The 69,599-nt window shown below is 43.5% G+C and overlaps 1 protein-coding gene across 4 annotated transcripts; it reads left to right on the top strand.

The window, feature by feature from the left end:
* Positions 1-15,935: 15,935 nt before the first annotated feature.
* LOC115478824 (transient receptor potential cation channel subfamily V member 6-like) lies at positions 15,936-69,204 on the top strand. 4 transcript variants are annotated; one of them, XM_030216436.1, is made up of 16 exons: positions 15,936-15,972; positions 19,410-19,462; positions 21,768-21,862; positions 22,026-22,148; positions 26,211-26,351; positions 32,425-32,523; positions 40,991-41,160; positions 44,147-44,293; positions 50,144-50,350; positions 54,880-54,966; positions 55,084-55,160; positions 58,615-58,780; positions 62,275-62,341; positions 64,198-64,466; positions 66,002-66,111; positions 68,933-69,204. In XM_030216436.1, exons 2-16 carry the CDS (start codon positions 19,446-19,448, stop codon positions 69,078-69,080), a joined length of 1,923 nt encoding a protein of 640 aa, XP_030072296.1. In that variant the 5' UTR covers positions 15,936-15,972; positions 19,410-19,445; the 3' UTR covers positions 69,081-69,204. The 4 variants fall into 4 exon arrangements, with proteins under 4 accessions (XP_030072296.1, XP_030072297.1, XP_030072294.1 ...); XM_030216437.1 differs by lacking the exon at positions 15,936-15,972 and adding an exon at positions 18,649-18,842 and having other exon boundaries at positions 40,991-41,079; XM_030216434.1 differs by lacking the exon at positions 15,936-15,972 and adding an exon at positions 18,649-18,842.
* Positions 69,205-69,599: the final 395 nt, after the last annotated feature.

Genomic DNA, 69,599 nt, shown 5'->3' with positions numbered 1-69,599 from the left:
TGCGCTGAAACTGAGGCATCCTATAATGGCTTCTTGTCGCACACGGGGCGTAGCTAGGTGGGACCACGGGCCCCCACAGATTTAGTCCTGGCCCCCTCTACTTTCGATTTTCCCCGACCCTTCCCCGCCACTTTCGACCCACCGCCGCAAGGTACCTTTGCTGGCGAGGATCCCCAACCCCCGCCAGCCTTAGTCTTCAGCGCCGGTCTCCGGCGCGTTCGCTGATCTGTGCTGTGAGTCCTGACGTCCAGCACGTTCCTTGCTCGGTATCATTTAAAGGAATGTGCTGGGCGCCAGGACTCAAAACACAGATCAGTGAACGCGTCGGAGAGCGGCGCTGAAGAAGACTAAGGCTGGCGGGGGTTGGGGACCCCTGCCAGCAAAGGTACCTTGCAGTGGGAGGGGGGTCGGCGGCAGGGGGAGGGTAGGCTAAAATGTGCCCCCCCCCCCCACCTTGGGCTCTGGACCTTCCTCCCGCCAAGGTCTGGCTACGCCCCTGGGCGCACAGATGATATTATAGAATTGGCACCCACTGCATGACGTCAGAGCTTGCCTGTGTGCCTCCAGTTTATAGAATTGTTTCCATTATTTACAAAAAGATGCTGCCAATCATGAGTCCTCCTGGCATATTGAAGAAAATAATGACTTTTTTTTTGTTGTTGTTGCTGTTAACTTGGTTCGTGTATAATGTTATGTTTCGCCTTTTAACATACAAGCAAAGATTAGTTTGGTACTAAGAAACTTTCAAAAGCTGTTTTTCCTGGGTAAATAACTGAAAATAACCTACTCGGTACTTGGGTAAGATTATGTGTAGAGATGAACAGCATTCTTGCTTTCACTCGGGTAATTTTCGCAAAAAGTACTTGGTCGGGAATTAGGGGTTGGAAGAGGGGCCTGCACTTCCAGTTTACGGGTCATAAACCCACGGATTCTGTATAAATTGCCCAAAGGTTGGGTGCAGATTGTAGATCTACATGCTAACTAATTTGGTGATAGTAGATGACGGCAGAGAAAGACCTCACAGTCCACCCAGTCTGCCCAACAAGATAAACTCATATGTGCTACTTTTTGTGTATACCTGACCTTGATTTGTATCTGCCATTTTCAGGGCATAGACTGTAGAAGTCTGCCCAGTGCTAGCCCCGCCTCCCACCACCGGCTCTACCACCCAATCTCCGCTAAGCTTCTGAGGATCAATTCCTTCTGAACAGGATTCCTTTATGTTTATCTCACGCATTTTTGAATTCCATTACCGTATTCATCTCCACCACCTCCCGCAGGAGGGCATTCCAAGCACTTAATTGGCAGTAACTAGCAGTTACACGTGAATCAGCCCTATGACTCTGTTCTATAACTTACACACTTAAATCATGGGAGGGGCGTGGGCAGGTCAGAGGCATTTCCAGAAATTAGGTGCAGTGTTAACACCTGCTTTTGTTCCTGCCATCAGAATAAGGCATACGGTCTTTAGATGTTTTTTTTGTTCCTCATTGCAGATTTGGCTATCAAAGAAACATGAGACCATTGTTGCTTGCCATGACCTAAAACTTCCTACACTCAATATTTATGCCTACGTACAGGTCTTGAAGTATTTCATCTATAGGGAGCCGCAATACTCTCCTTATGAAGGTCATATAATGAACATATAATAACTCTTCCTCTCTACGATTCCCTAATGTGTCTGTACACACGAACCTTATTCTACCACAACGTTACTGTATTTGTTCATACCGGAATTGGCGAACGCCTTTACGGTACTATGTAAGCCACATTGAGCCTGCAAATAGGTGGGAAAAAGTGGGATACAAATGTAATAAATAAATAAACCAGCTGGGCACGAGCATTTACACCAACCTTTGGTAGACCTCAATGCTTGCACTTAAAGTTAGGGGCAAAATGTGCACTGTTCCTTACAGAGTACCCTTTTACAGAATACTAGGTTAGCACGCGTTATTTTAGCACCTATCTTTGGGCTTCGTTTACAGAATCCAGCCCAACTGGATTAAAAAACAAACAAAAAAAATCACAACTGCTGTCTTCCATGGGGAAAAATAGGCAGGGTTACGTTGGGAACGCAACAACACAGTGGCGTACCAAGGGGGAGGGCGGTCCGTCCCGGGTGCACGCCACTGGGGGGGTGCCGTGGCGCGTGTCTGTGGGCTCCGACTTCGCTAACTTCGCTCGTTCGTTGCAGCTCCCTCTGCCCCAGAACAGGTTACTTACTGTTCCGGGGCAGAGGGAGCTGCAACGAACGAACGAAGTTAGCGAAGTCTGAGCCCACAGGCGCGCGCCGCGGCACCCCCCCCCCAGCGGCGTGCACCCGGGGTGGGTGTCATTTCACCGGGGGGGGGGGGAGGTGTCCTCTCGGGGGGGGGGGGGGGGGGGCGCATCAGCGATTTGCCCCGGGTGCCATCCAGGCTAGGAACGCCACTGCAACAACACATAGAGGGGTCCTTACTAAAGTGCGTTAGATGTTGCACTTTCTGTGGCTTATTGGGGAACGTTTACCCCCCCCTCCCCCCCCCCCCCCCCCCCCGGATTCTACAAAGGTTGACCCAATTTGTGTGCCAAAATTTGGGCGGGATCCTGAGATGCGCGTGCAACTTAATTGGTTAATGAGCCAATTAACGACTATAATTGGGGGCTAACAATTGACTAATTGGCACTAATTAGGATTTGCACACCCATCTGGCGGGGCGCTGTTCTATAACACTGGGTGCCCAAATCCTATAGCGAAGGGGGGACGGGGCGGGCAGTGTTATGGAAAACCGGGGATGTGCACCCAAATTGGGTGCCAGGAATTGCACTTGGTTTCAGCAGGCGTAAGTCCTGGTGTCCAAATTTGTACTAGTCTTTGTTTAGCTCAGAGGAAGCTTAATAGAAGAGCAGTATGTGCTGATTTTTGAGCGCTATTTACTGAATCCAGCCTTTAACACGGTAGTAGCTACTCAATGTGGAAACTCAAACGAGTGAAACCATTCTTCCTGGGGAAAATATTTTGCAACTTGATACAATCAATGGTACTAAGTCACTTAGACTACTGCAATGGAATATATGCGGGATGCAAAGAACAAACCTTAAAAGAAACTCCAGACCGCCCAAAACACGGCAGCCAGGCTTATATCCCTCCGTGAAAAACTACACTGGCTCCCAATCAAAGAACGTATTGCTTTCAAGATCTGCACCCTGGTTCATAAAATCATTTTCAGCGAAGCCCCGGGATACATGACAGACCTCATACACCTACCAACCAGAAATACATCCGAATCATCACGAACGTGTCTAAATCTCCACTACCCAAGCTGCAGAGGACTTAAATACAAATCAACTTACGCACCCAGCTTCTCCTACATATGCACACAACTGTGGAATGCACTAGCAAAAGCCTTTGAAAACAACATACAGCCACCTAAACTTCCGGAAATCACTAAAAACTAACCTGTTTCAAAAGGCTTATCATACCGACCCAACTTAAATGCCTGAACTCTGCAACACCGCAAAACTAAAGTGCGTAATGGAGGTTCCACAATTCTTACGCTTTACGATTCCTTAATGTGACCGTTTCACATGAATCTTATTTTGCCACATCATCACTTTGTATTTGTTCACACCGGAGTCAGCAAACGCCTCTGCGGTATTGTATAAGCCACATTGAGCCTGCAAATAGGTGGGAAAATGTGGGATACAAATGCAACAAATAAATAAAATAAATAAATATAACACAGTAACTCTTGGGGGCATGCCCAGCATTTTCCATTGCAGGCTGCGCATTAACAGTTGCATTAGCACGCAGTAATCGGGTTCTAGTTAGTGCAGAAGCACTTACTGCTGGATTCTATATATCGCGCCTTAAATTCTGCGCGGAAATTGAAGCGTAGTCTCCAGCAATGCGTGTAACTTAATTGGTTAGCCATCTAATCAGCGCTGTCAATTGGATGCTAACAAGCAATTATCAGCAATAGCTGGCATTAATTAAGATTTAAGCGCACAACTCGCTAAGGGCACTGTTTACTAAGGCGCAGTAGCGTTTTTAGCACATGCAAAAAATTAGCACGCACAGATGTTATACCCATATGTTCATATGGGTGTCTAGTGTTAACACGCACTAATTTTTAGCGCATGCTAAAAACATTAGCGCGCCTACAGTGCAGCTTAGTAAACAGGGCCACACAGTAACTTTTAAAAATACAGCAGAAACAGTTTGTACATTAGCTGCTACCATGTATCAGGGGCGTAGCTACGGGGGGGCCACAGGGGCCTGGGCCCCCGCACATTTCGTCCGAGCCCCTGGTTTGGCTGGCGGGGGTCCCCAACCCCCCGTCAGCCGAAGCCTTCTTCAGTGCTTGTCTCTGGCGCAGCCGCGTTCGCTGCCCTGCTCTTCTTTCTTCTTGGAGCATCAGCGTGCACAGGAGGAGCAAGAAGAAAGAAGAGCAGGGCAGCGAACGCGGCTGCGCCAGAGATCGGCGCTGAAGAAGGCTTCGGCTGGCAGGGGTTGGGGACCCCCGCCAGCCAAGGTAGTTGTTTGTGAGGGGAAGCGGCAAAGAGGTGAGGCAGGAGGCAGGGCGGCACTCAAAATGTGCCCCTAACCTCGGGCCCTGGCCCCCTCCCACCGTGAGGTCTGGCTACGCCCCTGCCATGTACTAAATCGTGCTTTAACAGCCTGTCGTGCTTTAGTTAAAGAGTCCAATGGTTTTATATTTTCAAAAGTATGCATGGTTTTTATTTTATTTTATTTTTTTCTCAGGGGAAAAAAAAAGTTTGTGTCTTTGTGATAACAGTGATTTTGAACACAGCCATACTTTTTGGTGGGATTCCACACGGCTTGACAGTGTGGTACTTTGAAAAGAAACACACCTTTCAGAGCTACCATAAAAATACAGGTGACTTCTTTTTTTTTTTTTTTTTTTTAAAGTCCTGCGACCCCTGAGGCAGGTGGCTTTCCACCAAAACACTGACCCACGTCGGGACTTGTGCCTTTGGTGCCTAATAAAGAGTTTCAACTTGAATTCTCCCTGCTCGAGAGTCTCGTGTCACCCTGTACTCTCTCTGATCCTCATTGCATCCTGTAGAGGGCACCCTCCTGCTCCCCCAGGGAAAAAAAATAGGCACCAATCTTTTCGGGGACTTTTCCTCTAGGCAATTTTTAAAACAAAAATACATGTGTGTGTGTGTTCCTTTTGAGAGCTGGAACAAAGACTACAAGCAAAAGTACCCAGAGACTGCACGCCTACCTGTATTTTGAAAATTGCCCTCGGTTTGTGTGGGGTGAATGAGCAGTGGCTTGCATGTTTCACATGTTTTACAAGGTGGCATTAGAAAAATGTAGACGGGTCACTTTTACAAATTTGGTCTGATGTTTTTATAAATATCCTCTCAAGTGGAGGCTACCCAGCGCTACCAAGATGCTCTATGGATGTAAAGGTTCACAAGCTAGAGAAACATTTTACAGGTTCGGTGCTGCAGTTTATCTGCTGCTTGTTTGAGGTGTTCATGAATGTTAAACTTACTGTGAGCAAGGTTACCATGGAGTGTACATTTAAGAATTTTTTTTTGGGAGTAAATGATGAGGCCCTGTGAAGTCACAAATTGATTCTGTAGTATACATTTTTTGGGGTAATTTTTATAAAGGCTTTTTGCAGCATATATGCCTTTAAATGTGTATAAAAAGTCTTATAAAACCTACACCCTCACCCCGCATTCAAATGTACATGGTGTCTGGAAAAAACGGGACCCCCTAACATTTTTCCAAATAACCCAAAAACATCCTACTGCAGCAGAAAATTCTGCCTGAAATTCGAGACACTTCTGAGTAATTTTATTTTTGAACAGGATGGAGCTCCAGTGCATCGAGCTTGCAAAACAGTTGAGCTCTTAATTTATGAAACTCCAGACTTCATTGAGCCAACAGCTCAGTGGCATCGAAGACTTTGTGAATGTGTCAATTATGAATTAACTAAGAAAAAAATATATACTAATGCATTTTAAAAGGTTATATTCACAATTGCACAGTATTTTGAAAATATGTAAGGGAGTCTCGTTTTTTCCAGACACACTGAGTAGATGGGTACTTGTACTTGACCTGGGTATAAGCATATTGGAAGGAGGGGGGGTTGGGCAAAACAGGCAGAATTGCAGTGTACATGCACAGATTATAAAATACCTACATGTTTACTTCATCTGTATACATTTCTACCAGCTCTTGTACCAGTATAAGTGTGCCTGGTCACGCTTCAGCCAGGATTTTGGCAGGTTTTTTGCTGCAGGACATGTGAGATGCCTAAGTCTGTTTATAAACAAACAAAAACCTCAACCTGTTAATAAAATAGCCCTTTTTCTGTTTAACTTGTCTTATGAACCATATTTAAAACATTGTGATACACAGAGAAAATTTTTCTTTGTGGTGATTTCTGTTCACTTTATTGTGTGCTTTGATCGATTTAAAAATCAGTCTGTGATAGATTTCTTACTATTGCTAATAAAAAGTTTATTTTCACAGACTAATATTTTATAGGAATTTTTTTCCATTGTTTGGGTCATGTTGGATCTATGCATAAGTTTTTACATAATCTAGCTCTGATATGCAAATCTGTTTTTATATCTTTGTAAAATGTATAATATGTATATAAACTCCAGAATAAAAAAAATTATTTTGGTAAATTAGTTTATTTTTAATGTCATAATTATGGTATTTAATTGTTGGAGGCCTACTTATAACTTGGTTGCACACAAATAAACTAGTATTTGGGTAACAAATCCTTTTGACGTGTTGTCCGTTGTTTTATTGTCTTTCAATATGTGGAATGTTGACAATAGTTATACAAAAGAGAGCGGTGTTGTAGGATCATTATCACAGGTAATAAATTATCTGCGTCCAAGATTCCCAAAACAGAACTATCTACACACAAACTGCTCAGTACTCGGTCTAGGGGCCGGGAACCTTGGCTTAGAACCTATACAGTTACTTCCGAAAGAAAGGAATGCGACTGGAAAAGCAAGCTGGAATATATATTAGTTTATTATAGATAAGAAAAAAATAGATAATGTATGCAAAATATATAGAACTCTGGCAAAGCTTTGGCTGAATACAAAATTACTGGCTGATAAAAATTACAATCATACGTCACTACTAAGCACTAATTCTTACTGGTTACCAGATAAAGTTACACCACTGATTGGTCAGGTTACACTATGTTACCAGATAGTACAGTTATTAGCAGCTTATCTCCTGATCACGGTATGACTATACCCAGTCCTTTGCTCAGGTAATTACCACTGACTAGCCCCAGACTAATAGGAAATAAATCACCGTGTCTCTCACCCGGCTGACCTTTGTGGTAGTCTCCGAGAGTTGTACGGGATACTTCGCAGACTCAAGCTGAGATTGCTGCAAGTCTTAGTCAGAGCTGGGTCCGGAACTCTTCAGCAGACAGGGAGGGCACAGGTCACTCTACAGGTAGCTGAACCACACGGTACTTTCCTCCAGATACACAGTTCATCAGTTGGTGGACCTTATTAGGTCTCACTGGTCTTCTTTCCACCTCCACCTTCTTCCAAGGCTTCCGACTAACTTTTCTTGTTCCCGCTCTTCCCAGTACCTCTTGGTCCGGTGACTGCAGGAACCCAATCTGGATCTGTTTCGGCTCACTGCATGGCAAGAAGCGTCCGTTGTTCTTGACCTTCAAGTTGTTACATTTTGGTATGCATTTTCTGTTTCTCACCCGCCTTGCTGGAGCCAGCCTCTCAGGGAGATAAAGGGGGCTGGTTTGCCCACAGCATGTCCTTGGTGTTACAAGACTGTTAGTGATTTTCCAGAAAGCTGAATTAGCTAAATCGCTGTTATGCAGGTCAGAGTTTACAGCCTCCATTTTGATGTCATAGGATTATACAGGCCAAGACCAACAAGGTGAGACACGCAGGGAAATACTCCTACGGTGTGCAGACGTGACAACTCTCCTAAAAATGGACCAAATTTCATTGAATTTGGCTTGCAGGAAGAAAATAATGTTTTGGACAGATTTGAAAGCTAGAAACATCTGGTCAGTATTTTCAAAGAAGCAAGCTTCCAAAAATATCCCCATTGCTTTATCTGGGAAATGTTGACTACCATTTCATTGCAACCCCCCCCCCCCCCTCCCCCCCTTCTTTCCAGCAGTTTGGCCCAAAGCAATAACAGGCAGAAAGGGAAAGTACTGAAGCAGCTAAGAATGGATGGCTTTCAAAAGTAGACAGTTGCATGGAGACAGAAATCTAACCTGTCTGCACTGAAATCTTACTCATCCCCACAAGAATTTAGTGGCACTTAAACAATTCTGGTCGGCTCTGTCTCTGGGTTCGAGCTGCAACACTGCAGACAAAGAAGGAATGGAAGTTGGAGCTTGAAACACTCTGGTGCACACCTGTAAGACTCGTCTGATTTTGCTGGCACTATGTGCCGAGAGGTCACCACATGCATGCTTCAGTAGGTCAAGCAACCTCTGATGATCATGCTTGTGTCAGAGCTGAGGCCTGTGTATCAACCCTGGAGCAGAGAGAATTAATGGAAAACTTTCCACATCTATGCTGTTAGCAAGGAGGAAGAGGAGGCAGCACTCACAAGAACTTGGTACTTAGTAGGTGAGAAGCTGGTGCAAGCGCAGCTTACACTTCCACAGGCACTGCTTCCATCCCTATGGGAACTCTGCAGGAACCGCTTCCTTCCCTTTGACCCCCATTCCTGTGCAAGTCTCTATTTCAAAGTAACCTCTTCATGTACTTCTATATCAGAAAGCCCATACCCACACAGTCTCCTACTCCCCCCACCCCCCCAAACCAGCATACACTTTTGCATCCCCACAACTATGCTGTTTTCTACCTCGCCAGCTCCACACTCCCAATATACATTTTCCTCACCTGCTTGTCAGCTGCCCACACATTCCACCTACCTGTCTTCTAATACACACCAACAATCCACCATATATACATACACACACTCACCCATGCATATCATTTGCAGCTCCGTGAATATCCACCCCCTCCCCCTCCATTCCTCCCCAAAACACAAATACCCTTCCACGCATCTATGTTGGAAAGCCTTCTTAAAGCCATGCCCCTCTGCATTTTTTCCCTGCCTTTATTTTATTTTGAAAACTTTTCCACTTCTCTATAACCATCGTGATGGCGAGCACCTAGGTGGCTTGGAACACAGAGGGACCAGTGCAGCTGTGTGCTTCCGCCATAAGTGTAATACTTTAGCATACACAAAGCCATGGCTATGCAAATTTTATGCACGCTGAACTTGTGTGCAAATTCGGGGTGGAGAAACCTGCTGGATGCATGCGCATCAAGGTTTTGTAGTAAGCGCAGCTGCTTATGTGCAGGTCAGAACAAAACCAGACGTTTTGCTCACATCATTGCCAGTTCTGTGTGTATATATGAGCCTCATAAAAATTTTGTGAGGATGATATGCACAGAATAGGTGTCGTTCAGGCTTATTTTCGAAAGAGAAGGGCGCCCATCTTTTGACACAAATTGGGAGATGGGCGTCCTTCTCCCAGGGTCGCCCAAATCGGCATAATCGAAAGCCAATTTTGGGCGCCCTCAACTGCTTTCCGTCATGGGGACGACCAAAGTTCATGGGGGCGTGTCGGAAGCATAGCAAAGGCGGGACTGGGACGTGCTTAACACATGGGCATCATCGGCCGATAATGGAAAAAAGAAGGGCGTCCCTGACGAACACTTGGCCGACTTTACCTGGTCCATTTTTTTCTTGCGACCAAGCCTCAAAAAGATGCCTGAACTGACCAGATGACCACCGGAGGGAATCACCTCCCCTTACTCCCCCAGTGGTCACTAACCCCCTCCCACCCTAAAAAAAAACCCCCTTTAAAATATTTTTTGCCAGCCTCAAATGTCATACCTAGCTCCCTGACAGCAGTTTGCAGGTCCATGGAGCAGTTTTAGGGACTATGGCAGTGCACTTCAGGCAGGCGGACCCAGGCCCATCCCCCCTACCTGTTACACTTGTGCTGGTAAATGTGAGCATTTCAAAACCCATCAGAAACCCACTGTACCCACATGTAGATGCCCCCCTTCACCCCTTAGGGCTATGTTAGTGTTGTACAGTTGTGGGGAGTGGGTTTTGGGAGGCTCAGCACGCAAGGTAAGGGAGCTATGCACCTGGGAGCAATTTGTGAAGTCCACTGCAGTTCCCCCTAGGGTGCCCGGTTGGTGTTCTGGCATGTGAGGGGGACCAGTGCACTATGAATGCTGGCTCCTCCCATGACCAAAGGGCTTGGATTTGGTTGTTTCTGAGATGGGCGTCCTCGGTTTCCATTATCGCTGAAAACCGGGGACGACCATCTCTAAGGTCAACTTAAATGGTGAGATTTGGGCGTCCCCAACCGTATTATCGAAACGAAAGATGGACGCCCGTCTGGTTTCGATAATACGGATTTTCCCCACCGATTCGCCAGGACGCCCTGCGAGGACGTCCTCAGGAAAACTTGGGCGCCCCGTTCGATTATGCCCCTCAATGTGTACCAATACTTTCATTTTTCTTCCAACATGCGCACAAGTTCTGTTACGTACTGTCAGCCTTTCAAACTTGCACTCGCTTCTGGCTGCAGAAGAAGCTAAAACTGGCAGATCTTAAAACCTGGCATTAAATCCTCTCCACCAACCCTTCTACACGTCTACAGACACAAAAGATTTTCTCACGTCCACTTGGCAAAGGCCACTGCTACCTGGTTTTGTTGCCTGTAATGGGGAAACGAGGGAGCTTTTTCCCCCCTCTTTATTATGGATATGTTATTTGAACCGCTTTACTGTTCAAGTAGTATTGCTTGTTTTTGTTTGGAAAATTCATAAATAAAAGTTTTGAAAAATGCAATTTTCCATGTTGCATGTCATAAGTACATAAGTAGTGCCATACTGGGAAAGACCAAAGGTCCATCTAGCCCAGCATCCTGTCACCGACAGTGGCCAATCCAGGTCAAGGGCACCTGGCAGCTTCCCAAACGTACAAACATTCTATACAATCAAGCCATTGTGACATCACTAATGAGGTTGGCTCTTATTGGTGGAATGAGCCACTATGACATCACAATAGGTTAAATCACTGCTCTATGTAATAAAAGTGAGCCAAGTAGAGGACATAAGTACATAAGTAGTGCCATACTGGGAAAAGACCAAGGGTCCATCGAGCCCAGCATCCTGTCACCGACAGTGGCCAATCCAGGTCAAGGGCACCTGGCACGCTCCCCAAACGTAAAAACATTCCAGACAAGTTATACCTAAAAATGCGGAATTTTTCCAAGTCCATTTAATAGCGGTCTATGGACTTGTCCTTTAGGAATCTATCTAACCCCTTTTTAAACTCCGTCAAGCTAACCGCCCATACCACGTTCTCCGGCAACGAATTCCAGAGTCTAATTACACGTAGGGTGAAGAAAAATTTTCTCCGATTCGTTTTAAATTTACCACACTGTAGCTTCAACTCATGCCCTCTAGTCCTAGTATTTTTGGATAGCGTGAACAGTCGCTTCACATCCACCCGATCCATTCCACTCATTATTTTATACACTTCTATCATATCTCCCCTCAGCCGTCTCTTCTCCAAGCTGAAAAGCCCTAGCCTTCTCAGCCTCTCTTCATAGGAAAGTCGTCCCATCCCCACTATCATTTTCGTCGCCCTTCGCTGTACCTTTTCCAATTCTACTATATCTTTTTTGAGATACGGAGACCAGTACTGAACACAATACTCCAGGTGCGGTCGCACCATGGAGCGATACAACGGCATTATAACATCCGCACACCTGGACTCCATACCCTTCCTAATAACACCCAACATTCTATTCGCTTTCCTAGCCGCAGCAGCACACTGAGCAGAAGGTTTCAGCGTATCATCGACGACGACACCCAGATCCCTTTCTTGATCCGTAACTCCTAACGCGGAACCTTGTCAATTTTGTCCATTTTGTTTCCTGTGTTGGAAAGTGTGCTTTGCACAAATAAGTCATACTCTTTGCACAGTGAAATGGGAAATAGTATGCATTCTTCGGAAAGAGTGATTCCTGTTTGTGCATAGTTCATACTCTTTCTGAAGAGTTCTCTGCCAAGTCTGGATGGACCGTGCAGGTCTTTTTCTGCCGTCATCTACTATGTTACTATGTATGTTACTAAGTCACTCCCATTTCGCTTCTCCATTTCTTTCTCACAACCTTCCTTCAGCCCCTACCCTTTCTTCCTTTTCTAAAATCACAGAAGAGGAATCCACATCTTCTCCAAACTCACTGCCTGTTTCTCTGATCACATTCCTATCCATCTACTCAGCTCATTCTCTCTCTTCTAGCTGTCTTCTAGCTATCCTCAGTTTATCACTTTCCACTTCAAATGTTCCTGATGCCTTCAAACATGCTGTGGTTATGCCACTCCTCAGAAAACCTTCAATGAATTCTACCTGCCCCTTCCAACTATTATCCTAGCTTCCTTCCACATCCAAGCTACTTGAATGTGCTTTTCACCACTGCTGTCTTGACTTTATTTTGTCTCAAGCTATTTATGAACCACTGCAATCCAGCTTTCACCTGCTACATACTACAGAAATAGCCCTGGTTAAAGTCTCCAGTAATCTGTTTTGGCCAGATCTAGGGGCTTTGACTCAATCCTCAGCTTTTTCCTGGTCTAGCTGCAGTTTTTTACACTGTTGATCACATCTGCTCCTTGATAATGTCCTCGCTTGGATGTTCCTCCACTACTATCAAACTATCGGCTTTGGGGCTGTATTGGGACCTCTTCTCATTTCTCTGTATATTTGATCCCTTAATGTTCTGATCTCCTCCCATGATTATCGGTATCTTCTTCACACAGATGACTCCCAGATCTACCTCCTCGAACCAGAAATTTCACCAGAAGTCCAGGTCCAAGTCTCCAACAGGCTGCTAAAACCTAACGCCACCAACATTTGCCCTTTTTCTTCTGAACACACTATGAAAAACCTTATCCACACTTGTCATCTCCTGCTTAGACTACTGCAACTTCCTTTTCAAAGGTCTCCCACTAAACCATCTCTCTCCCCTTCAATCAATTCAAAATTCTGCTGTATGACTTATCTTCCATCAGTATCACTACACTCGCTTCTTCTTTTGTCACTTTATTGTCTCGCTACCCCTACTGATTTACAAGTGCATTCATTCTGCAGCTCCTCAATATCTCTTCCATCTTATCTCTCCCTACACTTCTCTGGGGAGCTGGTAAGTCACTCTCATCTGTACCCTTCTCCTCCACCTACAACTCCAGACTCCGTTCTTTCCACTTTGCTGTGCTGTATACCTGGAATAGACTTCCTGAGTCAGTACATCATGCTCTGACTCTATTCAAATCCAGGCTAAAAGCTCACCTTTTTGAAGCTGCTTTTATTTTATTTATTTACAACATTTATATCCCACAATATTCCCGCCCATGGGCAGGCTCAATGTGGCGTACAATAGTTAATAAACAAACCATAACACAATAGCAAAGTACAGTGGACAGGGTCACAGGAGGGGGAAAGAGAAGTCTGATGAGGGAATGGAAGAGAGGGTGGGTGACTGGGTACCACAAAGTGAGCCGTGGGCTAAAAGGCTGCAGCTCCTGCAGGACTCGTGGTAAACGCTCTGCCAAAAAAGGAAGGTCTTGAGACGTTTCTTAAAGGTCGGGTGATCTGAAGTGATTTTGATCTCCCGAGGCAGCCCGTTCCACAGTTGAGTGCTGAGACAAGGAAAAGAGGAGCCATAGATGGCCTTATATTTGAGGCCATGAGAAGCAGGGTAATGGAGAGTGTGGTACGAGCGGGCCGATCTCTTAACTGCTTATTTATTTGTTCAGTACCCATGTTGTTTGAATCATTCCCTAATCCCTTCTTTGTCCGGTTTTGAATAGATCAAAAGCTCTGTCTCCTATCTGCCCGCTATGCTCTGCAGATCAGTTTCTCCTTGCTGTACCTGCTCTTCAAGATATACTCTTGGCTACTCATCAGAAAATGTCTTCTGTTGCTGGACCTGTTCTCTGGAATACTTTTCCTGTTGAGCTATGGTGACTCCAGTCCTATGTAGAATTCAAAATTGTCCACCATATGTACTTTTTTAGAAGATTGTATGGCCCCATTGTTTATTTGCTAAACGTCCCCTTTGCTTCCCTTCTGGGATCCTGTGATTGCAATGCTTAGCCTGCTCTCCCTCCCTATCCTCCTCTGTCTCCCTTTTGCCCCTCCCTCTTTTATTTTTTTGCTCCTCTGCTTATACTTTTGCTTTTCCTATAGATATTTTTATTGTACCCCGCGCTTTCCCACTCATGGTATGCTCAATGCGGCTTAGGTACTTATTTGTACCTGGGGCAATGGAGGGTTAAGTGACTTGCCCAGAGTCACAAGGAGCTGCCTGTGCCTGGCCCTTGCAGATCATCAATGTGGCCGCGCAGGCTTCTGCTTCTGTGAGTCTGACGTCCTGCACGTACGTGCAGGATGTCAGACTCACAGAAACAGAAGCCTGCGCAGCCTTCTACATGGAATGTTGCTAGTGGAATAGCAACATTCCATATAGAATCTCTAATAGTATCTATTTTATTTTTGTTACATTTGTACCCTGCGCTTTCCCACTAATGGCAGGCTTACATGGGGCAATGGAGGGTTAAGTGACTTGCCCAGAGTCACAAGGAGCTGCCTGAAGTGGGAATTGGACTCAGTTCCTTTGTTCTCCAGGACCAAAGTCCACCACCCTAACCACTAGGCCACTCCTCCACTGTTGCTACTATTTGAGATTCTACATGGAATGTTGCTATTCCACTAGAAGTCGGCCCTTGCAGATCACCAATGTGGCCACGCAGGCTTCTGCTTCTGTGAGTCTGACGTCCTGCACGTACGTGCAGGACATCAGACTCACAGAAGCAGAAGCCTGCGCAGCCTTCTACATGGAATGTTGCTAGTGGAATAGCAACATTCCATGTAGAATCTCCAATAGTATCTATTTTATTTGTACCCTGCGCTTTCCCACTCATGGCAGGCTCAATGCGGCTTACATGGGGCAATGGAGGGTTAAGTGACTTGCCCAGAGTCACAAGGAGCTGCCTGTGCCTGAAGTGGGAATCAAACCCAGTTCCCCAGGACCAAAGTCCACCACTCTAACCACTAGGCCACTCCTCCACTCCTTTGTATTTCCTTTCTCACTTTGGGCTCTTTGTTTACGATTATTGTGAACCACTGTGATGGCATACACCCTACTGCGGTATATCAAATAAAGGAAACTTGACTGTCTCTTAAGTGTTTGTGTACAATGCTGTATAGGCCTAGTAATGGTATAGAAATGATAAGCAGTAATAGTGTGGCGGGAAGGGGCTCATGGAATTGATATACCACTTTTCTGTGGGTATAACCAAAGTGGTTTACATATGTAGGTATTTTCTCTGTCCATAGTGGACTCGCATTCTAAGTTTTGTACCTGAGGCAGTGGAGGGTTAAGCGACTTGCCCATGCTCATAAACAGCTGAAGTGGCAATTAAACCAAGTTCCCCTGGTTCTCAGGCCACTGCACAAACCACTAGGCTACTTCCTCCTGTTACACTACAGCAGGGCTGTTTTTGAGGGGGTACTGATTACCGGCACCTTTTCCATTGTCTGCTAAAATTGATCCATGGTGCTCAAGTTTTAATGAAAGAGCTCAGGCTCTACACACCAATTCTGCCTTGTCATAGATTCTGTGACTGGTTGCAGGGGGCCTGGCTATTGTGGGGTGGGTTCCTCAGTGATTACCCCGCCCCTGAAGGGTGGCCAGGCATTTGAGGGCACCTTTTTTGCTAGAAAAAAATGCACTGCACTACAGAATAGCCTGAAAGTGTGGCAAGAAATGGATTTCTTTGTTGTGACAACAGCCCTGTGTGGAGATAACGCTCCTATCAACAAGAACCAGAGACAGATAGGACTGCATCGAAAACAACTACTCAGAAGGAAGACTAACAAGTCAAGTATGGATTAATATTGCTTTTCTTATATTTAATATTGTTTTACTAGTATTTTGTGGTTTAATATAAAGGGACAAGTGATAAAACGAAAAACAGAAGGATATATAAACAAGGCTAAGATAATTTAGTTATTTGATCTGTTTTACGCTTCCTATTGTTTTGTTTTATTTATTTATTTGTTACATTTGTGTCCCACATTTTCCCACCTATTTGCAAGCTCAATGTGGCTTACAAAGTACCATGATGGCGCTCGCCAATTCCGGTGTGATACTGTTTGTGAAATGCGTTGAAACCTTTGGCGTTTGGCTTGTACTTGGAAAGTGCACCTTTACACTAAGCTGATCCTTGTGTTATGTAGTAAATAAATTGCTGTTTTCAGTATCACCCAACATACTATTTACCGCATTTAACCAATGTCTGTACACTGTAAATTTCCTGGAATGCCTGGAAGCCAAAGGCTGACCTATGAAGGCAGGAGAGAAACGCATTCTAAAAACAAACCAGTGGCCTGGAACAATCTTCCTCAACCCCTACGCCAAGCCACCTCCCTACCCATCTTCAAATCTCTGCTTAAAACTCACCTCTTCAATGCTGCCTTCTGCACCTAACCTTTTGACAAATATAGTATGCCCTATCAGATTGTCTCTACACTTGTCCTTTAGGTTGTACACCTGTCTTTTAGATTGTAAGCTCCTTGAGCAGGGACTGTCCTTCCATGTTAAATTGTACAGTGCTGCGTAACCCTAGTAGCGCTTTAGAAATGTTAAGTAGTAGTAGTAATGGTTGACGTCACTAGTAAATAGTGTATGATGAATCTATAACTAGGAAAGAGCATGTTAGGTTTACTCAGGAATATTCTTTCCAGTTCTTCCATCACTTTGTAATCCCTTTTGGGTTTAGCCACCTATGGAAATGGATTCTACAGCTCTTTGAATTCAAGCTTTGACTCCAGAACATCTGTCTAAGAAGGATGTTTAATTACTGGTGCATCAGGCTTCATAAGATGTTTTCTGCTACACTGCCTTAAACAGTAATTAAAACCCAAAATAAGACGATATACTCCTTTAGAACGATACGGTGGGCCAACATAGGTCTATCATATTAAAGTATGAGTTTACTAGATAAGGTCCTTTTCAGCATTTTAGAATTGTGAAGGTGCAGGACGGTACTCACGTCACTATCTTTTATGATTCATTCGGTTCATGCTGTTTTTTTTTTTTTTTTTACTGTATTTTGGAAGATTCATGATTTCAGACTTTCGTACATTTGTCATCTTGACTTTTAAAGAACATTGTGTAGCCCCTGACGCAGCCCAGTTGGGTGAAACACGGCCAGTGTCGAGCTGATTTGAATATTTGGTTGTCACTTAATAAAATATTTTTTTTATTGATCTGCTTTTTTTTCTTTCCTTTTCAGAAGAGTCCTTTGGCCCATTTAAAGATAGGAGTTCCATCTTTTCCAGGATATTCGAAAGAGTATCACAGCTTAATTTATTTCCACAAAGAATAGGCTGCATTGTTTCCTTATCTAGTTGATTTGAGATGATTTATTTACTAGGATTTATTTACCACCTTTTGGAAGAAATTCAGCTAAGGCAGTTATACATCAAAAATAAGCTGGACATAGGCAATAGAAAAAATAGCAAAACTATTTAATCATGGTATATATTATGGCTGTGCTGTGCTGTCTTCACCTTCTGTGCCCCCGAGCCAACGATGGCCAGCGTTTCGCTATGCTGCTTCAGGGTCTCGGTGCCTCGCTGAGCATTGTGGAATCGAGCCATGCTTGTTCCCACGAGGCACCGAGACCCTGAAGCAGCATAGCGAAATGCTGGCCATCGTCGGCTCGGGGGCACAGAAGGTGAAGACAGCACAGCACCTGTTTGGGCAACGTGGTCCAAGAGTACCACCTTTAAAAGATAAGTGTTGGTGCCAACAGTGCTATTTAGCATGTGAAAATAAAAATATCAGTATACATGAAAAGGCACAGTGATTACAGATACTATCAATACTGCAGGAAGCACTATACCGATTAAAGGTTTTTTTGGCCAGTGATGAAGGCAAGATCCTTGTGATCTGTTTCTGCTCCGATAGATTTATCAGTATCTAGGAGCTCTTTGAGGCCCTTTTTCCTGCAAGAGATAAACTGTTTTGCATACAGTTTACATTACAGTCATTTCTTAGCGGATTATTTCGCGATTTTTTTCTACCATATTTTATAACTACACATGTAAATTTCAGAAAGTCCATGAAACGCCCATTTCCCCAACTATAACCATGTCCCTTTTTAGACGTTTGGCATACTTCATTACAGAATGTGCTTAGCGAGTTGCCAATTAGTGCCAATTAGTGCTCATTATTTCATGTTTAGTGCTGTTTTCAGTGCTCATTAGCTTGTTAAGCTTAAGTTACGCATATTGTTATAGAAAACGCTTGGATTTCGGCGCGGAATTGCACGCTATATAGAATCTGAAGGATTATGTACTCTTACTGGTAGTCGACGTTCATTTGGAATGACTGGCAATCCCTAGTACATAACGTACATTATTACATTTAGCCCAGTTTCCTGCTTGGACAGTCGCATTGTCTACATGAGCTTGTGAGCAAAACAATCTGGAATGTAGGCGGGGCAGCAAATGCTTTGTATTCTACGGAGCTCCTCCTTTGCAGTAGCACTAAAGTTTATCCATCGTTGACTGCGGTTCTTCTCCCAGTTTTACCTACAACTACAAGTTTGATGCTACAGTGAATTATTCATAATTTTGAAATGAGACTGACTGTGAATGATGGAAAGAGTCAAGTGGATTATGTAAGAAAGTTGAAATCTAACTTTGTCCTGGACGTTGTGGGCACTTTGAGTCAGTGGGATCACAGGTAAGGCATTTACCATACAGGACAAGCAGGGCTTTTTTTTTTGAGGGGGTACTCGGGGGTACTGAGTACCGGCACCTTTTCCATTGGCTGCTAAAATTAACCCATAGTCCCCAAGTTTTAATGAAAGAGCTCAGGCTCTACACACCAATTCTGCCTTGTCATAGATTCTGTGACTGGTTGCAGGGGGCCTGGCTATTGTGGGGTGGGTCCCTCAGTGATCACCTCACCCCTGAAGGGTGGCCAGGCATTTGAGTACCGGCACCTTTTTTGCTAGTAAAAATGCACAAGTAACAGCAGATGAGAATTGTAGAGGTCACTCTTCTCTAACTGTTTCTCTTAGCCACTTTTAAAAATACTCTCTCTGCTTTTCTGGAAGGAGTTAGGAACAGATCAGTACAGGTCATAAATCTCAGTGTATGTCAAATATTTAGTAGATAAGAGTTTGCATTTTTATCTTAATAAATACAAATAAAACAAACAAAAAAAACCCTGACATATTTTTTAAAATCTGAAAACTGGAACACAAGGTGCAGAGTGACAAGGTTATTTTTTTTTCTTTTTTGGCAGCTACCAGGCAAGATACATAGACTGCTGACTTTTATTATGAAGGAATCATTAAGGTACCTTTATTGTCCGTTTACTAAAAATCCATGTGAAGTATAAACTTTACCTTGTTTATATCACCTTCGTTTTATGATGGGTGTTTTCCAAATATTCCATTTAGTTGATTATGTAATTAGAATTTCTTTTTAAAATCCTGCTGTTAAACCTTGGTTTGAATATTTTCTTATATTTTTATTTGTTAGGATTTATTTACCACCTTTTTGAAGGAATTTACTCAAGGATACAAAGAAGGATACAGAGCTACATTCATACTTTGCATGTATTGGTTTCATGTTTGCTTAGGGTTCTATGAGAATCAGCATAGATTTTCATGCATTTATATTGGTGGAACAGCCTAGGGAGAAAGTATTTAAGAAAAGCATTGGCAGTAGTTCAATCAACTAAGTTACCTGAAGTATCTGCTAGTCCTACTGCTTTAATGATACTTTAATTTCTCCGTTAACACACTGGTATATATTTTAGAAGCCCTATTCATATTTTAGATTTCTATAAATCTTCATTTCGGCATGTACCGTGTTTCCCCGAAAATAAGACACTGTCTTATATTAATTTTTGCCCCCCCCCCCCCAAATGCGCTAGGTCTTATTTTCAGGGGCTGTCTTATTTTTCAGGGAAACATCGGAGTTGGATCGGGGTTGGCCCGCCCGCCCTCCGTCGCTCCCGGATCTAAACTTAAACGCCTCCTTTCACCTTCGCAGCAAGCAGCAGCAGGGCAGGCCACTCCTTCCTTCCGTGTCTCGCCCTCGCCTGATGTAACGTCCGCGAGGGCGGGGCACGGAAGGAAGGAGAGGTCTGCCCTGTTGCTGCTTGCTGCAAAGGTGAAAGGAGGCATTTAAGGTTAGTTCCAGGAGTGACGGTGGGTGGAGGGGGGGGGCCCGGCGACCTCGGGTGGGGGGGGTGGCCCGGGGGCGGCCTTGTCCGGCTCTCGGCGGCCCTGCTTTAAAACAAAAATTTGCTAGGTCTTACTTTCGGGGGAGGCCTTATATCTACCAATTCAGGAAAACCTCTACTAGGTCTTATTTTCGGGGGATGTCTTACTTTCAGGGAAACAGGGCATATTAGACTGCACACATGTCTAAATCCCAATTTTAGAGATCCAGTTTATACACCGTTTAAAAAAAAAAAAAGCTTGTTTTTTTTGCATAACTATGTGTGTGCAATATACATGTTTAAAGCTCCAAAACGTGCATATGGCAAGGGGACATGGTCTGGGCATGTTTTGGGCAGGACTAGGAGGCACCAAAAAGATACACATGTGTTTCCCATTTCAGAAGGCGGCTGCATGTTTAAGCCCACCGACATCGGGATTTACACCTGATCCTGGGGATGTCTGGGTTTTAGAAAGTTGCTCATTTTGTTCAGCCCCTCACTGGAGGGAATAGGGGTGGTCATCCCCTTAATCCCTCAGTGATTTTTGTCCCCCTCCCCAAGCAACACTGGTATGGGATATTGGGCTCTGTGACAGCTTCAGAAAACATACATGTGTATGTTGGTATTTCAGAACACACACGTGTATGTGCCACACATATACATTTGTTACAGTGTTTACCCCGTTGATATTTTAAACATTTATAGTTATGAAATCAGTGGCATTCCTAGGGGGGGGCGGTGGGTGCGCTCCGCCCTGGGTGCACACCGCGCGCCTGACTGCTCCACTCGTTCCATGCTCCCTCTGCCCCGGAACAGGTCCTGTTCCGGGGCAGAGGGAGCATGGAACGAGCGAAGCAGACAGGCGCACGGCACCCCCCCAGCAGGTAAAAATGCACCTGTGGGGGGTGTCCTTTCACTGGGGGAGAGGTGGCTTTTCGCCGGGGGTGGGGGCACTGCACCCCGGGGGGGGGGTGCATTGGCGATCCGCCCCGGGTGTCAGCCACCCTAGGAACACCACTGTATGAAATGGATGCTCCCACTGCATGTAACAGCACATAAATGTAATCCCTACATGTCCAGCAGATCCCATTTCAAAATACTACCTGACTTTGACCTGTCCCAGCTTAGACATCTGAATTCTAATTTGTACGTCCTTTCTAAAATGCTGTTCACTGTGGATAAATACATTTTTGTAGAATGCTTCTTGGTATTTATTCCTAGCTTTATTATCTAGATCACATGCATTACTGTGTTTATAACAGAAACGTTTGCATTTATCTCTGCTTTTCTGTCATGTGCATCTATACATTGCATTTTTGCATACATGTTCTCCTTGGACAATTTTATTTAACTTTACAAAACCAACTTCATTTTTTCCTTTTGTTGTCATGACTTCAAAATCCAAATGTAGTGTTACGATATCATTTCCAGGACTAGTACACTCCTGTTCAAAGCTGCAAGAATAAATGATTACGTCACAATGAAAGCATTGCTGGAAAGCAAAGACATTGATCCTTTGGTTAGAGGTAATATAATAAGTCGACTTGTTCCTAAATTTATTTTTCAAACATATATATAATGTGACCAGTCGTCACTGGAATATTAGATAACATTTGTTTTGGACGTTACTTTCCATTGAACAGTATCTTTGAATCCAGCTCTAGCCCGTCTTTTCTTCTCCATACATAGGGGATTTTGAAGAGACAATTTTACACGTTGCTTTACTTAATGGCAGCAGAGAAGTTACAGAACTGATCTTGGACAAGGTTCCAGCTCTGATTAATGTACCAATGACTTCAGCCAAGTACAGAGGTACTGGATATGTAAACTTAAACATGTAGCTCTTACTGCAAACGTTAATGAGAATGGGTTCTCCGTGCTAAGAAAACATTTCCATGTTCTGGTAAACTAATCTAATATTGCTTCTGATTTCTAAGTCCAGTAGTTAACCTCTTTTGATTTGAATCCTCACTTCCAAAATATTGATACGTAGCTCATTACTGATAGCTTATAACAGGGGCATAGCCAGAGAGCAGACTTTGGGTGGGCCTAAGCAAGAAGTGGGTGGGTACCAAGTGTCCCCCCCCCCCCCCCCAAAAAAAAAAATATCTCAGCTGGTGAGAAAATGCTTCTCGACACCTTAGCAGTCGGTAGAAGGCATGCACTGAAAACTGAGCATGCGCAGGTGCCAGTATCAGAGAGAGCAGCGTTTTTGTTACCATCAGGGGGAAGTCTTCAGCTGATGGAGTTTGGGATCCCCAACAGCCAGAAGCGTAGCGAGGCCAGCTGACACCCGGGGCGGTTCGCCGCTGCACCCCCCTCCCGGGTGCAGCACGGCGTGCCCCCCCCCGGAGAGCGCAACCCCCCCCCCCCCCCCCGGAACACAGTCTTACCAAGGGGGGCGGGCGGGAGGACCGCTCCGTCCAGAGTGCAGTCGCTGGGAGCTGCGTTGGCTCCATTGGTTCCCCTGCTCTCTCTGCCCCGGAACAGGAAGTAACCTGTTTCGGGGCAGAGAGAGAGAGCAGTGAACAAGCGGAGACGACACCCCCCCCCAGCGGCGTGCACCCGGGGCGGACCACCCCACCGCCCCCCCTTCCTACGCCACTGCCAACAGCTACCGCTAAATATGTGCTACTATTGGGTGGGCCTGAGCGAGGCCCACCCAGGCCCACCTGTGGCTACGCCACTGGCTTATAACCACTGGAGATTTTTGGTTTCTTTCCATGTAAATATCTAGTTAAACTTCAAGGGGTGAGGGTATAATTTCTTTGTGTCATAGCAACTTATTACATTTATAAGTGCTAAATATCTGGATGAGCAAGCCCTGGCTATTCCATCATTATGTGGCTGAAATTCCTGTGAATTAGATGGAAACGTATATACAGTAAATAGTAGCTTATTTTGCCATTGCCTAGTTCATTTCTAGGAAAACATTTCCTTGTAACTTGTGATATGGATTACTTTACTGTGGACTAATTAGATTCCATTGAAAATATATTTTCCTGTTTTATTGGTGATAATCTTTATTCAGTTTGTTTACTTTTTTTTCACGTGCAAGTCTTTATTCCTGAATATTCTTGTGAGAATTTAGTTTAAAAAATATATTTAAAAAAACATATAGAGGCTCATTTTCAAAACGAAATAAGTAAAAAAAAACCCCATCATAAGGTGACAGATGCTTTTCTCACAAAAACGTCCAAGCTGCGATTTTCAACACCCCAAGTTTAGACATTTTGCTCCACAGTCTTTCCAGATCTCAAGGGGACGTGTTTTGATGAGACATGGGTGGCACCAGTGGCATTACTAGGGGGGCAGACACCTGGGGCGGTGCCCCACCCCCCGGGTGCAGCGCCCCCCCCCCAATGCAGCGCGGATCCCCCCCGGTGAAAGACCCCCCGCGAAAGAGCCCCCCAGGATGCATGCCGCTGGGGGGGGGTGCCGCAGCGCGCGCCTGCTGCGAGTTTACTAACTTTGCTCGTTCGCTGCAGCTCCCTCTGCCCCAGAACAGGAAGTAACCTGTTCTGGGGCAGAGGGAGCTGCAGCGAACAAGAGAAGTTAGCAAACTCTCGCAGCAGGCGCGCGCGGCGTGCACTTGGGGCGGACCGCCCCCACCGCCCCCCCCCCCCTTGGTACGCCACTGGGTGGCACCAAAAGATAGACATTTTTCTGCAATAATTGAATAAAAGGAAAACATTTAGGGTCAAAATTAAGATGTTTTTGGCTAGACCTGTTTCAATCATGACTTAGGGCAAGATGCACTAAACGAGCCTTTAACGAACAAGTTTTTAACCATGGCATGCACTAAAGGCTATTTTCTGACCGCGGTAGCAGCTAATGAAAACGGAATGCAGATGAGCAAATTGTGCAGAAACCCTATTGTAATGAGATGCACTAACCTTTTCCGATTGCCTTAATGGTGGAAATCGCCGTAAAATTTAGCGAGAGGTTGTACCTCTCGGGGCTGCGCTAGATCGAAAAATTGTCAAAAATGTATGTCATATACGCCGCCTGAAGACGCCGTGCCGCTCACCTCCCCGTTTTTCAATCAGCTGATATCGGAGAGTGCAGTTGAAATCGTCCATCAGAAAAATAGCCTTCCATTTTGGCCAAATAATAACAACTTGCTTTTTTGCAGTGCTTCACTCAGTTGAGAGACCTGTGATTGGCTCAGAGACTTCCAGGTCTCTCAACTGAGTGAAGCATGGCCAAAAAAGACATTTTTATTATTTGGGTATGAATAATGGCCAAAATGGAAGGCTATTTTTGTGATGCACGCTTTCAACTGCACTCTCCGATATCAGCTGATTGAGAAACGGGGGTGAGCGGTGAGGCGTCTTCGGGCAAGGTGATATCATAGGTTTGGCGATTGTGCGCATGCGTTTCCTATACCGCTGGCGGAGATTACACCAGATTAACAATACTTTCATGCATCCGACGTTTGAATACCACGCCGAACATGTGCATCTTTTTTTTTTTAGTACATCCTTCGTTTTTTCTAAAACGGTGATGACATTTACGTTTTCGGTTGTTTTACGTTTTGTTGATGCATCTTGCCCTTAGTGACAAAAGGTGCCTTAACCAACGGCCCTGTTTACTAAGCCATGTCATAGGCACGTTAGCGGTTTTAACACAGATTAACCATGTACGCGCATTAACTCTGTACGCGCCTACAATATCCCTATAGGCACCTACACGGTTAGCACGCGCGCTAATTGTAGATGTGTTAAAAACACTAATGTGCCTTAGTAAACAGGGGCCAAAATGACCAGTGAAACCTGTTTATCAGCATAAATAAACATTTTACTGATCACCTTGAAGATTGTGGCTGGCGTCTTCCACTCTTGTTGACTTTCACCCAAATTACACCCTTGGGAACAGCTATGCACAATGTGCTTATAAATACACAACATTTTTTTTTAATCATTTATTTATAATTTTTTCATTTTACAAGGATCACTTGCAAAACAGTAAAACAGAGATGATTGTACATTAAAACAAAATTAGAAGAAAACAATCTCAACAAGATAAATGGATTTTATACAATCTTTCTCTTTCTTAGACCACAAAATAAATAGGGAGAGTGAAACAAGACAAGGAGATCAATTTAAACAACAGCAAACAAAGAAAACGTGGTATTAACCCGATTATCCCCAGTTATTATTTATCTAAATCATTATTCCACATTGATCATCTGGTTGGTTTCTTCAAGACCATAACGGTGCATAGTCCATCAATTTCATTGGAAACATACTTATTGTCCAATATTAGTGAAAGTAATACACCTGATTTCATTTTTTTCCCTTTTAAAACCAGAAATTGTTTAACAATACAAACCCTTGAATCTCCAATCCAATTCCCGCTGATTAAAGTAATCCCAGTTTCACAGGCTTCACTCCTTTTGAATTAATATATTAAGAGGAATCATTTCAGAGGAAAAAAAACATTAGGAGTCATACCCGGAACTCTGGGAAAACAACAATCGCGATATTAATCATCTGTAGCAATATTCATTTTGTTCAAATTTTTCTGGTCTTTTATCATTTTTAAATCTTAACCGTTTCCTACTTTTTATTGTTTATTTGTTTATATTCTGCCTTTAAAACCAAGGAGGATTACAATACAACATGTATAATATTTATAATAACTCCAATAAAACAATACAAACTCTCAGCATGGGTACTTCTATGTACGTCTACATCTGTGCAATTTCCTAAGATCCCTTTCCCATGTGTGAAACATGCATTCCATGTGGAAAATGCTTAATAAAATTACCCTCTGTGTGCATATGTTTTAGACAGAAGAACAACACCTCTGTCCTGTCTCTTGCAATAAAAATGTTTGCTGCAGGCACTGAAACTCTGCAATATTTTCCAGGTGAAACTCCTCTCCATATAGCTATCCTCAGGCAAGATGTGAAAGCTGTTGAAAACCTACTGCAAAAGGGTGCGGACATTATCCATGCTCGGGCTTCGGGCATCTGTTTCTTACCTGGAAAAGAATCTTTATGCTACTTTGGTAGGGGCTTTTACTAGATACAACTGTAATTCTTTTAAGAATCTGAAATCAGTTTTACTGAGCTTGCAGTGAAAATGACAGAAGAACATTGTGGAGGCAAATAGCGTAATTGGGTTCTAAAAGAGATTAGAAGGTATGAAAAAAGGATCAACCACAGGAAACCTGTTAGACGCAAAGGTCAAAGTTGCCCGGGAGAGGAGGGGGAGACTATAGGAAAAGGTAGATTGGGAGGGATAAGAGAGAATATGTGGGGGGAGGGTACAGTAGGGGTGGTTAAAGGGTTAAAATAAAAATGTGGCTTTTTCCTTTTCCTGTTGATCATATGATGCTGTATCTTGATGTAGTTGGGACTCTTGTTGGTGTAGTTGGCTGGTAAGTGCATTAGGGATCCTTTTACTTAGGTGCACTAAAAAATGGCCTGAGCTAGTGTAGGTGCATGTTTTGGGTGCACGCAGATCCATTTTTCAGCGCACATGTAAAAAAAATGCCGCCTTAAAAGTTTTACCGAAAATGGACGTGCGGCAAAATAAAATTTGGCCTGCGTCCATTTTGGGTCTGAGACCTTACTGCCAGCCATTGATTTAGCGGTAAGGTCTCTCACGTTAACCATGTGGTAATCACCTACACACGTCGAGTGTATAACAATAACATTAACCTCTCTCTCAATATGCTAATATATCAACCTAAGCGTTTATTGTACTTCTGTATTATGTACTAGACTTCTACAAATCTTAGTTTTGTAACCGCCTTTCTAGCAATATGTAAGCCACATTGAACCTGCCATATGGTGGGAAAATGTGGGATACAAATGCAATAAATAAATAAAGTTGGAGTCACTGCCCGATTTTCACTGCATGGCAGAAAATTATATATATATATATATATATATATATATTAGTAAAGCAGGCCCATTTCTGACACAAATGAAACAGGCGCTAGCAAGGTTTTCCTCGAAGTGTGTATGTTTGAGAGAGTATGTGCGAGATTGACTGTGTGTGAGAGAGAGAGTGAATGTGCGAGATTGACTGTGTGTGAGAGAGAGAGTGAATGTGCGAGATTGACTGTGTGTGAGAGAGAGAGAGTGAATGTGCAAATGTGTGTGTGTGACAGAGAGAGAGTGAGACTGCTGGGTTGTGAGTGTGTCTCCTCTGTCCTCCCTCCAGCCACCCACTGATGCTCTTCTCTCTCCTGCACCCCCTTCAGCCACTCCTCCACTTTAATCAGCCTATATTAAATTCCCCCCATGTGCTACAGAAAAGCACCGAGCACATCCTATATAATAAAAGGCACCTCCAACGTTCTGAAGCCGTAGTTCCGGAACGTTGCAGGAATGCTTCAAGGCTTGAAAGCTTCACTTTTTCAGCTTCAGAACATTGGAGGTGTGTTTTATTATATAGGATATACAGTGGGGGAAATAAGTATTTGATCCCTTGCTGATTTTGTAAGTTTTCCCACTGACAAAGACATGAGCAGCCCATAATTGAAGGGTAGGTTATTGGTAACAGTGAGAGATAGCACATCACAAATTAAATCCGGAAAATCACATTGTGGAAAGTATATGAATTTATTTGCATTCTGCAGAGGGAAATAAGTATTTGATCCCCCACCAACCAGTAAGAGATCTGGCCCCTACAGACCAGGTAGATGCTCCAAATCAACTCGTTACCTGCATGACAGACAGCTGTCGGCAATGGTCACCTGTATGAAAGACACCTGTCCACAGACTCAGTGAATCAGTCAGACTCTAACCTCTACAAAATGGCCAAGAGCAAGGAGCTGTCTAAGGATGTCAGGGACAAGATCATACACCTGCACAAGGCTGGAATGGGCTACAAAACCATCAGTAAGACGCTGGGCAAGAAGGAGACAACTGTTGGTGCCATAGTAAGAAAATGGAAGAAGTACAAAATGACTGTCAATCGACAAAGATCTGGGGCTCCACGCAAAATCTCACCTCGTGGGGTATCCTTGATCATGAGGAAGGTTAGAAATCAGCCTACAACTACAAGGGGGGAACTTGTCAATGATCTCAAGGCAGCTGGGACCACTGTCACCACGAAAACCATTGGTAACACATTACGACATAACGGATTGCAATCCTGCAGTGCCCGCAAGGTCCCCCTGCTCCGGAAGGCACATGTGATGGCCCGTCTGAAGTTTGCCAGTGAACACCTGGATGATGCCGAGAGTGATTGGGAGAAGGTGCTGTGGTCAGATGAGACAAAAATTGAGCTCTTTGGCATGAACTCAACTCGCCGTGTTTGGAGGAAGAGAAATGCTGCCTATGACCCAAAGAACACCGTCCCCACTGTCAAGCATGGAGGCGGAAATGTTATGTTTTGGGGGTGTTTCTCTGCTAAGGGCACAGGACTACTTCACCGCATCAATGGGAGAATGGATGGGGCCATGTACCGTACAATTCTGAGTGACAACCTCCTTCCCTCCGCCAGGGCCTTAAAAATGGGTCGTGGCTGGGTCTTCCAGCACGACAATGACCCAAAACATACAGCCAAGGCAACAAAGGAGTGGCTCAGGAAGAAGCACATTAGGGTCATGGAGTGGCCTAGCCAGTCACCAGACCTTAATCCCATTGAAAACTTATGGAGGGAGCTGAAGCTGCGAGTTGCCAAGCGACAGCCCAGAACTCTTAATGATTTAGAGATGATCTGCAAAGAGGAGTGGACCAAAATTCCTCCTGACATGTGTGCAAACCTCATCATCAACTACAGAAGACGTCTGACCGCTGTGCTTGCCAACAAGGGTTTTGCCACCAAGTATTAGGTCTTGTTTGCCAGAGGGATCAAATACTTATTTCCCTCTGCAGAATGCAAATAAATTCATATACTTTCCACAATGTGATTTTCCGGATTTAATTTGTGATGTGCTATCTCTCACTGTTACCAATAACCTACCCTTCAATTATGGGCTGCTCATGTCTTTGTCAGTGGGCAAACTTACAAAATCAGCAAGGGATCAAATACTTATTTCCCCCACTGTATATATATTTTTTTCCCTGGCATACGTAGTGGACGCGCGTCAAAAATGAAATTACCGCACGGGCCACGAGGTAGCCGGGTGGTAACTCAGAATTGATGTACATTGGGTTTGCGTAGGAGCCTATGCGGCTTAGTAAAAGGGCCCCTCAGCCGGGCTACAAATGTGAATATGAAAATCCTAGATTGATAAGACGTGCTGTGTGTGATTCCTAGTTGCTTGAAACCCTGATATTGTTTGTTTTTGTTCTTGTCAATAGTCTGATCTTTGTCTTGTTTGGTCTGTTTAGTTTATCTGCTACTGATTTGGATACTTTAAGTGATTCAACTCCAAATTTTTTGTTTTTCAATAAAATTAGTTAACAAAGAAAGAAAAGGTGAAGGATTAATTTTCAGTTGGAAGATGAGAAATGAAGCAGACAAAGGGTGAAAGAGGCAGAAAGAAAGACACAACCCCCCCCCCCCCCCCCCAAATTCTATATATGGCGTTCAAAATTGCACACAAACGTTTGGGCAAGTGCCACTTTCAGAAAGGATGCACACACTTTGTGGAAAGTGCATTTTTACTGATATGTTCCTAAAATGAAAAAAAAAATTTAAAAACCCACAAACAAAACATAAACTCTGTAAATGACGTAGGAAATAACATGAAATTAAAATTTAGGGGCGGCACATCGCTGTTTATTATAAAATAATATTAAGTGCAACAGAGCAGAGCCTGCTTCCTTCCCCATGCACACTAAAATGTCTCAGCTTATTTAACACAACTGGGCCTTCAAGGCTGTGACAAATGAGTCCTTCATTCTTAAAGACCCGACAGTGTTTACCAAAGAGGTTTCATCTGATGCGCTAGCAAGATTCCTGTAGGATTTTGTCATCATTGAAAGCAAAGGTTTGACAGTATAGATGTGCTACAGTGTTCTCAAACCATTTATCAGATTGAGGAACTGTGTGAGGGATTTTTTTTCATCTGTTTTTTGTCTTTATTTTTCGAGATCATTCTAACTATTGGACCCTTGAGGCAGGTGTTAAGCCAAAATACGACTGTGTCAGGTCTTTAAGAATAAAAGACTCTTGTGTGTCACAGTCTCGAAGGCGCAGTTGTGCTTTTTCCTTTTGTGGCTGTGTTTGTGTACTTTGGAACCCTCTCTTTTGTCACTCAGCTTACTTAACATCGCTGTCAAGAAATTTTTATATCATTTACCAATGAAAGCAACCCCCTACATGCCAAACAAACACTGCCAATAATCCAAGAACGTTATATTTTGGGGCTACTATTTCTTCTTCCTGCCTGTTTTTATTTCAATTTCGGTTATCATTGACTCAGCACTTCCATTATACCCTACTAACTCTAAAAAATAAAAAAAAAATTGACAGTTGAAAACCTACTTAAAATAATTGATGGATTTACACAATTCACATTACAATATTCTGTCTTCACGTTGTAGTTGAAATGGTGTTCCTTCCTCGTTCTTGTGTAATGAGTTTAACATGCTGCTCTGCTTATTTTTGAAGATATTCCTGCCTTCTCAATCATATTCTTAGAGGTCACAGAAAGTAAAACTGCTATCAAATATTTATAGTCACCAAAGATAAACGTTGCAATATGATAGAATGGTGCGCACAAAGCGAAAGACTTACAGACCAACATAATCAGTGTTTACTGAGCTGCATCCAGAATTTGTCTATGAAATTTATCTATACAAAGGGGAAATATGTTATCCTGTTTTCTATTTTTCGAGTCAAATTTTGTAAATTTAATTTAGTTTGGGACAATCAAAAAACACACACATTTCTGAGGCTTAAAAAGAGATCATTAGAAAGCTGTGCGCAAGATCAGTCTCAGGACATGATACGATGGGCAACGAACACTTTCAAAGGAAACCGCCAACATATTATGTATTTTTGTCAGCATTTGTCATTTAAGGAATTGATGGTGCATAAAATAATTCACGGAGATGCCCCGGCCTACGTGTTAGACCTTATTGACTTACCACCCAGGAATGCTAAAGGATCTGCACGCACATTCCTGAATCTTCACTTCCCCAGCTGTAAAGGTCTAAAATACAGATTAATACACGCGTCCAGTTTTTCAAACATGAGTTCGCAGCTGTGGAATGCTCTACCATTTGACCTGAAAATAGTTCACAACCTAATTAACTTCCGTAAAGCACTGAAGACTCACCTCTTTAACAAGACGTACCATAATGACTCATAACAGGAACTGGAATGCATCATCGCTTACTTAATATTCGGAATATTTTCTCCCTATACCGGATTGTTTACTTTTATTATGTCATCCATGTTCTATATGTAATACCAATTGTATCTGTACTCTGGAATGGCGTAAGCCATGAAGGAAAATTGTAAGCCACATTGAGCCTGCAAATAGGTGGGAAAATGTGGGATACAAATGCAACAAATAAATAAATAAATGAGTACTTCCAACGTTCATGTGAACTTTTCAGGGTTTCCTGATAGTGGTTCTCAACTTCACTCCATGAGGACCATCTTATAACCAGATTATCAGGATATCTGCAATGTACGTGTTTTAGAGATATATTTACATGCACTCTTTCCCTTATATATAACCATATGTCATCCATATTCATTGATATGGATATCCAGATAGGCAGGGTAATCTCTGAGTCCTGGTATGTTTGTTTACTAATTCTTTTACAGCTTATAGCATTTAAATTTTCATTGATTCTCTTTTATGCTATACGAAGAAAAACAGAGCAAGATAAAACGGCACCCAACACACCAGCTAGCGTGATACAGTTTATTGGACAAATAGGAGGTATAGGTGGTCCTATCCGTTACTGTATTGCTTATCAGCCCAACATGCTTTTGGCACCTTTAGTGCCTGCGGCAGGGGCAAACTTGATAGTTCATTAGGTACAGGATCCCAAACCACCTTAATAGACACTTAAAAATTCCTATAGCCACCTATAATGAGCCCTCTGAAGCTCATTATCAGAAAAATAAAAGCCTATAGCCTGGGGTCAGCACTTGTTTCAACTAGCTTGAATACAGTAAGGCCTTCTCTTCTCAACATATGACTGCATTTCCTCCAACAGGAGAGTATCCGCTGTCTTTTGCAGCTTGTACTGGCAGTGAAGAAATCATCAGACTTTTAATCGGTCACAAAGCTCCTCTAGATGCACAAGATTCCCTAGGTAAGTACTATAACTGTGCTGTGCTCATACATGTTTATTTATTTATAGCATTTATATCCCACATTTTCCAACCCATGAGCAGGCTCAATGTGGCTTTCATCAGTCTGCAAAAACATACATCAATTCAGCAAACAATCAAAATCAATGAAGTAATGAGATTAGCAAGTATCAGCAAAGGAGAAGAAAAAGGAGAAAGCGTAATACCATGTTTCCCCGAATATAAGACACTGTCTTATATTAATTTTCCCTCCCCAAGACCCGCTAGGTCTTATTTTCAGGGGAGGTCTTTTTTTCAGGGAAACATCGGGGTCGCCACCCCCACCCAAGGTCGCCCCCCCCCAACCGAGGTCGCCGGGCCCCCCCTCCACCCGCCCTCCGTCGCTCCCAACCTGAAATGCCTCCTTTCACCTTCCTTCGCAAGTTCGGAGCAAGCAGCAGCAGGGCAGACCTCTCCTTCCTTCTGTGCCTCGCCTTCGCCTGACGTTACGTTACGTCAGGCGAGGGCGGAACACGGAAGGAAGGAGTGGCCTGCCCTGCTGCTGCTTGCTCTGAACTTGCGAAGGAAGGTGAAAGGAGGCGTTTCAGTACTGGTAGTTCCGGGAGCGATGGAGGGCGGGTGGAGGGGGGGGGCGGCGACCTCGGGGCGGCGGCGGCGGCAGCCTTTGTCCGGCTCTCGGCGGCACTGCTTCAGGTAGGTCTTACTTTCGGGGGAGGCCTTATAATACAAATTTGTAGCAAAACTCCGGTAGGCCTTATTTTCGGAGTAGGTCTTATTTTCGGGGAAACACGGTAGAGTTCAATACGTCATAACGACTACAGCAGTTCAGAAGTTAGAGATGCTAGGCGAGTCTGTAGCGTAAGCTTTCCCAAATAGTAGGGTCTTTAGAGATTTAGAGTAGGGTCTTCTTCTCACATCTCTTAGTCTCCACTCACCTGATGCCTCCATTAATGAAGATCTACGAATGATGGTACATTTTAATGTCTGAGAATAAATTTGATTGCAATAAGCTTTTCGTGGTTACACCTTGGCCCTTATGTGAGAAGCCCTATTCACTAGTTATATATGTATATACCACGGTCAAATCCTTGAGAAAGACACAGAGATCGACCGTCTTAAAGCTAAGTTTAATAGATTAAGCTCATAAGTCTAAAGTATCATACTAGGTCTCTATGGTATATGGAGGTTTTTTTGCCGATGATAAGGCAGTCCAGCTCCTTGAAGACGGTTTTGCTTGTCTAGGAGTTTCTCGAGGCTTTTTCCTCCGTCCACAAGAAGTGTGTTTGCTACTTCTATTGAGAAACCCTTTGCTTTTTGTGTGTGCATATAGACAAAGCAGGGGTCTCATCCCCAAAAATATATATATATTTTTGTAGTTTATACCAGCATTTAGACATATATATCATATTCATGTATAAATCCTGATTTTAGAAAGCTGATATTTACCTGTGAATAACTATATTAATCTTGAAAGTTCAAGCCTCAATGATGGTTAGTTTGTAAGACGCCACCTGCCTCTGTCAAATCTATGCATAAATAGCTATCAAAAGCCCTTTTAAAGTCTAAAAAACCTTTATAAAATTACCCCTGGAATGTTCAATAACACTTTAAAAATATAAATTGTTGAACTGACCATATGAATTCAGGGGAGAACTTATCAAAATGGGTTACCTTTAAGCAGTGCCGTAGCGAGGGTAGCTGACGTGGGCGGTTCACCGCTGTGCACACGGCGCACCCCCCCCCCCCCGGAGCGCATTCTTACCAAAGGGAGCGGGCGGGAGAGCTGTTCCGCCCTGAGTGCACGTCGCTGGGAGCTGCATCGGCTCCGCTGGTTCCCTGCTCTCTCTGCCCTGGAACAGGAAGTAACCCGTTCCGGGACAGAGAGAGCAGTGAACCAGTGGCGCCGACACCCCCCCAGCAGCGTGCACCCGGGATGGACCGCCCCACCGCCCCCCTGTCCTACGCCACTGCCTTTAAGATGTGCTATTTTACTGTTAACCCCAGTTATTAGAAGCTAGGTCTCATTGAATGAAATGGGGCCTGTGCCAAAGTAGCATGAGTTAGTGATAATATAACCTTTCTTAACGGTAGACCACGATGATAATTTCCTCCCTTGGTACGAAGAGTTTCAGTCTCTGGTAACCAGAGCTGATATTGTGATGTCATAATGCCTCATTCCACCAATGCTTAAGAACCAACTTCTTCAGTGTTGTCATAATAGCTTGATTGCCCTATAATTGGCTCACGTTTATTATATGTAGCAGTGATTTTGATTTCTTCAAATATTTCTTTTTTCTTTAATTAAGGGGAAATCAATGGGGACTACTGTTAAGATGGGTTATTTTACTGTTATTAACAACTAGGTCTCATTGAATAAAATGGAATCTGTGCTAAAATAGCTCAATTTAATGGTAAAATAATTTGTCTTAATGGTAGCCCACTCTGGTAACTATGCACTTTAAGCACATAATATATCTTCAACATCATCAAACATATAAACGGCGAGTGACCGAACTCACTCGCAAATGCGCAGTAAAGACCCTCTCTGTCCCGCCCCCGCGTCAATACGTGATGACGGGGGTGGGACAGAGAGGGTCTCTACTGCGCAAGGGGAGGGACGAAACCGCCATCGCTACCGCTCCCCCCCCCCCAAGGTCGCTGCCGCCACCCACTCTCCACCCGGGCCGGGCATTCGCTCCACTATAGAAACAGCGCAAGAACGCAGCACACAGCTGAGCTGAGCTGCCGTCACCTTCCTTCCCTGCCTGTGTCCCGCCCTCACCCACGAGGGCGGGACCCAGGCAGAGAAGAAGGACGGCAGCTCAACTGAGCTGTGTGCTTTGTTCCCGCGCTGTTTCAATAGCGAAGCGAGGGCCTGGCCTGGGTGGAGGGGTGGCAGCAACTCCGGGGGGGGGGGGGCGTAGCGGTGACCTCGGAGGGGCAGCGGTGAACTCGGCGGCGGGGGGGGGGCCTTTCAACCCCCCCCCCCCCCGTCCTATACTAGCCCATTTTTACGGGCTCAACGGCTAGTTCATTCTTAAAAGACAAATGTTTTTTTACACCTTATTAACAGGATCTAGACTGACCTGTCTTGTTCAATGTATTTTTATGATATAAAAGTATCTAAGGCAAACTTGACTTCATATCTCCAAAAGAATCCTTTGTTTTGAGCAATGTTCATTCTGTTTTTTTTTCTTCTTATTGATTTGTTAATTCAAAAATAATTTTGCTAAAAGGAGATCTTCTGAGAGAGAGCAGGCCCTGAGGCAGTTAGCAAATTCTTTGTCTGTTTTTGCACCATCAGTCTCTCAAACAGGACCTTAAGCATGGGCCCAAATTCTATATATGGCGCTGAAAAATTGGTGCCAAAAAAATGAGCACTAACCCCGGGATTCTATATATCACGCCTTAATTTCTTTCGGAAATTGAAGCATATTCTTTAACTATCCAAACTGCCGATTGGATGTTAACAAGCAGTTATGAGCACTAATTGGCATTAAGATTTATGCGCACAACTCGCTAAGCATATTCTGTAATGTGGTGCTGTCAGGTTCTCAGGTTCAGAGCCCGCGGGGCTGGGCTCTGGAGCAAACGTGAGCCCTTGGGCTGCTGACGAGGAGCGACAGCAGCAGGCAAAACCCACCAACCAATGCTGGGCAAGCACACCGACACCGGCAGGGACTGCAGGCACCGCCCAGCGAGCCGGAACACATGGACTGGAACACTGGACTGGAATTCTCCGGACTGGAACACTGGACTGAAATCCCCCGGACAGGAGGACACAGGACTGGAACCCCCCGGACTGGAATCCCCCGGACTGGAGGACACAGGACTGGAACACACAGCTTCACCTGCACTTAGCTACTAAGCCCCCCAGGAGTTGAGCTCCTGGGTTCGAGTAGCTGGCAGGACTTACTGGATACCGGATGACACAGGGACCAGGACTGGAAACAGAAGTACTCCTAAACCTAAACTGATCTACGTGCTCCCAAACCCTAAACCAGCAGGAGTGTTCCTAACAGTAAACTGACAAAAGGATTTCCTAAGCCCTATACTAAACAGGAGCTCCTAAGCCCTGCTCAAGAAAGGGACTTCCTAAGCCCTAAACTAACAGAGCAGGGAACTAAACACAAAGCTAACACAGGTGCTACTAAGCACCAAGCTACAAGCAGAGCTTTACACTAATAAGCTAAACACAAAACTAACCAGCTACCTAAGCACTGCTCTAGCAAGCTAGATACAACTAACAAGGTGCTTCCTAAGCACTACTCTGGCAAGCAACCAGAAGAGCTCCTAGCACTAAAAGGGAAGACAGGGGAGGCACAAGGAAAAAGCAGGGAAGCTAACACATAAGCCAAAAGTGATTCTAAATCACCAAACACCAACAGCAAAGACTGCAATGCTCCTAATAGCACAAACACCAGAAGTATTTCTAACAGCAAACTCTGCAGTGTTCCTAACAACACCAAACCCTGAAGTACTTCTATCAGCAACAGAGCTGCTTGGAGAAGAGACGGCTGAGGGGAGATATGATAGAAGTGTATAAAATAATGAGTGGAATGGATCGGGTGGATGTGAAGCGACTGTTCACGCTATCCAAAAATACTAGGACTAAAGGGCATGAGTTGAAGCTACAGTGTGGTAAATTTAAAACGAATCAGAGAAAATTTTTCTTCACCCAACGTGTAATTAGACTCTGGAATTCGTTGCCGGAGAACGTGGTACGGGCGGTTAGCTTGACGGAGTTTAAAAAGGGGTTAGATAGATTCCTAAAGGACAAGTCCATAGACCGCTATTAAATGGACTTGGAAAAATTCCGCATTTTTAGGTATAACTTGTCTGGAATGTTTTTACGTTTGGGGAGCGTGCCAGGTGCCCTTGACCTGGATTGGCCACTGTCGGTGACAGGATGCTGGGCTAGATGGACCTTTGGTCTTTCCCAGTATGGCACTACTTATGTACTTATGTACTTATGAGCTTCCAAAGCCCTACACATAGGGAAAAGCAGGAAAGCTAAGCACACAAACACCAGTGCACACTGCACTAACACTAACCTGGACCTTAGCAAAAGCAAGCAGGGAAACTAGACACAAAGAGGCAGATGCAGCAACCAAACGTAAAAAAATCTAAATCGTTAAAGTCCCTAACGATTTTAAAATAACGAAAAATGCACCAAAAAAAAAAGTCACACATGCTGAGATCGGTAGTGAAACGTACAATGTATCAAAGAATCACAATACACATCGGTCTGGACCTCTCGTTAGGACAGCTCCGTGGCAGGAAAAAGTGTTAAGTGAAAAAATAAACAAACTTTGAGCCAATCCCAGCGCATTAGCAGAGCTAAAAGCGCTGTGATTGGTCCAAAGGACCTCAGAAAACACATAAAAAAATAAAAATAAAAAAAGGATCGGGAGGGGGCAAGGGCGCTCATCAGGAGCGTCCTGTACGGACGGCTTTGCCCCCCCCCCCCGCTGCTCCCCACTTTCCGCCGCTCCCCCCACCCCGAAAAAGCAAACTTTTAGAAGCCCCTGCCCCCCTCCCTTCCTCACTACTCTCACCTAAGCTCCGCCTCCCGACATCCTCCGTCCGTGCCCCGCCCCCTTTTGGGGTCGTCGCCGCCATTCCCCTCCTCCATCGGGCCCCCCTTCCTCTTACCGGGCCCGTGCAGCGCCTCTCTCCTCTGTCCGAAGGCGCTGCACGGGCAAGAAGAACGCTGAATCAGCTGATGCCTGCCTTCGCGATGGCGCGTCTTTCTCCTGCTGCGCCCGCCCCTGTCTGACGTAAGTAACCTACGTAGGTTACTGACGTCAGACAGGGGCGGGCTCAGGAGGAGAAAGACGCTCTATGGAAGCTAGGCGAAGGCAGGCATCAGCTGATTCAGCGTTCTTCTTGCCCGTGCAGCGCCTTCGGACAGAGGAGAGAGGCGCTGCACGGGCCCGGTAAGAGGAAGGGGGGCCCGATGGAGGAGGGGAATGGCGGCGACGACCCCAAAAGGGGGCGGGGCACGGACGGAGGATGTCGGGAGGCGGAGCTTAGGTGAGAGTAGTGAGGAAGGGAGGGGGGCAGGGGCTTCTAGAAGTTTGCTTTTTCGGGGTGGGGGGAGCGGCGGAAAGTGGGGAGCAGCGGGGGGGGGGGGCAAGGCCGTCCGTACAGGACGCTCCTGATGAGCGCCCTTGCCCCCTCCCGATCCTTTTTTTATTTTTATTTTTTTATGTGTTTTCTGAGGTCCTTTGGACCAATCACAGCGCTTTTAGCTCTGCTAATGCGCTGGGATTGGCTCAAAGTTTGTTTATTTTTTCACTTAACACTTTTTCCTGCCACGGAGCTGTCCTAACGAGAGGTCCAGACCTCTCGTTAGTTTTCCTGCCTTTTTCCTGCGTAAAGGCAATCGGAAAAGGTTAGTGCATGTCGTTTCAATGGGGTTTTCACACTAATTGCTCATCTCCATTCCGTTTTCGTTAGCTGCTACTGTCGTCGGAAAATAGGCTTAAGTGCATGGAAAGGATAGGAAATTCTTCCCTGAGGGCTCATTTAACGATGAAAAACGTTTAGTGCATCTACCTCAAAGTCAGAAGTGCACACTGCACCACCCTACCTAAAGCAAACACCACCGTTGCAAAGGCTCTGAAGGAAACAACACCACTTCCTTATCAAGGCCCACCCTGATGATGTCACACTCCCTAGCCCCAGGCAACAGCACACTGACCCAGAGAGGCCCAACCCACACCAATGCAAAACCGTGAAGCACTTGAAGCCAGTACCCCCAAAGAGAGGTAGAGGTAACTCACTCCACCCACACAGGTGCAGTATAGTGAAACAATTAGAGCCCTGCTGCTGGAAGCTGCCAGCACAGAGAGACAGAGCCAGCTCAGAAAGGACAGACAAAAGAAACAGAAGCCAGCTAAGAAGCTGACTCCCAGGAAAGAGGTAAGTTTGAGAGGGGTTCTGACCCCAATCATAACAGGTGCACTTGAATTCTAAGTTGCATAGTTGAAAAGAAGGCGTGGGCGTTTCTAGAATCTATGCGCATTGTTATAGAATACACCTGTTATGCTCCTAATTTAAGCGTCAGGATTTACGCCAAGTAAAACATGGTGTAAATGGCCACGGCTAAATTTGGTCACGTGGAAAGGCACTCAGTGCATTCTATAAACCTTGTGGAAATTTAAGCCTATTCTATAAAATATAGGCGTACTTTAGAGAATACGCCTCGGCGTATTTTTTTCTCGCACAGAATTTTCAGGCGCCAAATATCGAATCTAGCCCTAAGCACTTTTTCTATAAACAGGGCTCCATGTTGGGTGAAATTTACAGAGTAGCACATAGTACTGGGACCCATGCCAAACTTTTGGTGCAAGGATTTACACCAACTGAAACCTGTTATAAATCCCCGAGCCTAAATTAGGTGTGGATATATTCTGTAACACTGTGTGGAACACTCATGGCCCACCCGTGCCCCTCCCATGGCCACGCCCCCTGTTCAGATCCACACACAGGAATTTACACTTGCATCTTTATAGAATAAAGCCTAGCAAGATGTATGCGTAAATTCTAATTATTGCCAAGGGTGCATGCCTGAATTTGCATGCACAGTCTCTAGTTTGTTTATTGGATGATAATATTGATTTTGTTTTTACAAGAATACAGCTTAGTGTGGATCTCGTGATTAATGATGGGCGCTGGATTTACACCTGCTAAAACATAGTATAATGCCAACACCCAGTTTAGATTCCGGAAATCACAAAAGACTTACCTGTTCGAAAAGGCATATCCTAAGGACCCAACTTAATTACCTGAATCCAGTAACTCAAAGAAACCCAAATTTGTTATGAACTTAATGAACTTTATATAACTTCCCTCTCTGTTTCCCTAATGTGTCTGTACATATCTATTTCATTTAAAATAACATCACTCTATATTTGTTTCTTCACCAGAGGAGGCTTTCGCCCCATGGCGCTATGTAAGCTACATTGAGCCTGCAAATAGGTGGGAAAATGTGGGGTAGAAATGTAACAAATAAATAAATATGACATTATTCTATAACATCATGCCTAACTTCTGGCAATGCCCCTGATCCACCCATACTCCTCCCATAGTTACACCCCTTTTGAGTTGGACGCTATGAAATTTAGGCGCAGATGTTATGGAATAGTGACTAGGGCAGATGGCGTGCAAATCAAAATTGTTGGCCAATTAATTCCATTCATTGATTGTTGACGCCTTGCTAGCTAATTAATTTGCATGCGTATCTGCCATAGGCACCCAAATTTGGGCGATCTATGTAGAATCGAGGAGTGTGTTCCTTCCCTCCAATTTTTGCCATTCGATTTTGTTTTATGACAAGTATTTGCATGCAACTTTGTTCCCTCAATAATAAAGGGAAAAAAATCTTGATGCTTTTTATTTCATAATTTCCAGATTTTTCCGTGCCTATAATTGTTCAATGTCCTCTGCTTTGCCTCACTGCAGGAAACAGTGTGTTGCATGTATTGGTACTGCAGGAAGATAATGACATGGTGCGTCGTGTGTATGACTTGCTGACAGTGCTTCTGCCTCAGGTTTGCCAGTTTGTGGAGAGTCTTGAAAACAAAGATAGACTAACCCCATTGAAACTTGCAGCTTCTGAAGGACAAACCAAAGTGAGTGCAATAATTAGCCAAAATCTATCTGTAGTCCTTCTGTTACCTGATAAGATAATACTGAGGGGGCAACTTAAGAACATAAGAATAGCCATACTGGGACAAACCGGTGGTCCATCTTGCCCAGTATCATGCTTCCAACAGTGGCCAATTCAGGTCACAAGTACCTGACAGAAACCCGAATAGTAGCAACATTCTATGCTACCAATCCCAGGGCAAGTAGTGGCATCCCCCGTGTCCATCTCAATAACAGACTATGGACTTTTCCTCCAGGAACTTGTCCAAACCCTTTTTAAACCCAGATGCGCTAACTGCTGTTACCACAGTCTCTGGCAACGAGTTACAGTGCTTAACTATTCTTTGAGTGAAAAAATATCTCCTCCTAATTGTTTTAAAAGTATTTCCGTGTAATTTCATTGAGTGTCCCCTGGTCTTTGTACTTTTTGAAAGTGTGAGAAATCGATTCACCTTTACCCATTCTAAACCACTCAGGATTTTGTAGACCATCTAAATGGACACTTCCATTTAGGTGTTCCAATACTGTGTGGTGGAAGCCTATTCTAGAACAGCGCCCGAGTTCCCAAATTTTGTTATCCTATATAATAATTCTCACCTCCAACGTTCTGACTTGCTGCCTGGGACCGTGGCTCATTCCGAGTTGGTCTGCTAGGCTCCATACATCAGGCTGACATCACCGTAGCCATTATGATGTCAACTTCAGAACCCGGGGGGGGGGGGGAAACATGCCTCACAGCTGGTCCATGTCCAGAGGAGGGTCGCTGGACATGGGTGGCTGCAGGGGGGGGGGCAGGGGGTCGCTGGACATGGGTGGCTGCAGGGGAGCCGAGGAAAACCTAGCTAGCGCCCGTTTCATTTGTGTCAGAAACGGGCCTTTTTTACTAGTAGAATATAATTGTAACCCAGTATTGATGCGCCTTACACACTCACAGTTACACCAGCTCACATGAAAAAAGAATTGCGCACATTTGGCCACTCCTTAGAGGAAACATTGCACAGGGTGCCTGATTATTCAGCTTGTAGCAATTAGTGTTTTGCTGGCTGCTGCCGGCATTAAACCCGGAAATTCAGTGCCAGGTCATATTCAGCACTTAGGGGCCCTTTTACTAAGGTGCGCTGAAAAGTGGCCTGCGCTGGTATAAGTGCGTGTTTTGGACGCACTGAGGTCAATTTTTCAGCAAGCCTGGAAAAAAAAGGCATTTTTTTTGTGGCTGAACATGGACGTGCGGCAAAATGTAAAACCAGTGCGTGTCCATTTCCAGCCTGAGGCCTTACCGCCACCCGTTGACTTAGCGCAGATGTTATGGAATAGTGACTAGGGCAGACGCGTGCAAATCAAAATTGTTGCCAATTAATTCCATTGATTGTTGACGCCTTGCTAGCTAATTAATTTGCGTGTGTATCTGCCATTGGCACCCAGATTTGGGCGATCTATGTAGAATCGAGGAGTGTCTCGCGCCTAGCTAGGCAGTAAGCGTCCAGTGCACATAAACTGCCGATTACCGCCGGGTAAGGGCCACGTAGTAGAAAATAAAAAATATTTTCTACTGCGTGCTTTGGGCAAACATCAAAGATGGAATTACCACCTGAGGCACACGGTAGCCAGGCAGTAGTTCCATTTTAGCATGGGTTGGACGCACGTAGGCGCCTATGCGCCTTAGTAAAATGGCCCCTTAACTAGCTATGGGGCACTGTGTAAAGTTGGGACTGATTTCTATGCAGTCCCATTTATGCAGTTACTGTGGCCGGTTAAGGGCTGAATCCACTCCTGAACCACCCCCAAAATAGCCAGTTTTGAGTTAGGAACTAACCGGTTATTTTTAGTGCCACTAACCGGTTAAGCGCTGCTGAAAATTAGCAGTTAGCCCTGAGCAGGCAAATTTAAATAGCCAGGAGCCTTTTCTAGCCGGTTCAATCGCATTGGATATATACAATTCCTGAATTTATGTGCGTACTTGTGAAAAGTGTATGCTAATATTTACCCCGAGCTCTTGAGCTGGTGTAGGTACTGGGGCCTATATAAAGGTACTATCTTTGCACTAATTTGATAAGTCAAGTAGGCACGTCGTTGATTTTCTAAGTAGAGGTAAAATATGCTCTTGAAAACATGAAAAGCCTTGGTGAGACTTTATAAAATTACCCCTCTGTGTGTCGTTTAATATGTGGCTGGTATTATGATGATTAGCAATGGCTCGGTATTTATGTAGTGTGGCACCACAGGGGGTATATTGTTGGTTAATACTAGCACACTAGAATGCCTCACTGTGATTTTAAGGTTTAATGATTTTTTTATTCAGGATTAAACAATCTCCAACATCGAACAGCTAAACAACAGGACGAAACAAAAACATCGAGCAATGACATAACAATAACCAAGCACAGCATAGTAATAAGCAAAAACTTCGTACAGCAAAAAGCTGGATAATTTATGATCCCATTTTTATTTTGTGAGAAGACTCCCACACCCTCCTCCCCACTACCCTAGGTTCCTTTCAAATTTAACAATTGTACCCCCCTACCCCCAACCCTACTGTAACCCATATCGTGAACGCAAACGAGGATAACCCTGTGTCTGGACTCTGATAACCCCAGGCCATCTATGAAAGGGTAACATCCTATATTTCCTAGCCACTCTCCCCTACCCAGGCAGAGAACCCCCAAACAATCGCTAATGTAATAGTATTAATTTAGGAAACACTCTGAAACGTATTCAATACTGCACTTGCCTCATTGTGGTTTCAAAAATGGCATTGGAAAACAAAAGGAAAGGGCAGCCACAGTGACTAGTTATAATTCACTACTGAAATACCAGTCCAAGAGAGAAGTTTTCTCATTACAGGTCAAGGAATTGTCCTGTCATATTATTAAATATTATGCGCTCCTTGGCTGTAATGGAGATGTGAATGAGATACTGAACCATTTTCCTATTTGATATTGTGGTAACCTTGGCGTTCTTGTGATATTACAGATGTTTAACTACCTTGTGCAAAAGCAGAAGAGAGTATATTGGACCATGGGACCCATTTCTTACTGCATTTATGACCTGACTTACATTGACTCTTGGAACGATCAGAAATCAGTACTGGATATAATTACATCTAGTAGGAACCCTCAGGTACATTTCTCTGATCATGTGGTTTGTTACTGAGCACTGAAATTCAGAAAGATAAGCACTTCCTAGGGCAGTAGCATGGCTGAACTATATGTACATTATCACACTGTACCATACTAGGATACAGAAGAAATGATTTAGGAAAAAGCACTTTACAATTGTGATAATCTTCGGTGAAACGCTGTGCTTTTGACTGTGGCTGCTGTCCAGCTCGTGCCACACCTGAATAAGTGGAACCAGAGTTTCAGCTGTCGTGCTGTGGCTTTCTTCAGGCTTTAACTTTGTTTAAAATTTTGTGTACCACAATTACAAACATGCTGTCGATTCAAAAGTGGTTTACAATAAAAAATAAATTGATAACAGAGGCTAATCACTCCTTATCAGTGGCATTCCGACCCTAGCTGACACCCGGGGTGGAACGCCGATGCCCCCCCCCCCCCCGGGTGCAGCGTGACCCCCCCCCCAGTGAAATGACACCTCTTCCCCCCCCCCCCCGGCAAAATGACACCCCCCCGGGTGCACGCCGCTGGGGGGGTGCCAGGGTGCGCGCCTGTTGCCCTGTCTCCGAGTTCGCAATTCGCATGTGTTCACTGCTCCCTCTGAGTCTGCCCTGGAACAGGAAGTAACCTGTTCCGGGGCAGACTCAGAGGGAGCAGTGAACACATGCGAATTGCGAACTCGGACTGAGACAGGGCAACAGGCGCGTGCCGCGGCACCCCCACAGCGGCGTGCACCCGGGGCGGACCGCCCCTACCGCCCCCCCCCCTTGGTACGCCACTGCTCCTTATAGAGTTAGATTTTACTGAGGCATAAACTTTTAGGGGCAGGAGGGCTCTTGATAACTAGCCCTCTGGAAATTAGTTCTTACCTGAGCTGCTCAAGATAAATAAAGTGTTCTAGGCTGCACAATTTGGTTTGCTATTTGCTAAAACACTTAACGAATTCTATCAAATATTATAGAGAAAATTGTATAGGAATTAGAGAGAATTAAGTCTTTTTAATTACTCACCCATCATCACAGCATCAGACATCAGTTTCAAGTTATAACAAACTTACAAAATCTAACATCAGTACCTCTGGTAATTATAAGTAATTAGACTAATTAGATAAAGAAGAGAGAAAGGAGGAAGAAAGTTTGTTCCTAATACAAAGGTCACAGAACAGAGAGAAAGCAGAGAAAGAAAGAATAAATGAAAGAAAGATTCATAGTTATAGAGAATTAGTTTCTATCAAGGGGGGGGGGGACCATAGACCATTGGACAGATCTGAAACTCTCTCTCCAAGCCTAGTTTTTCAGAGTTCCTTTGTCTGCAGTGTGGTTTTATAGGCTGTTGTGAGCATCCACTTCTCCTCTACCCTGGAACAATCATAGGTGCTGCATATGGGCTGGACACTTGCAATTGGTCCTTGCCATACCTGTAACTCACTTTTGTAACAGGATATACCAGGTATCTGAATTGCCTTAGCAACATGAGACCCCATCAGAGCATGTGATCAGCCAGAAATTCCTTCATGTGGCTACTACTACTACTACTACTATTTAGCATTTCTATAGCGCTACAAGGCATACGCAGCGCTGCACAAACAAGGAAAAAGAGAGATGGGGGGTGGGAAATAGTGCAGTATACCTGAAATAAGTTAAATAGTACAGTATACCTGAAATAAAACTTAATTATAGAAAAAAGGATACTGGAAGAATGAGGCATTATGACATCACAATATCAGCTCTGGTTACCAGAGACTGAAACTCTTCACACTAACCCCGGATTCTTTATATAGAGCCAAGATTTCTGTGTGGAAATCGAAGCTTATTCCATAACATATTTAACAATCATGTTAATTATATAACATGCTATTCAGCGCAGATAATTGGATGTTAACAAGCAATTATCATGCATTACTAAGCGTGTTCTGTAAAGTGGTATGTGTAAATTCTAATGTGCGCTGCCAAAAAAGGGACATGGAATGGGCGGTTTGTGGGCATTCTAAAATATTTATTTGTTGCATTTGTGTTCCACATTTTCCCACCTATTTGCAGGCTCAATGTGGCTTACATTGTTCCATCATGGCAATCGCCATTCCAGAGTGAGAGATGCAAGTGGTATTACATAGAGAACATGAATGACAAAATAAAATTAAGCAAACAGGTAGAGAGGTGTGGTAGCCGTTTTAGTCCACTCTTAAAGGTTATCAATAGAAATTAAACAAAATAAAACATGGAAAAGAAAATAAGATGATACCTTTTTTATTGGACATAACTTAATACATTTCTTGATTAGCTTTCGAAGGTTGCCCTTCTTCGTCAGATCGGAAATAAGCAAATGTGTTAGTATATATAAGAGAAACATCAAAGCATTACTTTGACAGTCTGACAGAGTGGGAGGGTGGGGGTATGCATGGAGACATCAAAGCATTTCATTGATATTCTAACAGGATGCATACCCCCACCCTCCCACTCTGTCAGACTGTCAAAGTAATGCTTTGATGTTTCTCTTATATATACTATCTGCTAACACATTGCTTATTTCCGATCTGATGAAGAAGGGCAACCTTCGAAAGCTAATCAAGAAATGTATTAAGTTATGTCCAATAAAAAAGGTATCATCTTATTTTCTTTTCCATGTTTTATTTTGTTTAATTTCTATTGATAACAGCAAACAGGTATAAAGAGAACACATTCAGAATAATAGATAAAGTGGTAATGCGTTAAAGTTCGTATGAAGGATCATTGCGGTATGCCTTGTTAAAGAGGCAGGTTTTCAGTGATTTCTGAAAGTTGATTAGGTCACGTTGTTTTTTTACGTCAAGTGGTAATGCATTCCATAGCTGCATGCCTATGTAGGAAAAGCTGGATGCATGTGTTAATTTGTATTTTAGTCCTTTGCAGCTAGGGAAATGAAGATTTAGGAATGTGCGTGCTGATCTTTTAGTATTCCTGGGAGGCAAGTCTATGAGGTCTGACATGTAAACCGGGGCGTCACTGTAAATGATTTTATGAACCAAGGTGCAGACCTTGAACGTAATACATTCTTTGAGTGGGAGCCAATGCAGTTTTTCTCTTAGGGGTTTGGCACTCTCATATTTTGTCTTACCAAATATGAGTCTGGCTACAGTATTTTGGGCTGTTTGAAGCCTCTTGATGATTTGTTCTTTACATGCAGGGTTATAGAATACACCTGCTCCATGCCTAACTTAGGTGCCAGTATTTATAGCAAGTTTTACTTGGTGTCAATGGATGCACCTAGCGTTAGGTGCTGGCATGGCTGTAAGGTGTATTCTATAATCTACGCCTAAATCTAGGGACAGTTTATAGACTTCACCGAGGCGGAAATTTTTTCGGCACTGGTTTTTCAGGTGCCATAAATAACTTCCCCCGCTAAAGACTAGATTCTATCAACATGGGCTACCATTAAGGAGCAGGGGCGTAACCAGACTACAGATTTTGGGTGGGCCTAGGCAAGAAGTGGGTGGGCACCAAGTGTTCTCCCCCCCCCAAAAAAAAACAATTCTCAGCAGGTGGGAAAATGCTTCTTTCCACCTTTTCAGTCTGTAGCAGGCATGTGCAGAAAACAGAGCATGAGCAGGTGCCGGTATCATGGAGAGTACTGTTTTCGTTACCATCAAGGGGAAGTCTTCAGCTGGCTGAGCTTGGGATCCCCACCAGCTACCACCAAATGTGTGCTACTGTTGGGTGGTCCTGAGCCCTAAGTTGGTGGGCCCTGGCCCACCCAGGCCCACCTGTGGCTACGCCACTAAGGAGGGTTATTTTACTACTAACTCTGCTACTTTATGCGATGAAACCTAGTTAATAATAACTGGGGTTAACAGTAAAATAACATGTCTTATAGCCCTTATTGATAGCTATGCCCTGATTTTGTTTTGCTGTTACTTACACCCATAATTGACAGATTTCTATACTTTTACCTGGACAAGTGGTGCATAACTGTAAACATTACTATTATAGACTTGCTCTTTTTGTCACTCTGCCCATGCTCCATCCAAACTAGACACCCTGGAACACTTCTAAAGGAGTCGTGTGAAAGTCTGTCTTGTCACCACATGTACTTTTATGTGTATAATCTGTGGGGTAAATTTTACAAGAGGCCTTTTACATATGGGAAAAAGTTTATAAAATTTCTCCTGTAACGTCAAAGATGAGGGAAGTGGATGCATGAGAGAGGTTCTAGTGGAGGTGGTAGAAACAAAAAAAAAAAAGTAACAGAATTTTAAAAAGCATCTATACCTATAGGCTAAGCATAGAGGATCTATACCTATAGGCTAAGCATAGAGGATCCGTAGTTGTGAAAAAGTGAATAGAAAGTAAAAAAATCAACTGGGGCTAATGACATATTGCACCAGGAGGTAACTGGGGCAGACTTCATCCTGAAATGACAATGCTATTAAAACTATGTAAGCCACATTGAGCCTGCAAATAGGTGGGAAAATGTGGGATAGAAATGCAATAAAATAAATAAAATAAATTCATGGGTCTAAAGGTCCGTATCTATCATCATAGTCCATATTTTACAAAACATATAAGAATAGCATGACTGGCTGATGTCCAAACACTGAACTATGTTTACATAAGTACATAAGTATTGCCATACTGGGAAAGACCAAAGGTCCATCGAGCCCAGCATCCTGTTTCCAACAGTGGCCAATCCAGGTCACAGATACCCAGCAAGATCCCAAAAATGTACAAAACATTTTATACTGCTTATCCCAGAAATAGTGGATTTTCCCCAAGTCTATTTAATAACTGTCTATGGACTTTTCCTTTAAGAAGCCGTCCAAACCTTTTTAAAACTCCGCTAAGCTAACCGCCTTTACCACATTCTCTGGCAACGAATTCCAGAGTTTAATTACACGTTGAGTGAAGAAACATTTTCTCCGATTCATTTTAAATTTACTACATTGTAGCTTCATCGCATGCCCCCTAGTCCTAGTATTTTTGGAAAGCGTGAACAGACGCTTCACATCTACCCGTTCAACTCCACTCATTATTTTATAGACCTCTATCATATCTCCCCTCAGCTGCCTTTTCTCCAAGCTGAAGAGCCCTAGCCGCTTTAGCCTTTCCTCATAGGGAAGTTGTCCCATCCCCTTTATCATTTTCGTCGCCCTTCTCTGCACCTTTTCTAATTCCACTATATCTTTTTTGAGATGCGGCAACCAGAATTGAACACAATGCTAACCAGTTTGAAAATCATTTTTAAAACATTTGCCTGTCTCTTTTTGTAATATAATACCAGACAGTGTACTTCTGTAGGATAGTCCAGGTTGGGCTGGCCTGCTGGTTGGTGCATTTTTAATGTTTGTTTTACCAAGTACTCAGGTATTGATTATAATAGATGCTTGATCAAGTACAAAAATCAAATGAAATGAAATATCTCTGTTGATAAATCTCTCTGATACGTCAATGAAAATCTGTTCTAAACAAATTCTTTTCATTCTCAACTTATTCAGGTCTCGGTTCCTTCTACTATATTTCAAAATATCTGTCCTTTTTTTTTTTCTTTTACAATTTCACCTGTGATAAGAATGTTTTTCATAATAAGACTTATGTAGAACTGAGATTTTTATTTTAGCTGCTATATTATATCATGTTTTTGAGAGGCTGGTGGTGAAATGTGTTCTTTCATGCTGATAGTAAAAAACATGGAGCTTAGTATTAGACGATTTGACTGTGTAATTTACTGTGAATTGTTTGCTTTGTTGTTTAGGGGCTTTTCAATGTGTTCTGTATATGTAACGTTCCTTAGAAAGTGTTAAAGTTCTCATCCTTTTATTTCAAGTAGGAACATTCTGCATAACAAAATCATAATAGTCAAGTATCTATTAATTATTTTGAAGGTTCGAAATCTCCTTGAAGTCAAGCCCATCAAGGAATTGTTAAATCATAAGTGGCATTCTTTTGGCTACAAAAACTTCCTTATTTGGATGTGCAGTTATGTGACCTACATTGTCATATTTACCATCAGCTGCATATATCGGCCATTGGAACCAGTGACTCCAGGAGAAAGTAATAGCATCATTAACATGAAACAGAAAACTTTGAAAGTGAGTGGCTACTGTTTGGTATGCTAGCCAGTGGGCTGGGTAATTAAGACATGATACTTTGTGAGATCAAGCATCAATGAAAATGTAGTTAAGTCCTGGTTACTACAACACCATCTGTGCTATCTCAAAGTGGAAAAGAATGGCCAATATTATGTTCATTAAACTCTTAATATACACCTTTCTGCGATGGCAGACATCTTCCTACTGAAACATGTTAAACCTTTCTCTGTTTTATAATGTCTTGAAGCTTATAAGAATGGGTGGTTAGGACATTTAAATTCCAACTATTTTACTGATAGAATAGAGCTAATTGCCCCGTTATGAGTGATGACATAATTTGGGTTTTTTTGCCATGATTTTAATTACAAATAGTGTCTGTTTTGAGAAACTGGGTCTGCAATTTAATTATTAGTTTCAAATTAAATCAAAGGGTTTGCAAACAATTGATGGTGTAAAGTAGGTAGAAACATTCAACAAATCAGATGAAGTCTTATAAATTGACTAATTGGCAGCTCATTTGCTAGCTTGACACTTAGCAGTAGTACCCCAAGACTTTTGCTAGGAGGTCAGAGGTGCCATTTTGAACTGGGCATCCAATTGGACAAGAGTGACTGGAGATTACTCCTACCCTCCACTGGACACCAGAGACATAAGAACATAAGAATTATCCTATTGGGTCAGATTAAGGGCTCATCTAGTTCACTATCCTGTTCCAACAGTGGCCAGTCCAGGTTACATGTACCTATCAGAGATGCCCCCCAGTAAGAACCAGGAGGGTCTGGAGAGTGAGCTTGATGTTGTGTCTGGAGGGAGTTTGATGTTGGAGCACTGAATCTGGTGGAGGGTGAAGGGTGGAGGTGGTTGTTGGGCACAGGGATCTTGGGTGGGGGGGAACTTGGTCCCCCACTAGTCCATTTTATAAGTAATGGGCCTGACTTGAGCCAACTATCTCATTCTGTGGCAAGGAACCAGTGACGCTCCTGGCTACATGTTTATTTTAAGTACATAAGTAATGCCACACTGGGAAAAGACCAAGGGTCCATCGAGCCCAGCATCCTGTCCACGACAGCGGCCAATCCAGGCCAAGGGCACCCTGTCGAGCTTCCCAAACTGTTGCTTCCAGTGGATATGCCAGCAAATGATGTGAGCTCCTGCAAATTCTTATGTGTATTTTACAGGAGGCTTTGCATTTGGCAGAGACTTGCAAATTACAAGAGGAAGTGAGCATGTCTTGACCAGGGCATCTCAATATCTCCACCATGTCCTATGCAAAATGGAGTTTCATATCTCTACATCTGGCAATTCTAGGGTTCATAGGACTGGGAGGCTGCCAAGTAGATTTAGCCATTACCAAAGAGCTAACTGTTTAAGCTATAGTAATATAATGAGTTTATACACTTGTATCGTATATAGAACCTCATTATGAAGTAAGGTAGAGATGAGCATTAAGTCCTTATGACATATTTAAGCAACTGTGGGATCTTGTTTTGTTAAGAGTGAGCATACATTTATTGACCTGCACTAGTGCTTTATTGAACAGATCCCCTACATTTTGGAGGGGATAGTCAGGAGAGATCCCTACCTATCTAGAGAGTCAACTGATCTTCTGAGAGCAATATTGCATCGCTATACTGAGCATAGTAGCAACAGCAGTTCTTAATCAAGACATTGAGAGGGCAACTTTACAACTGGGCACCTCAAGGAAGTGCGGTGGGAGCCTATTTTATAACTGCATCTGGGCACCAAGATTGTATTATAGAATACTACCATGTCCCAGTATTGGCACACCTAACATCTACAGTGGGGGAAATAAGTATTTGATCCCTTGCTGATTTTGTAAGTTTGCCCACTGACAAAGACATGAGCAGCCCATAATTGAAGGGTAGGTTATTGGTAACAGTGAGAGATAGCACATCACAAATTAAATCCAGAAAATCACATTGTGGAAAGTATATGAATTTATTTGCATTCTGCAGAGGGAAATAAGTATTTGATCCCCCACCAACCAGTAAGAGATCTGGCCCCTACAGACCAGGTAGATGCTCCAAATCAACTCGTTACCTGCATGACAGACAGCTGTCGGCAATGGTCACCTGTATGAAAGACACCTGTCCACAGACTCAGTGAATCAGTCAGACTCTAACCTCTACAAAATGGCCAAGAGCAAGGAGCTGTCTAAGGATGTCAGGGACAAGATCATACACCTGCACAAGGCTGGAATGGGCTACAAAACCATCAGTAAGACGCTGGGCGAGAAGGAGACAACTGTTGGTGCCATAGTAAGAAAATGGAAGAAGTACAAAATGACTGCCAATCGACAAAGATCTGGGGCTCCACGCAAAATCTCACCTCGTGGGGTATCCTTGATCATGAGGAAGGTTAGAAATCAGCCTACAACTACAAGGGGGGAACTTGTCAATGATCTCAAGGCAGCTGGGACCACTGTCACCACAAAAACCATTGGTAACACATTACGACATAACGGATTGCAATCCTGCAGTGCCCGCAAGGTCCCCCTGCTCCGGACGGCACATGTGACGGCCCGTCTGAAGTTTGCCAGTGAACACCTGGATGATGCCGAGAGTGATTGGGAGAAGGTGCTGTGGTCAGATGAGACAAAAATTGAGCTCTTTGGCATGAACTCAACTCGCCGTGTTTGGAGGAAGAGAAATGCTGCCTATGACCCAAAGAACACCGTCCCCACTGTCAAGCATGGAGGTGGAAATGTTATGTTTTGGGGGTGTTTCTCTGCTAAGGGTACAGGACTACTTCACCGCATCAATGGGAGAATGGATGGGGCCATGTACCGTACAATTCTGAGTGACAACCTCCTTCCCTCCGCCAGGGCCTTAAAAATGGGTCGTGGCTGGGTCTTCCAGCACGACAATGACCCAAAACATACAGCCAAGGCAACAAAGGAGTGGCTCAGGAAGAAGCACATTAGGGTCATGGAGTGGCCTAGCCAGTCACCAGACCTTAATCCCATTGAAAACTTATGGAGGGAGCTGAAGCTGCGAGTTGCCAAGCGACAGCCCAGAACTCTTAATGATTTAGAGATGATCTGCAAAGAGGAGTGGACCAAAATTCCTCCTGACATGTGTGCAAACCTCATCATCAACTACAGAAGACGTCTGACCGCTGTGCTTGCCAACAAGGGTTTTGCCACCAAGTATTAGGTCTTGTTTGCCAGAGGGATTAAATACTTATTTCCCTCTGCAGAATGCAAATAAATTCATATACTTTCCACAATGTGATTTTCCGGATTTAATTTGTGATGTGCTATCTCTCACTGTTACCAATAACCTACCCTTCAATTATGGGCTGCTCATGTCTTTGTCAGTGGGCAAACTTACAAAATCAGCAAGGGATCAAATACTTATTTCCCCCACTGTACATGCCTGCAGTTATAACAGCCATAGACTTGGTATAACTGCGAGCATGTAAACACAATAGGAGCACAAGTAACTTACAGTATTCTGCAAGTTACATATGTAATTGGGAGCCCCAACAGTGGCCATGCCCGTGCTTTTCCCCTGTAGCCTAGTGGTTAGTGCAGTGGACTCTGATCCTGGGGAACTGGATTCGATTCCCACTGCATCTCCTTGTGACTCTGGGCAAGTCACTTAACCCTCCATTGCCCCTGGTACAAAATAAGTACCTGAAATATATGTAAACCGCTTTGAATGTAGTTGCAAAAACCTCAGAAAGGCGGTATATCAAATCCCAATTCCCTTCCCTTCCCTTTGCATCTATTCACTATGCCCAGGGGTTTTATTGAGGGGGTACTTAGGGGTACTGAGTACCAGAACCTTTTCCATTGTCTGCTAAAATTGACCCACGATCCCCAAATTTTAATGAAAGAGCTCAGGCTCTACATACCAATTCTGCCTTGTCATAGATTCTGTGACTTGTTGCAGGGGGCCTGGCTATTGTGGGGTGTGTCCCTCAGCGATCACTCCACCCCTGAAGGATGGCCTGGCATTTCAGTACTGGCACCTTTTTTGCTAGAAAAAACACACTGACTATGCCACTAATGTGTGACACTTTTGTGGCTAAAAAAACTCATAAAAATTTCTTCAGGTTTTTCAGATTAGTTGACCAACTTTTTTTTGTTTTGTTTGTTTATAAAATTGGTATTTTAGAATATAATACCAGTATACTGTATGTTCCACACACTGCAGACTCAGGGCTCCTTTTACTAAGGTGGGCTAACGATTAGCTTGCCCACTTTATTCCTATGGGCTTCTTAGCATTTAACACACGATTATCATTAGCACACCTTAGTAAAAAGAGCCCTCAGTGATTTAAATATATTTTCTTAGGGGGGGGGGTCTTTTACTAAAGCTTAGCTTGAGTTATCTGCAGCAGGGTCCATTTAATTCCTACGGACCCTGCTGCAGATAACTCAAGCTAAGCTTTAGTAAAGACCCCTCTTAATATGCTTTTAACTTATGATAAGATCATCAAAGAAATTTACTAAAGAGGCTGAACTCAGTTCAGAGCCTAAATGATGTGTTTTACTATTTAAGGATGCATACATACAACAGGAAGATTACTTACGACTTGTTGGAGAGTTAATAACAGTAATTGGAGCTTTCGTTATACTCATCAGTGAGGTAAAAAAAATAATGAAACGTAAAATATTTGCTATGAAATTAAACTCTCCTTTACCTGTTTCAGCTGTTAACTGTGCATCACAGTTTCAGGTCTTGCAATGTTTTATTGATTTTTAGGTTCCTTATCTCATCAGAATGGGATTTAAAAATTACTTTGGCAACGCATCTGTTGGAGGACCTTTCCCTTTGCTAATGTACGGTAATAAATCCTGGCTTGTTTATGCACCCTAAACTTAATCTGTTCTGCTACAAAGATCTGTAAAAACTGTGTGAAATAATTCAGGCAGTCAATTCAGAAGTGTTATTCATGTATTGGATGTGCATAAAACCATCATTTAGTCATGTAGGGCTAGATTCTAAAACAAATTGGCTCCAAAACAAAAATATGCCTAGGCGTATTCTATAAAGTACATCTAAATTTAGGTGTGCTTTATAAAATAAGTCTAAATTTCTGCGTGGTTTATAGAATATGCCGAGTGCCCATCCACATGACTACATTTAGTCACGGCAGTTATGCCAAGTAAAACTTGGTGTCAATGCCAACGCCTAAATTATGTACAGACCAGGTGTATTCTACAACCATGCACATAGATCTTAGAAACACCCATGACCTGCCCATTCCATGCCCACGACCACTCCCCCTTTTCAACTAAGCGGCTTAGAATTTACATGTTATAGAACACGCTTAGACAATTCTGCACATAAGTTCTTAATAATGCCAATTAGTGTCAATTGCTTGTTAATTGGCAATTATCAGCATTGATTGGCTTGTTAATTAAATAAGTTGTGCACACAGATCCAGAATATGACTGGATTTGCGCATACAAATTAAGTTGTGCTATATAGAATCCCGGGGATATTGTTTACATGTCTAAATCCCATTCAAAACACAAATATGTGCATATGATTGGGGGGGGGGGGGATGCATGTATTGGGAAAAACTAGGCTGGGGCAGAATGAAACACATGCGTTCCCTATTTCAGAAGAGGAAAGTCCACTGGCATCAATGTCTGTAATTATTCTTGCTGATGGGAACATCTAGGTTGGAGAAAGTTGCTCGTTTTATGCAGTGCTCCACTGGAGGGATTAGAGATGGTTTCCCTTTTTTATTTTATTTATTTATTTATTTATTTTTGTTACATTTGTACCCTGCGCTTTCCCACTCATGGCAGGCTCAATGCGGCTTACATGGGGCAATGGAGGGTTAAGTGACTTGCTCAGAGTCACAAGGAGCTGCCTGTGCCCAATAGTAGAAGTCGGCACTTGCAGATCACCAATGTGGCCGCGCAGGCTTCTGCTTCTGTGAGTCTGACGTCCTGCACGTACGTGCAGGACGTCAGACTCACAGAAACAGAAGCCTGCGCAGCCTTCTACATGGAATGTTGCTAGTGGAATAGCAACATTCCATGTAGAATCTCCAGTAGTAGCAACATTCCATGTAGAATCTCCAATAGTATCTATTTTATTTTTGTTACATTTGTACCCCGCGCTTTCCCACTCATGGCAGGCTCAATGTGGCTTACATGGGGCAATGGAGGGTTAAGTGACTTGCCCAGAGTCACAAGGAGCTGCCTGTGCCTGGCCCTTGCAGGTCATCAATGTGGCCGTGCAGGCTTCTGCTTCTGTGAGTCTGACGTGCAGGACGTCAGACTCACAGAAACAGAAGCCTGCGCAGCCTTCTACATGGAATGTTGCTAGTGGAATAGCAACATTCCATGTAGAATCTCCAGTAGTAGCAACATTCCATGTAGAATCTCCAATAGTATCTATTTTGTTTTTGTTACATTTGTACCCCACGCTTTCCCACTCATGGCAGGCTCAATGCGGCTTACATGGGCAATGGAGGGTTAAGTGACTTGCCCAGAGTCACAAGGAGCTGCCTGTGCCTGAAGTGCTCAGTGTTTTTTTTAATCCCCCTCCCCCAACACACACAAAGCAATACTGGCAAAGGATATCAGACATTCTAACAGCTTCGGGCAGACTGGATGGACTGTACAGGTCTTTATCTGCCGTCATCTACTATGTTACTTTTGAAACCATGTAGAAGATAGACATGTTTCTAAAATGGTTGACATACAGAAGTGTATGTTTGTTTTTCTGAACGTGTAGATGTGTATGTTCTGAAATACCATCTTAGATGGCTATGTTGTGGGGTTGACCCCATTGATACTGTAAATGTTGATACTTATAAAATGTATACTCCTGACAAAATGGTGTGCAATTCAGTCCTTGTATTCTCCCTTCCCAGTGTGGTCAAATTTTCAGGGTATCTGTAATGAGCATGCATCAGAGATTTGTATACTCTACCTCCAATATATACAAATCTAATCATGCATATTCATTAGGGATAGTCTTAGAATCCAACTGGTTAGATGAGGGGTTAAACGGCTAGTTTTATTTATTTAAAAAAATCATTAAAAAATCATATATTCTTCTACACATATAAGTCTAATGCAGTGGAAAACATGCATAAATATACATAATATATGCATAAAATGCAAAAAGATAAAAGCCATACCGAATATTTTCTACAAATAATATTCTCTCTTCCACTGCATACTGTATACAGTCTAATTGAAACCTAAGACTCCCTAATATGGTTGGATTTGAATTTTAGATTTTAATTATTCACCTTTTCCAAATCAGCTTGAGGCGAGTTACATACTCGGGCACAGCTGGTACGTTTCTTCCCAAGTGGACTTATAGTCTACATGTACCTGAAGCCATAGGGTGTGACGTGACTAGCCCAAGATCACAAAGAATATCAATATTATTAGTTTGATTCTTGATATTTATTTATTTTATTTATTTATTTATTTTATATCATTTATACCCCACAATTTCCCACCACTGGCAGGCTCAATATATCTTTCTGTGGTATAACCAAAGACGTTTGTATATTATTACATGTATTAAAGGTACTGTATTTTCTCTGTTGCTAGTTGGCTCACAATCAGTTTTGCACCTGGAGCAATAGGGGGTTAAGTGAAGTTGCCCAAGGTCACAAGGAGCTTCAGTAAGGATCGAACTCAGTTTCCTCGGGTTCACAGCTCACTGCACTAACCATTAGGCTACTCCTTCATTCAGTAGTAATTGCTTAGAAGTCCATCTGTACTAAACATATAAAAAGATGCTTAAGGTTTACGTAGAAAATTAATACTCCTCTTTCCATTGTAACTACACACCCAATAATAAGGGCTAAAGGTTCTCAATTTTAAGTTAGTGAAACGGTAGCTTTATAAGCTACATTGCATTTCAGTTACCTTGGACTTACTAGAGATGTTTTATGAGGACTTTCAAGTTATAGTTATGAGGATACTTCTTGCAGAGGTTTAAGCCTGTACTGCAGAGATTTATTATTCTTGGGGAAAACAATTACTGACAGCTCACTTTGCTGGAGGGACTCCATGTCAAGGACAGAAAGACAAGCTATAGTCAAAAACATACGGAAAGTAGTACAATGAAATCTATCTTTTTGACATATTGTATTTTAAGAGATTCTTCTCCGCTCCTATGAAAGTAACGCAATTTGTGCTTAAAACCGTAGACCAGACTTTCCATCTCATCGACTTTGCCTTCCAGCCTTTATCTAACCATCTCATTACAGCTACAAGTGCAGTTTAACAGTGTTGAAATCTATCTTTCTAGGGTGGGGTATTCCATTTTAATATTCGTAATAGTCTTGCTGAGATGCCTTGGAAATGATAATGAAGCTGTTGCCCTGTCTATTGCTTTGATTATCGGTTGGTGTAACTGCATTTATTTTGCCAGAGGATTTAAAATGCTTGGCCAGTTTACAATCATGATACAGAAGGTAAGGATCGGCAATTTAATACGTGGTATAGATGTTATAAAGGGAATGTTTTTAGCACCGCTTCATCTAAATATGCATATATATCTGATTGACCTTCCCACCAGAAACATGTCTGAAACTTCATGAACTTACCTCAACCTTCATTACCCCAATTGCAAAGGACTCAAGTACAAAACCTATTATGGATCCAACTTCTCCTTCTTAGGCAGTGAACTCTGGAATGCCCTCCCCAGACCTATCCGATCAATCAGTGACTATCAACCCTTCTGGAAATCACTTAAAAACCCATCTGTTCAAGCAAGCCTACCCAAATGAACCAATCTAATCCTAGGATCCCTTCTGCCCAACACATATCCAGAAGACGATGATGATTCAGACTATTAGGCATATTTTCAAAGCACTTAGCCTTTCAAAGTTCCATAGAAACCTATGGAACTTTGGAAGGCTAAGTGCTTTGAAAATATGCCTAATCTCCCACCTAATTTCCCTATACGTTTTCCCTGTCCCATCCCCCTCCTCCAATGCTCATCTACCCCTTGCTCATACCTCTCCTACTCCCTTCACCCTTCCCCACCTTTACCTACCTATCTCTTTTATTATTCTGCTATTATTAACCTATATTTTCTCTATCAATACTCTGTAATCCATATTATTATGTAAGCTGCATTGAACCTGCTTTAAGTGGGAAAGCGCGGGGTACAAATGTAATAATAAATAAATATATATATAGCATTGGCATTTGCACACCCCTTCACCATAGCCCACACATACCATTTAATAAAGACACTGTACAGATACTGCTTGTGACTCAACTGGTCACAGCTTTATTAATGTTAAATTCTATACCAAACTTCAATTAGAACATTAACATGTAATAGTTTACTCCCAACTTATATGCTTTTACAGTCAGACAGTAGCAAACTGACCAAAACAATTTATATTAATTCTTGACACTGGCCAACATGCATGATTTGCCCCCCTTCCCAAGTCTATGGCGGAATCAAATTCTGATGTTTATTCAATAAATTTGTTACCACCTTTGACATATACATTGGTGTCTTGGTTTGCCTACGTCACTTCCCTACTCCTGGAACTTTCTTTGGTACCACACATGAACCATTCTCACACTCCCTAATTTCTTCCCCAACTGAACCTCAGGATTCCTAAATTGTAACAAAGGAATTCATCCTACCACTGGGACAAAAATCCTTCCCATCTCATCAATCTACAATACCCCACCCACCCCAACATCGCACTTCCGAACCACCCAGACCCAGGACACAGCTGAAAATGGGTGGGCGGGCAGGATGAAAAAAAACAGCTCCCTCAGCTCAGGCTCCTGAAAAAATTCTGACCCATCAAAATCACTGATCCTTGTTAGACTTTACTCAATTGAAGCCCTTCACATTCCAGGGAACCAATCGGGTGAAACCCAACAGCCCTTACCAGCCAATAATTCCCCCCCCCCCCCTCCGCTCCTTCATTATTTTATACCCAATCTAGTTCCCAGGGTAGCTCAGCCAACTTATTCCACCCCTGGTTAAAAATCTCAGGAGTATGAGCCTAATCCGTATTTCTTTCTCTCTCTCTATGTGTGTATGTATATCATATGTAGGGTAGTACTTTGTTAATATTCTTAAGCATGTTACACACATTCCACTATAAGAAGACAACTTGCATAATGAAAATAGAGTCAATATTCAATGTGGTTTAAGCAGGCAGGAAAGAGCCGGACATTGATATTCAGTGGCACTCAATTGGGTAGTGATGCTGAGTACTGGCTCTGACTGTTCTGGCACAATCCAATTAGTTCAGGGGTGGTCTGGTGGGTGGAGTTGGGGTTGACCCAGAAGTTATGGAGACACTGGTGATACTCAGTACTGTTGCCTGCAGAGCTAGCCAGGCACTCATGACATGTTTATCCACTCCTACCCTAGCTGAGATAATATTTAACCATCTCTCTGACCTCACGTGCAACTTTCTTCAAATCAATTACCTTACTTTCTAATTCTTCCTACTTTCTTACTCATCTATATGTTACAACTTTGCCTTACCCCTCACTACCAATTATAATGTTCTAGTACACATTGTGTTGTCATTGCAAGTGGTATACCATGCCATACTTTGTATTGTTCGATTATTTTTACTGCTCCAATTGCCTACTGCTCATGTTTGATCTATTCTTACTGTACACCACCTTGAGTGAATTCCTTCAAAAAGGCAGTAAATAAATCCTAATAAATAAATAAATAAATAAACAAACAAACAAAAAAAGCAGTTCAATTTTTGCCTGCTTAAGTATGTGGGTAAAGCACTGTAGACAAGCACCTACAAAATTTCCAGGTCACTGAAGACCAGGATTTTCAGTGCCGGCACCCAGACACGATCCAACATTGAATATCTGGGTCAGATTCAGTTCCTACTGGTCAGCATATTCAAAGTTGCTGACTGATGTAGGTTAAATATTGGGGGGAATGTTCTTATTCCACAAATTTACAATGGGGGGGGGGGGGGGTCATACAATGAACAGGGCATAGGCCATTGATGATAAACTACAATTCAATAAAGCCACAAACTTGGTTTGTTTTTGGGATCACCAAATTTTGCCACTCATTCATGATCTTAGAACAAATTATACAGATATAGTTAATGAATGTTTATTGGTAATATCCAAAAAGCAGACTAGTGTAGGGGATCTTCGGGACTGGTTTTCTACCCTAGGACATTAGTGCTTCCTCAGAAATGGATGTGAATCAGAACTGTGGACCCCTTTTACTAAGCTGTGTAGGTGCCTACGTGCGCCCAATGTGCGCCAAATTGGAGTTACCGCCCGGTTACCGCATGGCCCTTCTGGTTATTTCAATGTTGGCGCATATTCGCTACGTGCATCTGGGAAATATTTGTTTCTGGTGCGAGTAGCGGATGCGTGTAGGTCATTACCGCCCAAATTCTTTACCGCTAGGTCTTTGGCTGGCGGTAAGGTCTCAAACCCAAAATGGACGCGCGGCAATTTTGATTTTCCCGCACGTCCATTTTTGGCAAAAAAAGAAGCCTTTTTTACAGGCGCTGAAAAATGATTCTGCGCGTGCCCAAAACCCATGCCTACACTACCACAGGCCATTTTTCAGGTTATTAATTGATTTAAGATGCAAACTTTTCAGATAGCTAAGCTCCTTTCCTCAAGCCACTCATGATGGGCATTATTTGGGGAAGAGAGGATAGTTATCCTATTACCAAGAATGTTATGTTAGCATTGCATAATTGCTTAGAACTTATTCCCCTTGTATGGAAGTAATCTAACTTCAGAGGGCTAAGAATTTAAAGACTATTATTTAACATAATGATATGTTTTTTTTTTTAAATTTAACAACATACAATCAATACCACTCCATGAACAGAGAGAAATTTGTTTTTTTTAACCTTAGTCACACAGAGCAAAAGAAATTATTTTGAGGTTTGCTTTCTTCTGTGACATTTCACTTTCTTCAATACAGATCCTCTTTGTAGATCTTTTCCAGTGGTTCTGCTTAGTGTTCGTCATCATCATTGGGTTTACATCTGGTAAGTGCTACCTTTGTCGTATGAAGAGCACAATCTGATTGTGAGAAGCCAACAGGCCTGTTTTGAAATGGTTTATATTTGCTGCAACTCTGGTATCCAGATTTTGTTTCATGAGCAGGCTTTACCCATCTAGTTTGAATGTGTTGTCCATTTACAAACCAAGGGCAATTGTATCACTCGTTATCTGTCTTTCAAGACAAATTAACCATCAAAGCACCTTTCATATCCTTGATATTTTAACATGCTAAAACCTTAAAATGCATAATTACATAAATATGATAGTTGTATAAATATGTATTTATATTGTAAAACATGAGTATATCCAAGATCAAAATTAGACATCGGAGTTGATTTGGAGAATCTTTCTCCTCCTACAGGGCTGTCCCTATTGCTATGTGAATGAGAGGCCTAGGATGCCAGAATTTGGGGGCAGGGGCATTAAAAAAAAGCCTAGGTAGTGGGGATCTCAAGTCAGCTGACTACATACCAATACAAAAATCATCTGATGTAGAAATAAAGTACGAGATTCTATACGGTGAGAAGACTCCTGACGCAGGCCTGTATGGCCGAAACACAGCTGTGTCGAGTCCTTTTCTACCAATGTTGGTATCATTTTTAATTGCAAATAAATGATTTGAAGTTTTTAATCAGAAGTGTCATTTTTTTCAATTTTATTGTTTTATTTTTCCTTTTGTATTATTTTTTTATTTCCTTTTTTTGGTCATTTTCGCTGTTTTGCTCACTGTTGTCTTTTTTTTTTTTTTGCGAAGACTGATTTCTTCTGTTTCTTTGAACCAAAAAGATAAATGCACTGAGTACAGCGACATCTAGAAAAAGGCCATTTTTGAAACAAAAAGATAAATGTTTTTCATTTTTGAAAATTGCTATATTTACTGCTTGAATTTTGGACACTTTGAGCAAAATGTCCCAAATCAGATTTAAACATAATATTGAAAATGCCCCTCAATAGCTAGTGACCAGATTTAGGTCCATGTTAACTGTATTCTGGAAGGATCCATAATTTTGGAGTATTGCCTGAGGGACTGTCATGATGATGAGAGACAGCAGTGGGCATAGGTGCAGGGGCTTAGCCAGACTTTGGCGGGAGGGGGGGTCCAGAGCCCGAGTTGAGGGGGCACATTTTAGCCCCTCCTGGCGCCGCTGACCCCCCCACCATTTTTAAACCTCCCCCCGCCGCCATTTATGACCCCCCCTCCACCGCCACCACCACCTTTGACACCCCCCCCCGGCGCCAACCCTTTCAACCTCCTCTTCCCGCCGCTGCCGTCGAGTACCTTTGCTGGCGGGAGTCCCCAACCCACGCCAGCTGAAGTTCTGTTCTCTGGTGCGGCCGCGTTGCTGATCTGCAAGGGCAGGCTTCTGTTTCTGTGAGTCTGACGTCAGGACGTCAGACTCACAGAAACAGAAGCCTGCCCTTGCAGATCAGCAACGCGGCCGCACCAGAGAAGAGGACTTCGGCCCCCGCCAGGAAAGGTACCTGACGGCGGTGGCGGGGGAGGGTTGGCGGCGGGAGGGGGGGCCCATGCCCCCGTGGCCCCACGTAGCTACGCCCCTGCATAGGTGAGAAGTGGATACAAAATAGGGAAGTGGAGAGAAAACCCAGATCGTTTTGATAGAAGGCTATTAGCACAGTAGCTGAATAACGACCAGTCCTCATTGAGCCCAAAGGAACAGAAAGAATCTGCTGAGTAAAAAAAAACCAATCTATTTATCTTGCGTGTCTGTTTTCATTGAATTTCCAGTGTCTCGTACCTTGCATGAAAAGTTTTCAAGATCTAGGAAGTAGTGGGGATCACCACTGTAGTGTCTTGTTCTGGTTTTTTTTTTTCCCTCAGCATTTTACATCATGTTCCAGTTGCTGGATCTGAGAACCTATCCACAGTTCAAAGACTATTCCATGACCATATATACAGCCATTGAATTGATGATGGGGTTGATTAATCTACCAGTGCCTGTGGACGTCCCCTCTCCTCCACTGACATATATTATCTATGCAATCTACATGGTATTTGTTTATCTGTTGATGCTGAACATCTTGATTGCAATGATGGATGATACATACTGGAGAATAGCAAAAGAAAGAGAGGAACTCTGGAAAGTGCAGGTATCAAGCATATCTTTTTTTTTCAGCCAAACACGATTTGAGGAATATGTTCTGAGCTGTGCGAAATAACAGTGGTGTAAAAGTAACAGGAAAGTAGTCTTGTACAACTAATGTGTTCATGTTTGTGTTTATTTCCGGCAGTGGTGTAGCTACGGGGGCCCCTGGCTTGCCTGGCGGGGGTCCCCAACCCCCGCCAGCTAAAGCGTCTGCCCTGCGCTGTTCTTACATTGCTGGCACCCTGTCCTGTTTTTCCAGCACCGTGCATGCTCGTTTTAATGAAACTGAGCATGAGCGTGTAGGACAGGGCACCAGAAATGTAAGATCAGCGCAGGACAAACGCTTTAGCTGGTGGGGGTTGGGGACCCCTGCCAGCCAAGGTACCCTCCAGCTGTGGTGGGAGGGGAACAGCTGCGGTACCTTCTCATATTACATAGATTGTTTAGAAGATCCTTGAAAACATATTTATTACAAAAATATGTGCTGAATAACTAAGGCCCCTTTTACAAAGCAGCGGAAAACCCAACGTAGACTTACTGCTCGCTAAAAAGGAACTACCACTGGGCTACCACAGCAGCCCGGTGGTACTTCCCATCCCCCAGTGTGCCATCATATCCAGTGCTACAAAAATATATTTATTTATTTTTGTAACGCCGATATGTATCCAGTGATAATTGGGCAGAGCGAGGTTGCCATGTCACCATCCAGATAGCGCTGATATTCAGTTTGCTATCCAAACAGCTATCCAGGTAAATTTAGGGCAGCTTTTTACTATCTTAAATTTATCTGGATAGTTCCTTGGACAGCAGATTGAATATCACCAGTATCTGGGGAATTTCTGGCAACTCTTGCGCTACACTCCAGCGCTATTTAGATAGTGCTAAGATGGTATGAGAACATTTTCAACAGCACTATCTGGATATTTGCTTTTGAAAGTCAGGATCTTCATTCATATTCTAATATCTTCCCATTCTAAGTAGCGTGGAGGAGTGGCCTAATGATTAGTGCAGTGGGCTTTGATCCTGGCAACCTGGGTTCAATTCCCATTGTAGTTCCTTGTGACCTTGAGCAAGTCACTTAACCCTCCATTGCTCCAGCTACAGAAAGTACCTGCATATAATGTGTACAGTGCTGCGTACATCTAGTAAACACATCTAGCGTGGAGGAGTAGCCTAGTGGTTAGTGCAGCGGACTTTTCTGTCCCTAATGTGCTCACAATCTAAGGTTATTTGCACCTGGGGCAATGGAGGGTTAAGTGAATTGCCCCAGGGTCACAAGATCTGCAGTTGCAATTGAACCTGGTTCCCTAGGATCTCACTGCACTAACCTAAGGCTGCAGCAGAATTCAAATCCAGTTCCCCAGGTTCTCAACCAACTGCACTAACCGATAGATTACTCCTGCACTCCAGGGCAATGGAGGGTTAAGTGACTTGTCCAGGATCACAAGGAGCTGCAGTGGGAATCAAACACAGCTTGTACATTAAGCCTATTGCTTGCTGGCCTCTGACTTCTGTGTGCAATGCATGTTATATTTACAGATTGCCTCTACAATTCTTCTGCTGGAACGCCGTGTCCCCTGGTTCCTTAAAACTCAGTCTGGCATCCCAGGAAGCTCTCTTGGGTTTGATGACCACAAATGGTACATAGGGTAAGAAATGTACTGGCTTTACTATCTCTGGCATCTCTATTGGCTTGACTTTTATATTTGAAATAAAATTGTACCCCACACTGTAAGCTTAACAAATCTTAAGCTAAGTTCTAAATAGTCTGATTGAATGGAGTGTACTGTATTAATCCCCTAAAAACGTCTTGTCTTACTGACTTTGTTAGATGGCATAGAGACATGTTTCCAAAGCACTTACAAAGTCACATAGAGGGGCATTTTCAACATGACGTCTAAGTCCAACTTTGTACGTTTTATTATATGCTTGTCTTCTAGAGAGAAATCCGTATTGACCAGCTGTAAACTATGACACCATAATTATTTATTTATTTGTTGCATTTGTATCCCACATTATCCCACCTTTTTGCAGGCTCAATGTGGCTTACAACAAAGTAGTGTTACATTAGAGTTCATAAATGTAAAAGTAAATTATAAAGTAGATTGGATAAACAGTTCATTACAGGCATAAGAGCTTCTCATACATCTGCACGCAGCTATGGAACGCACTACCGAAAGCCATAAAAACAACGCAAGACTTAACCATCTTCCAAAGGCTTTTGAAAACAGATCTTTTCAAGAAGGCATACCATAAACACCCTTCCTAAATACCAAACAATAACACTATACATGATCTACACAAAACCAAAATCTTATCACACGACTGATTAACCTCTTTGCTATTAATGATCAAGCACTACCACCTTAAACCTTATGTCAAACAGGGTCTCTCTATAGTCGAGGACCTAATGTATGTTATAAACCAATTTATTACTCAGGAACCTTCATGCAATACCATAATGTATTCTTCTTTACCATATATGTTATTTTCCCATGTATGTTACTAAGTATGTGTGGACATTAACGTAATACCATTTGTAATGCTGCTACCCGGAAATGGCAACTGCCATTACGGCAAATGTAAGCCACATTGAGCCTGCAAATTGGTGGGAAAATGTGGGATACAAATGCTACAAATAAATAAAAATAAGGGGGTAATGCGTTAATGTTCAAATTGATTGATGCAATCAGGTGTAGAGAATACGGTTTTATCTGGTTCTAAAAGAGTATTGATGTTAGGTCATTTATGATGGCTCAATGTGATATGTCTTCTCGAACAGGTTGGTCTTTAGTAACTTCCGGAAGGCTGTTAAGTCATGCATTGTTTTTAAGGCCTTTGGTAATGCATTCCACAGTTGCGAGCTGACGTAGGAGAAGTTAGATGCATATATTGATTTATATTTAAGTCCTTTGCAACTGGGGTAATGGAGGTTCAAGAATGTGCGTGATGATCTTTTTGTGTTCCTGGTTGGTAAGTCTATGAGGTCCGACATATATGTCGGAGCCTCACCATGAATGATTTTATGAACCAAGGTACAGATTTTGAACGCAATTCGTTCTTTCAGTGGGAGCCAGTGTAGTTTTTCTCTTAGGGGTTTGGCGCTTTCGTATTTCGCTTTTCCAAATATGAGTCTGGCTGCAGTATTTTGGGCAGTTTGGAGTTTCTTAATGATTTGTTCTTTGCATCCGGCGTAAATGGCATTACAGTAATCCAAGTGGCTTAGCACCATTGATTGTGCCAGGCTGCGGAATATTTCCCTTGGGAAGAAAGGTTTAACTCTTTTGAGTTTCCACATTGCATGGAACATTTGCATGGAACAATTATGCAATGATTTGCAAAGAATATTTATTACACTACATATTTGTTGCATGATCATGTTATAGCTCTATCGTAGGCTGCTTTGTGAGCTGAGTTTTATTATTGTACAGACAGCCATTTATTTGCTATAGAGAAAAATGATGCATCCATTTGCAGTAAACTTGGCAACTGTAACATTTGGTATCTTCTGAATTGTGCATACAAGGGACCTTTAACTAAGGTGCGCTGAAAAATGGGCTGCGCTAGTGTAGGCGTATGCATTGCACATGCGCAGATCCATTTTTCAGCGCGCCTGTAAAAAAAGGCCTTCTTTTTATTTTTGCCAAAAATGGACATGCGGCAAAATAAAAATTGGCGCATGTCCATTTTGGGTCTGAGACCTTACCACCAGCCATTGACTTAGCGGTAAGGTCTCCCACATTAACCATGCGGGTAATCATCTACACACATAGAATGATGATTTCTGGCAAATGGCAGAAACCGGGTGGTAAATAAAAATTATTTTCCAGCACACATAGCAGATGCGAGTCAAAAATGAAATTACTGCAAGGGCCACATGGTAGCTGAGCAGCAGGGCCGCTGAGAGGGGGGGGGACAGGAGGGACAAAATTCCCCGGGCCTGGGCCTCCGGGGGGGGGGGGGGCAGTGGAGCTGCCACCGCAGTCCGGCCCGCCCGCCCGCCCTCCGTCGCTCCCTGGCATTGAATTTAAGCGCCTCACCTTTGAAAGCGCAGCAAGCAGCGGCAGACTACTCCTTCCTTCCGTGTCCCGCCCTCGCCTGATGTAACTTCCGCGAGGGTGGGACACAGAACGAAGGAGTGGTCTGCCGCTGCTTGCTGCGCTTTCGAAGGTGAGCCGCTTAAGGTCAGTGCAGAGGGCCCGGGGGTGGAGAGAGAGCCTGGTGGAGGGGGGGCCCGGCGACCTCGGATGGGAGGGGGGGCCCGGGGCGGCCTTGTCCCGGGCCTGGCCCAGTCTCTCGGCAGCCCTGCCGAGTGGTAACTCAAAACTGACTCACATTGGGCACGCCTAGGCACCTACATGGCGTAGTAAAAGAGCCCCACAACAAGGTATGCACAAAACTACGTTTTCAATGTGTGTTGGCATTCTTTTCATGTATTGCTTATTTAATGCATTACATTTACATTTTCAGGGTGGAAGAAATTGCCGAGTTTGTTCCAGGAAAAGGTCAACAACAGGGCATGAAATTAATGCGATCTGGACTTGACTGGAATGAAATCAGGAATAATATTACCAAAATTGCCAGCACGCAAAGTTATTCTAAACCAACTTCCTTATAGACCCCTCTCAGCAATGGTGAAACAGCATGCAGGGTTATTCTGGTCTTTTAAGTGTTGTGAATGCTACCATTCCTTGAAAGAACTACTCTAAATGTATTATAGCCTAGTGGTTAGTGCAGTGGACTTTGATCCTGGGGAACTGGGTTAAATTCCCACTGCAGCTCCTTGTGACTCTGGGCAAGTCACTTAACCCTCCATTGCCCCAGATACAAATAAGCAGTGGCGTACCAAGGGGGAGGGTGGTGGGGGTGGTCCGCCCCGGGTGCACGCCGCTGGGAGGTGCCGCGGCGCGCGCCTGTGGGCTCTGACTTCGCGAACTTTGTGAAGTTCACTGCAGCTCCCTCTGCCCCGGAACAGGTTACTTCCTGTTCCGGGGCAGAGGGAGCTGCAGTGAACTAGCGAAGTCGGAGCCCACAGGCGTGTGCCGAGGCACCCCCCCCCCTGCGGCATGCACCCGGGGGGGTGTCATTTCGCGGGGTGGGGGCGCATCGGCGATCCGCCCCGGGTGCCATCCACGCT

Source organism: Microcaecilia unicolor, chromosome 10 (genome assembly GCF_901765095.1).
Source record: "Microcaecilia unicolor chromosome 10, aMicUni1.1, whole genome shotgun sequence".
NCBI lineage: Eukaryota > Metazoa > Chordata > Amphibia > Gymnophiona > Siphonopidae > Microcaecilia > Microcaecilia unicolor.
This window is presented reverse-complemented; position numbering and strand designations above follow the sequence as displayed.

What these genes read in the sequence shown, in the direction of transcription:
- LOC115478824 (XM_030216436.1), top strand. An exon ending in TCGTTATACTCATCAGTGAG is followed by an intron (nt 54,967 to 55,083) that starts GTAAAAAAAATA and finishes ATTGATTTTTAG; the next exon opens with GTTCCTTATCTCATCAGAAT. An exon ending in AGGAACTCTGGAAAGTGCAG is followed by an intron (nt 64,467 to 66,001) that starts GTATCAAGCATA and finishes TTATATTTACAG; the next exon opens with ATTGCCTCTACAATTCTTCT.